This window comes from Ranitomeya variabilis, chromosome 4, assembly GCF_051348905.1.
Source record: "Ranitomeya variabilis isolate aRanVar5 chromosome 4, aRanVar5.hap1, whole genome shotgun sequence".
In the NCBI taxonomy this organism is placed as follows: Eukaryota; Metazoa; Chordata; class Amphibia; order Anura; family Dendrobatidae; genus Ranitomeya; species Ranitomeya variabilis.
The window spans coordinates 584,361,773-584,431,148 of NC_135235.1; the positions used below are offsets into that span (position 1 = coordinate 584,361,773).

The 69,376-nt window shown below is 44.6% G+C and overlaps 1 protein-coding gene across 5 annotated transcripts; it reads left to right on the forward strand.

Annotated features, from left to right (window-relative positions):
* The first annotated feature begins 25,824 nt into the window (after positions 1 to 25,824).
* On the forward strand, positions 25,825 to 60,678 carry CSNK2A1 (casein kinase 2 alpha 1). 5 transcript variants are annotated; one of them, XM_077253046.1, is made up of 13 exons: positions 25,825 to 25,927; positions 35,933 to 36,111; positions 41,132 to 41,243; positions 44,070 to 44,171; positions 44,261 to 44,311; positions 44,400 to 44,459; positions 44,547 to 44,630; positions 44,718 to 44,828; positions 45,819 to 45,920; positions 52,864 to 52,964; positions 53,064 to 53,212; positions 53,285 to 53,410; positions 59,183 to 60,678. In XM_077253046.1, exons 2-13 carry the CDS (start codon positions 36,011 to 36,013, stop codon positions 59,296 to 59,298), a joined length of 1,215 nt encoding a protein of 404 aa, XP_077109161.1. In that variant the 5' UTR covers positions 25,825 to 25,927; positions 35,933 to 36,010; the 3' UTR covers positions 59,299 to 60,678. The 5 variants fall into 5 exon arrangements, with proteins under 5 accessions (XP_077109161.1, XP_077109165.1, XP_077109164.1 ...); XM_077253050.1 differs by having other exon boundaries at positions 53,285 to 53,371; XM_077253049.1 differs by having other exon boundaries at positions 44,403 to 44,459.
* Positions 60,679 to 69,376: the final 8,698 nt, after the last annotated feature.

Below are 69,376 nucleotides of genomic sequence, written 5' to 3' on the forward strand. Positions count from 1 at the left end.
TATCATTAGGAAAACGGTCAGCATGCACATCAAAATATAGCATACATTGATTCACAAAGCCACGAAATTTGTCGCGATCACCATTAAATTTGAATGGGGGCAACTTAGGTGGGCTAGCTGGTGGCGGTTGCCCAGAGGGAAAAGTCGCTTGTGCAGCTATTTGCGTGCTTATGTCCTGAAAAGCCCGTCCATACTGGGACTCTATGCCAGCAAGTTTGTTTTTCTGGGCTGCCATGCGGGTGCTTAAGTCCTGCAAAGTCTGTCCAAACACTTGTTGATTGAGTTCAAAGCTTCCAAACTTCTTTTGCAGACCTTCCACATCTTTCTGCAGTGAACTAATTATGGAAAACACCTGCTCTAGTCTGCTTTCTGCAGTCATTGTTCCAGCAGTCTCCTTTTTTTTCCTTTTTTTTTTTTAGGCTAGAGTATTCTGTAATAATTATAGGGGATAACTCAGGAGACTCTTTGCATGGAACAAGACAACTACAGGACACAGTTTTATAAGTGGTAAAGTCTATATTATCACACGGTGATTCAAACAGGTGCAGAGAGAAACTCAAGTCCACAACACTTGGTGCAAATATCAAATGCAGCTCAGCAGTCTATAGGAAACTTCAGAGGAAAATGCAATCACGCAGAAAAGTCTATGAAGCACAATTATTCTTGAGGATACTTGACACGAATAAGTCCTTGCTTAGTCCACAACACAGATAGATATGCTTATAAGGCAGTTCAAATAATATCTTAGCTCAACCAGGGAGGTCTGGGTAATAGTCTCAGGTTCTTGCAGAGCAGAAACAGCTTACATGTCCAGCAAATGCAGATGGAAGCAAAACACGAGCAGCAGATGAAGGAGGATTACTGGAACTGGTGTATGCAGCAGGAACTCAGAGCAGAGTAGAGGATAACCCCACAGGTTCACAGGAGCAGGTATATAGCCAGGGAGTCACCAGAGGTCAGGAGCTGGATGCAAGGCAGAATACTCTAGCACAGACTGAAGGCTGGGGTGGAGTTTTATAGCAGGAAGACACAGTGCACATGAGACCAAAGACGCCATCTTGGAAAAGGGCAGTAATGCACAAAAAGGTAATAAAAAATGTTCAGAGTCCTGATAATGTGCTGCGTCCAATGCGCTGCTGGTTCCGGATCGTGTGCACCCTGCCTAAGTCTTCTCCGGTCCTGTGTTGTGCAGGGGAAGGGGCTGCGTGACTGGTTCTGATAAGGGGACTATTGTGTTTGCCACTGTTGAAGGCAATTTCTGGATCCTGGTAATCTATCGACAAACAAGCAAAATGCTTGTTCATCGGGTGAAAGGATTCAAAATTGGACTTGTACTGCAGAGAACAATAGTATTCTATGTGCACAGAGCAAATTTATTAACAATAAATATGGAAAGGCAGCAATGCCAGTGAAATGAAGCTCTTACTAACTCATGCAATGTTTCAGCTCCAATTAGCTTTTCTCAAACATGGTACTAACAGTCCTTCTGTGAGCATGGAAGTGCAGTTGGCCAGTCTACACACGCCATTAAACGACCACAGATCGGCTTGCATGTAGCCAATTGGTGGGATGTAGTGGCCGCAGTTGGCCTGCCTAAATACACCCAGAAGTATGGTCATATAACCGTTTTTCTGGTGATCATGTCGTTCGTGAGACCAATGAAGGTAGTGAAGGGGCTGCTGCCTCCATTATATATGGGAAGATCAAGAAGGGAGAAGCAATGTATTTATTTATTTTACCAACCTATATAGCCATTAATTTCCACAGTGTTTTACAGACATCAGCATCACTGTCCCTATTGAGGCTCACAATCTAAATTCCCTATCAGTAGTATGTCTTTGGAGTGTGGAAAATACGGCAAGAACACACAAACTCCTTGCAGATCTAACACTACTTTTACCCCATTTGGGGGTTGCCTCGTCATGGCATGTCATCCATGGCTACACAATCTCCTGTATAAACATTATTCACCAGCAGCACTATAGAATAAAAGCTCTTTAGTGACCACCGTAAAGAGACTTATTAGTTGTCATTAAAGAAAACCTTTTACCAGTTTGCACTTGATAAACTGCCAATTTTATGGAATAGTGGCTACAGAGCGGAGTTATGTATCATTAACAAACTGTTCCTGATCTCATTTCATAGCGATCAGTGTGTGGGGGGAGTGAGAGCTAACCGCATTGTGAGATGAGCGTAACGCTAATGCGTGTTTCCCCTTCCCCCTCCCTGCAGGGACGTCGACATACTCACTGCCTCGTCTGCTCAGCCGTGTCTCCTTAAAAGGGCAGTGTGGGCTCTTTGGAAATGTCCTCAGCCAATAGCTGGGAGGCATCTAGTATTTAAAGCGCACTGTACAACGTCCTTCTTAGTGTTTGTGTTTCTTCCTACTAGTTTGTAGTCAGGTTCCCGAACCGATCCCTGAACCTATTGTGTTACTACCTGAACCTGTTGTAGTTCCTGCTTAGTCTGAACCGAACCTGTGAACCATGTTGTCTAAACCTGAACCTGTTCCCATTGCCTGAAGCCACTCGGGTGGTACTTGAGCCTGACAATGATCCTGCAGTCCCTGAAACTTGAAGCCGCTCCGGCGGTACCTGTGCATGAAGCCGCTCTGGCAGTACCTGAGCCTGACACCGCTCTTGCGGTACTAGAACCCTGACACCGCCACTGCGGTACCTGAATCCTGAAGCTGCTACTGCGGTACCTGAAACTGAAGTCGCTCCAACAGTACTGGAGTCTGACACCATTCCTGCAGTACCTGAACACTGAAGCTGTTCCGGCGGTACCTGAGCCTGAAGCCGCTCTGGTGGTACTTGAGCTTGACACCGTTCCTGCGGTGCCTGAACCCTGACACCATTCCTCCGGTACCTGAGCCAATTCGGCGTTACCTGAGCCTGAAGCCACACCGCACGCTCATAAATATCAGATATGTACTGGCAAACTGATAATTTGATTGCAGAGATTTTCACCTTGATAGCAGAAACTAAAAGATGTGAAAAACACTGACAACAGTTGTGAAAAAATGGCAATCTGAAAATTTGATTGTACCATAAATTGCTGTGGAAAACACCTAGATGAGCTGTACCTAGCCTAGATATAAACACTGATATTAGATGGAAAGTCAGGAGTGGCAGATGAGATAATTAGACACCTCACTGGAGCTGAATCAAGTACAAGGTTACATAAACTCCTGACAAACATGTTTTATCTGAAAACTATAATAAATTGTAATGGGGTAAGATGAGAAAGGACGGGAATGTGCAAGAATTATTAAGATATTACTTGTATTATGTTAATATTGTCTGTTTAATAAAATTGGATAAAAAAGCCTGACTAGTGGTACTGTAAGGAGAGGAGTCAATTTATTACAGTTAAAATCAGTGGTGTACACTAATGTGAATGGTTATAATAAACCTTAGTATCTGAGAACTGTACTTTCTAAATATTCAGGCACACAGGTGTCTGAAAGTAGGCTAGTACACAGGCAGCTGGCCAAAGAAAGAGAGCAAAGCCTGACACTGGAGCTGAGACAGGTAAAACTTTAGCAGTGATACACATGGGGTTTTATTGTAGCGCTGCACCATGGGATGCTTCTCTCCCCCTGCGATTGCACCTTCCATTTTGGTACCAATATTTTGCCATGCTTTAGCTTAGTTCTCACAAGTAATCTTGAAATGTTCACTCTTATCTTAGTCTGGTTCAGATTTCCATTTTTTTCTCTACTCATTTCTATGTTTCTTTAGTACAGATTATGGTATGTGTATTTCTATGCATTTACCACTTTTATCTTTCTAGTCCATTTTGAATAACTTGACGCTGCTCAGCATTTTATCCATCCTTTCATTTTCCCTGTGAGGAGACATACCGTCCATGATGTATCATTTGCAGCTGATAGATATTATGTTATTATAGGTCAGCACCATTTTTTAGCACTGGTATTTCTGTGAGTTCTTGTTTGTTATTTTGTATGAGCTGTTTTCTTTATGTGATCTAAGCTGCATATTATTTTTTACTATATAGCAGTATTATATAAGTTATACTGTATATGGTAGTACTGTAGTGGTACAATGCAAAGTGGGACCCTGGACAAAAGTTTAAACTGAGGCCCCAAATGCTCACATATTTGCTCTATCACACAGAAGCATTTTGGTTGCATTTACATGCGCTGAGTCCAGACTACTAAACGAGTGTGATCAACAACATTGAAGTCGTTCAATGCTTAGTTCCCGGCCTCTTTACACCGGCTGAGGAACAATGATGGGGACAGAACCATCACTAATAGATCAATCTGTCCCCATACAGTATCAAGATATCAGCAGCATATCTGGCGATGTGCTGCTGAGAACAATAATTTTTGTTCCAGCATAAACAATACAATCACTCGATGAATAGGCAGCATTTTGCTTGTTTAGTATAATATACCCCATAGTCCTCCACATAGCATAATGCACCCCATAGTACAATGCACCCCACAGTCATCCATATAGTACAATGTGCACCCCATAGTCCTCCATATAATATAATGTGCCCCATAGTCCTCCATATAGTATATTACACCCCCATAGTCCCCCATATAGTATAATACACTCCCCATAGTCCTCCATATAGCATAATACACTCCTCATAGTCATCCATACATTAAAATATACTCCTCAGTCCTCCATATAGTATAATACACTCCTCAGTCTTCCATATATTATAATACACTCCTCATAGTCTTCCATATAGTATAATGAGCTCCTATAGTCCTCCATGTAGTACAATGCACTCCCCATAGTATAATGCACCCCATAGTTCATAGAGTATAATGCATTCCCCATAGTCCTCGATACAGTTTAATGCAAGTCTCATACAGTATATATAGTAGAATGCACTGCCCATACTCCAATAAAGTACAATACAGCCCCCATATTGTATAATGTAGCCCCCATAGAGTAAAATGCAGACAACCCATAGAGTATAATGCAACCCCCATATAGTATAATGCAGCCCCCATAGAGTATAATGCAGCCAACCCATAGAATATAATGTAGCCCCCTCATAGAGTATAATGCAGCCCCCCATAGGGTCTAATAGAGCATCTTCATAGGGTATAATGCAGCCCCCCATAGAATATAATGTAGCCCCCTCATAGTGTATAATGCAGCCTCCTTCATAGGGTATAATGCAGCACCTCCATAGAATATAAAGTAGCCCCGTCAGAGTATAATGCAGCCCCCCATAGAAAATAATGTAGCCCCCTCATAGGATAAAATGCAGCACCCTCATAGGGTATAACACACCCCCATAGAATATAATGTAGCCCCCTCATTGGTATAATGCAGCCCCCTCATTGGTATAATGCATTCCAACTTATATAGTATAATGCAGCCCCCATAGAATATAATGTAGCCCCTCATAGAGAATAATGCAGCCCCTCATAGGGTATAATGCAACCCCCTTATAGAATGTAATGCATCCCTCACATATAGTATAATGCAGCCCTCCCATAGAATATAACGTAGCCCCCTCAAAGAGTATACTGAAACCCCCCCATATAGTATAATGCAGCCCCCAAAAATATAATGTAGCCCCGATAAAATATAATGCCTGGCACATAGCATGGTACGCGATAAAGTAACATTATCGTGCACCCGCTGTGTTAGAGGCAGAGGGGAATGATGGGGGAGGGAGCATCATATGACACTCTTTCCTCCATTATTGCTTTCAACTGTATGATGTCAATACAGTTGAGTGCAGAGCACGCATGGGGGCAGCACTGGTTTCAGGCGGTCCTCCCTGACTCATGGGCCCCATAACAGCCACTTGGTTTGCCGCTATTAGTGGCACACCACTGGCCGGGGGAGCCAGGTCCCTAGGCAGCTGCCTAGTCTGCCTGCCCCTAACGCATGCCCTGCTTGTAGTAATCAACCAGTGCCTGTTTCTGAAAGACCTTCAACTGTCCTGCAAGCCAGGTGTCCACTAACCTTACATTATGAAAAAAAAAAATTTGAGTACTATACAATCATAAAATATGTAAGAAAATCTTTATTAAACAATTATCAATACATATTTGAAAAAATCACCATTCACAAAAAGTAACGAGGACAAATGACCCTAGTAAAAAGCATGGGTCCAAGGCATAAATAGTGGCACATATGCAGTCATAGTAAAGACATTATGGTAATAATCATGAAAAAAAGCTGATCACCGAGACACGCGTGTCCCATGGCAGTAATATGTAAATCATCAAAGTACCAAAGCAAGTGCAGTTAAAATATAACTTATACTGTCATGATGCACATAGTATCAGAGACCAGACATATAAAACCGTACAGAGTATCATCTCAAAGTATCATAGTGATGTGGTAGGTCAGATAAACTAATACAATTATGCACATAAGTGCTTACCCATGATGTGAACGTGAGTATGCGGTGGAACCAGGCACAATCTCGACGTGCATTTCGCTTTAGCTTTTTCAAGAAGAGAATTATGGCAGGGGTGGGGAACTTTTTTTCTGCCAAGAGCCATTTAGATATTTCTATTATTCTTCTGGGCCACACAAAATTTTCAACTATCAACTTAAAAATTGTCCTGCTATATTTGGTCAAAGAATTAATTTGACTCACCCCCAATGTGATGTGGAACTGCTTCTCTTTGGTGCGGCTGTGATCACGTTGCTTCTCACAACTGCTTTTCCAGATTTGCATCTGTCTGTAGCGCAGTTAACTTTGTGATAAGTATTGTAGATCACACGCAGCAGTAAGTTGTACTCAATGCAGTGTACAGTATATTAGGCCTTCATCACACGTCTGTTTTTTGCATTCGTATGCGGTCCATTTTTTAAGGACCACGAATACAAACACACGCACACACATTATATTAAATGGTGGTGTGCACATGTCAGGTTTTTCACATGGACTGTGTGTCCATTTCCAAAACCCGCAGTCAACCCGCAGTCATGTCAGATTTTTTTGTGTAGCACGGACAAAATATGTGCTGCACACGGGCGTACTCATGACACACGAATAAGTCTGACACGTATCGGTGCCTGGAAAGAAGCAGTACAGTTTGCGCTGTTCCCAGCTCCCGGCTGGCTGCTGAAGGCATCTTTCATCATTTCTCCTGCTCGCACTGAGATCCAGGCGACAATGATGGGAGTTGTATTCAGCACACGCTGTGTCACTCCTGTGCAAAATAAAGGTTGTACAATATTAATAGCCTAGGAGGTTGATATTAATAGCCTATGAGGGGGTCAAACATATTGCCCCCCCAGACTATCAACATCAGCCCTCTGCCGCCCCAGAAATGGCACATTCATAAGATGCGCCAAATCTGACACTTAGCCTCGCTCTCCCCACTTGCCTGTGGCGGTGGCAAGTGAGTTAATAGGGTTGGGGTTGGTGTCACCTTTGTATTGTCAGGTGACATCAAGCTGAGGGGTTGGTAATGGAAAGGCGTCTATAATATGCCCCCACTACTAACTCCATAATAGGGTTGGAAATAAATACACAGCAAAATAAAGTGCTTTATTTGAAATAAAACAAAACACCGTTTTACAAATTTATTTAAAAATAAATACACACAGTTATACTCACCTTACACCTATTCAATTGAAGCCCTTGTCCCCTGTAAAAATAAATAAAATAAATAACAGAAAATAAAAAAAATACTCTCCATACACCTAATTCACCAATGCCAATGTCCCCTGTAAATAAATAAATAAATAAATAAATAAACAACCTTGTGCCTCACCTGTCCAAAGTGAAGATGAGCCATACTGTCCCACTGCGTAATCCATCTCTGTGATATCTGGTTTTCAACATGAAAACTTGCAGCTTTATTTCGCCCCTTCCTTATGATATAGCTTAAGTATTTGCCTTCCTCATTCCCTGTGGTTCACTTCTTTGGGTTTATGGTAAACCCTGCATTCCTCAGTGCATCCAGTACCGCCTGGACCTTCTGCAGATGACTTCCCCAGTCCGGGTTAAAGATCACAATATCGTCCAGGTAGGCTGCAGTGTACTTCTTGTGAGGGGCTAATATCCAGTCCATTGCCCTCTGGAAGGTGGCTGTACCCTTTTGTTAGGTAAAGGGTGGTGATGTATGTGGCTGACCCTAGCCTCTAAATGAGTTCATCGACCCGGGACACTGGATACGCATCACACTTGGACACCTCATTCAGCTCCCTAAAATCAATAGAAAAGTGCCATTCTCCATCAGGCTTTGGCACAAAGACAGTAGGGCTGTACCAGCCACTTTTTGACTCTTCAATGGTGCCCAGGCTCGACATCCTCCTCACCTCCTTCAAAATCACCTCTCGGCAAGCTTTTGGAATTCGATATGGCTTTAGGTTTACCCGCACATGTGATTCTGTCAGGATTTTGTGCTTGATGATCTGCGTACATCCTGGCAACTCCGAAACCAGGTCTCAGTTCCACTGAAGCAGTTCTTGGCACTGATGTTTCTGGGTCGGTGACCGTCTCTCTGCCACTGTGACATCCTCGACCTTTGCTACGGGATTGGCCACCAGGCACGTAGCTTCCACTGGTTCCGTGTCTCATCACGGCTTAAGTAGGTTGACGTGGTATACCTGATACAGTTTTCTTTATCCACGACATACTTCTATAGCAGTCACACATGTTCCCTGGGAACACTTCTCGCATTCCCCACCAAATGTGGTAGATCGGCTCACTTAGCTGCTCAAAGAGGTAGTTACAGAAACACTTTCCGTTTAAATTTTCAACTGGTTTTTTTAAAATGTGCTGCATAAACCAGTGAAAAATTAGATAAACAAACACGGCCCTTCTGGCATAACAGGAAAACGAAATAGCATTCAATACAGACTATGTGACAGCAGGGATCCATCCACTCGGGAAAAAAACAAGGTTCCGCTCTCTTTACCACAAGCGCAGCTCTGGAGATCTCATCTCCAGAAATACTGAATACGGAAAGAATCCAAAGGCTCCACATTTAGCTTCTAGACCACACTCTGGGGTGGAGGTACTGTATGGTGAACCTCACACCTACTCTTCAGCTGTTCACAAAAAACAAGCCCTTAATATGGCTATTTAACCCCTCTCAGCACTTAGTATGCTGGAGCATTTTCACTGAGGATAACATCCTGAGTGACACACATCTCCCCTTCAGTATTTTACCAATGACCTTCTCACAATGTGTAAATGAGGTGTTAAGATCTATGGGTTGGACATAGATTTCCCTGAGAATCTGCTTCTAGAGCTTATTATAAATGAAACAGGGTGTTATCAGTGTGAGACTTGTAAATCAGGACAGCAGAATGTGAGTCATTACATGTCTCACACTGGTGAATGCCCCCTTTCATGTATATTAAGGTCTGGAGGCAGATTCTCGGGATGATCTATGTCCAGCCCATAGATCTTAACAGCTCATTTACATATTTTAAAAATGTGAATTTCTCTGGAATAAAACATCAGATCGCAGATATCAATGTATAATTTTATTCAGCTTTCTATTACCTACATGCCCAGTGCTGATTCAACTGACAGATTCATTTTAAAACAAAAGCATGCTATGACTCAGATTTGTTGATCCTCGCTGTTTTCTCTGCTCCATATTTTCCTTCTGACCTCACATTATACCTCTGACCTGTGCTGGAAAAAAGTACTGAGATATTGTGCTTTCTGGATTATAAATTTTGGCACAGGTTGTATTATACAAAGGATTAAACAGAAGATCTATGTAGGAAAATTTATGCAGCCCAACTCACCAAAAAGCTACAAATAGCCGCAGCAGATTGCATTAGCATTTTGTTATGATTTACAGGTTCCTGAAATAAAACCACCTAATTCCTCATCTAACTGGAACGAAACGACGCTCCCATGATCCAGCAGCGCTCGCAGCCTGGAGGGAACTTGTGATCCGATGCAAATCAAGCTTGCATGACTTATCCCAGAAACTGAGTAAACAAGTGTTTTCTGCAGCATCGTGTGCAGGCACCATCAGCTGAGTGTCTGCAGAAGAGAGATGGATGGATCTGGTGCATAAAATTGTGGCAGAGATATACGGAAAAGCAGCTCTCCGTGGATAACGTCCTGCCGAGTGTGGACATACACACAACTACCAGTTATTGTGGTGTAAAGCATGGGGGTCACAGCAGCAGCCTAACGAATGCCCTAACGATTAAGGCTGCGTTCCCACAATGAGCTTTTGGTGCGTTTTTACGCTACATATTGTCGAATAAATGCAAGTAACTTATTTTACTTTATAAGTGTAGAAATAGTGTAAAAAATCTGCAACGTCAAAAATTCACCAAAAGTTTGTAGCCTTTTGTGGGAATAATTAACTGGGTAGAAAGGCAAAATGAGCAATTGTAAGCACACAGTGCTATATAATATGGTGATTGCAATATATTAAGAGGATAACAACTTTAATTGAAGGAGGAGTGTTATGATCTGGTGGCCTAAGAGCAGCATGAGACGTACTCTGGAGAAGGTGGTACCTGTACTGACCGCAGACCCTGAACCTAACACCGCAACTAGAAGTAGCCGTGGAATGTACCTAGCGCTCCCTGGACATCTCGACACAGCCGGAGGACTAATTACCCCTAAAGATAGAAAAGGGAAAACTATCTTGCCTCAGAGAAAACCCCCAAAGGATAGGCAGCCCCCCACAAACACCGACCGTGAGAGGAGAGGGAAAAAACACACACAGACTGAAATCAGAATTTAGCAAAGGAGGCCACTTCTAGCTAAATAGAAAGGATAGGACAGAGTACTATGCGGTCAGTATTAAAACACTAGAAAATATCCACCACAGAAAATACAAAAACTCCACAGCTAACTAAAGATATGGAGGGTATATCTGCATCTCCAGAGATACCAGCTTGGCTAAACAAATCCTTATACAGACCAAGCTGGACAAGACAAAAAAAACATGGAAAAGAACTGAACAATAAGGCCACAGCATGTGGACAGCAAAAAATCAAGGCCAGAACTTATCTTTGTTGAAAAGAACTGCAAAGCAGGAGAGACCAGGCAGAGATGTGAATCCTCCAGGAACAATGGACAACTGGCACTGACTAAAGGGTGAAGCAAGACTAAATAGCCCAGTCAGATTTGCAAAAAGTGAACACACCTGACAAATGCTGCGACTCAGAGACAGCAGCGCTACCACTTACAACCACCGGAGGGAGCCCAAGAGCAGAATTCACAACAGAGGAGTGCTTCTTTAAAGTGGAGTCTCCTGACCCCAACTCATGAGCTTCATGGCCATGGTTCCCTGAAAAATCCCCATTGGAAAAATGCTCACAGGAAAAATGCCCACACGGAAAATTGCCCACACGGAAAATTGCCCACACAGAAAATTGCCCACAAGGAAAATTCCCCACACGGAAAATTGCCCACACAGAAATTTGCCCACATGGAAAATTGCCAATGGCAGCATCACAAAGTTTGAGATCTATGATATTTGAGGTGCAAGGTAAGGATGTTCACATGATGTGTGATCAACTTGTGATTTACAGTTGACCTAGTGCAAAACTGCAAAAATGCTGAAGATCTGTGATTTATAGCAGTCTGTCATTCTCAGCAATAGATAGATCTAGTCTGCTCTCATCTCTCACTGACTCTGCCTTACTCCTCCCACCAGCCCAAAACAGCAGCAAATGCAGAACCAGCAGCAGTGTGATCCAGAGGAGCCATCACTGCTATCAGGACTCACAAAAGAATCATTGTATTATCTGTGGAGTTACATGGGACTGCAGGTCACATCTAATACATTAATATCATTAGTGATGAGCGAGTGTACTCGTTGCTCGGGTTTTCCTGAGCACGCTCGGGTGGTCTCCGAGTATTTGTTAGTGTTCGGAGATTTAGTTTTCTGTTATGGATCCCAATGGCTAGGGGATCGCACTGGACAAGCAAAAAATAACTCAAATAACGGACGAGCTCTAGGGTGATGGAACCTGGGCTGACCGCTGCCCTACTCCTGACAAACACAACTAGAAATAGCCAGGGAGCGTGCCTACGTTGATTCTAGACGCCTCGCGCCAGCCTAAGAGCTAACTAGCACTGCAGAGAAAATAAAGACCTAACTTGCCTCCAGAGAAATAAACCCCAAAGGTATAGTTGCCCCCCACATGTATTGACGGTGAAAATGAGAGGAAGGCACGCACATAGATATGAAAATAGAGTTAGCAAAACGAGGCCCGCTATAACTAGAAAGCAGAAGGATACAAAAGGGGTCTGAGCGGTCAGCAAAAAACCCTAATCAAAAACTATCCTGAGATTACAAGCACCCATGTGCCAACTCATGGCACATGGGGAGCACCTCAGCCCACTAGAGCTTCCAACTAGCATAGAGTAATATTTAGCAAGCTGGACAAAAAACAAAACAACTGAAAAGCATAACTTAGCTTATCCTGAGAGATCTGGAAGCAGGTAGTCAGAACCAAACTGAGCACATCTGAATACATTGATAACCGGCAAGGGAATGACAGGAAAGCCAGGTTAAATAGGAAACACCCAGCCTCAGATGGACAGGTGGAAACCAGAGACCGCAACCCACCAAAGTCACCCAGTACCAGTTGTAACCACCAGAGGGAGCCCAAAAACAGAATCCACAACAGTACCCCCCCCTTGAGGAGGGGTCACCGAACCCTCACGAGAACCCCCAGGGCGATCAGGATGAGCTCTATGGAAGGCGCGGACCAAATCAGTCGCATGAACATCAGAGGCGACCACCCAGGAATTATCCTCCTGACCATAACCCTTCCACTTAACCAAATACTGGAGTTTACGTCTGGAAACACGAGAATCCAAGATCTTCTCAACAACATACTCCAATTCTCCCTCCACCAGCACCGGAGCAGGAGGCTCAACCGAAGGAACAACGGGCACCTCATACCTCCGCAATAACGACCGATGGAACACGTTATGAATAGCAAACGATGCTGGGAGATCCAAACGAAAAGATACAGGGTTAAGAATCTCCAAGATCTTATAAGGACCGATGAACCGAGGCTTGAACTTGGGAGAAGAGACCTTCATAGGGACAAAACGAGAAGACAACCACACCAAGTCCCCAACAAGAAGTCGGGGACCCACGCGGCGACGGCGATTAGCAAACTGCTGAGCCTTCTCCTGAGACAACTTCAAATTGTCCACCACCTGATTCCAAATCTGATGTAGCCTGTCCACCACCACGTCCACTCCAGGACAATCCGAAGGCTCCACCTGACCAGAGGAAAAACGAGGATGAAACCCCGAATTACAAAAGAAAGGAGAAACCAAAGTAGCAGAACTAGCCCGATTATTAAGGGCAAATTCGGCCAGTGGCAAAAAGGCAACCCAGTCATCTTGATCAGCAGAAACAAAACACCTTAAATAAGTTTCCAAGGTCTGATTAGTTCGCTCCGTCTGGCCATTCGTCTGAGGATGGAATGCAGACGAGAAAGACAAATTAATGCCCATCTTAGCACAAAACGTCCGCCAAAATCTAGACACAAACTGGGATCCCCTGTCAGAAACGATATTCTCTGGAATCCCATGCAAACGAACCACGTTCTGAAAAAATAAAGGGACCAACTCAGAGGAGGAAGGCAACTTAGGCAAGGGTACCAAATGAACCATCTTAGAAAAGCGGTCACACACAACCCAGATAACGGACATTTTCTGTGAGACAGGGAGATCTGAAATAAAATCCATGGAAATGTGCGTCCAAGGCCTCTTCGGGATAGGCAAGGATAACAACAACCCACTGGCCCGAGAACAGCAAGGCTTAGCCCGAGCACACACTTCACAAGACTGCACGAAGGTGCGCACATCCCTTGACAAGGAAGGCCACCAAAAAGACCTGGCCACCAAGTCTCTAGTACCAAATATTCCCGGATGACCAGCCAACACAGAAGAATGGACCTCGGAGATGACTCTACTGGTCCAATCATCCGGAACAAACAGTCTTTCTGGTGGACAACGATCAGGTTTATCCGCCTGAAACTCCTGCAATGCACGACGCAAGTCTGGGGAGACGGCGGACAATATTACCCCATCCCTAAGGATACCAGTAGGCCCAGAGTCTCCAGGAGAGTCAGGCACAAAACTCCTGGAAAGAGCATCTGCCTTCACATTCTTTGAACCTGGCAGGTATGAAACCACAAAATTGAAACGAGAAAAAAACAACGACCAACGAGCCTGTCTAGGATTCAGACGCCTGGCAGACTCAAGGTAAATCAGATTTTTGTGATCAGTCAAGACCACCACACGATGTCTAGCACCCTCAAGCCAATGACGCCACTCCTCAAATGCCCACTTCATGGCCAAAAGCTCCCGATTACCCACATCATAATTGCGCTCGGCGGGCGAGAATTTTCTAGAACAGAATGCACATGGCTTCATCACCGAGCCATCGGAACTTCTCTGTGACAAAACCGCCCCCGCTCCAATCTCGGAAGCATCAACCTCAACCTGAAAAGGAAGTGAAACATCTGGTTGACATAACACAGGAGCAGAAGAAAACCGGCGCTTAAGTTCCTGAAAGGCCTCCACAGCCGTAGGAGACCAATTAGCAACATCAGCACCCTTTTTAGTCAAATCAGTCAAAGGTTTAACAACACTGGAAAAATTAGCAATGAACCGACGATAAAAATTATCAAAACCCAAGAACCTCTGAAGACTCTTAACAGATGTAGGTTGTGTCCAGTCACAAATCGCCTGAACCTTGACGGGATCCATCTCAATAGTAGAAGGAGAAAAAATGTACCCCAAAAAAGAAATCTTCTGGACTCCGAAGAGACATTTCGAGCCCTTCACAAACAGAGAATTGGCCCGCAGGACTTGAAACACCTTCCTGACCTGTAGAACATGAGACTCCCAGTCATCAGAAAACACCAAAATATCATCCAAATACACAATCATAAACTTATCCAGATATTCACGGAAAATATTGTGCATAAAGGACTGAAAGACTGAAGGAGCATTAGAAAGTCCAAAAGGCATTACCAAATACTCAAAATGGCCCTCAGGCGTATTAAATGCGGTTTTCCACTCATCACCCTGCTTTATCCGCACAAGATTATACGCACAGCGAAGATCTATCTTAGTGAACCACCTAGCCCCCTTAATGCGAGCAAACAAATCAGTCAATAATGGCAATGGATACTGATATTTGACTGTAATCTTATTCAGAAGGCGATAATCTATACAAGGCCTCAGGGAACCATCTTTTTTAGCCACGAAAAAAAAAACCTGCTCCCAGAGGGGACAAAGATGGACGAATATGTCCCTTTTCCAAGGACTCCTTAATATAATTCCACATAGCAGTATGCTCTGGCACTGACAGATTAAATAAACGACCCTTAGGGAACTTACTGCCAGAAATTAATTCTATAGCACAATCACAATCCCTATGAGGAGGGAGCGAATTGAGCTTAGGCTCCTCAAAAACATCCCGATAGTCAGACAAAAACGCAGGGACCTCAGAAGGAGTAGATGAAGCGATTGAAATCAGAGGTGCATAATCATGAACCCCCTGACATCCCCAGCTTAACACAGACATTGTTTTCCAATCCAGGACTGGATTATGAGTTTGTAACCATGGCAGCCCAAGCACTAGTACATCATGTAAATTATACAGTACAAGGAAGCGAATCACCTCCTGATGAACGGGAGTCATGCGCATGGTCACTTGTGTCCAGTACTGCGGTTTATTCATAGCCAGTGGTGTAGAGTCAATTCCCTTCAGAGGAATAGGAACTTCCAGAGGCTCCAGACTAAAACCGCAGCGTTTGGCAAATGACCAATCCATAAGACTCAGGGCAGCGCCCCAATCCACATAAGCATCGACGGAAATGGATGACAGTGAACAAATCAGAGTTACAGACAAAATGAACTTAGACTGCAGAGTACTAATGGCAAAAGATTTATCAACCTTTTTTGTGCGTTTAGAGCATGCTGATATAACATGAGCTGAATCACCACAATAAAAACACAATCCGTTTTTCCGCCTATAATTTTGCCGTTCACTTCTGGACTGAATTCTATCACATTGCATAGTCTCAGGTGCCTGTTCAGAAGACACCGCCAACTGGTGCACAGGTTTGCGCTCCCGCAAACGCCGATCAATCTGAATGGCCATAGTCATAGACTCATTCAGACCTGTAGGCGCAGGGAACCCCACCATAATATCCTTAATGGCCTCAGAAAGACCATCTCTGAAGTTTGCAGCCAGGGCGCACTCATTCCACTGAGTAAGTACCGACCATTTCCGAAATTTTTGACAATATACTTCCGCTTCATCATGCCCCTGAGAGAGGGCTAATAAAGCCTTTTCAGCCTGAATCTCCAGGTTAGGTTCCTCATAGAGCAATCCCAGTGCCAGAAAAAACGCATCCACACTGAGCAATGCAGGATCCCCTGGTGCCAATGCAAATGCCCAATTCTGAGGGTCGCCCCGCAGGAAAGATATTACAATCTTGACCTGCTGAGCAGGGTCTCCAGAGGAGCGAGATTTCAAAGAAAGAAACAATTTGCAATTGTTCCTGAAATTCAGGAAGGTAGATCTATCTCCAGAAAAAAACTCTGGAATAGGAATTCTAGGTTCAGACATAGGAGTGTGAACAACAAAATCCTGTATGTTTTGAACTTTTGCAGCGAGATTATTCAGGCTGGAAGCCAAACTCTGGACATCCATATTAAACAGCTAAGGTCAGAGCCATTCAAGGGTTAAGAGGAGGTAAGAAGCAGCTAGACAGCAATTAAAGGCTAGGCAGCAAAACTCTGAGGGAAAAAAAAAAAAATTTCCCTTCAACACTTCTTTTTCTCCTGCTTCAGCCCAAACAATTAACACTTTGCTGGCCGGTTATACTGTTATGGATCCCAATGGCTAGGGGATCGCACTGGACAAGCAAAAAATAACTCAAATAACGGACGAGCTCTAGGGTGATGGAACCTGGGCTGACCGCTGCCCTACTCCTGACAAACACAACTAGAAATAGCCAGGGAGCGTGCCTACGTTGATTCTAGACGCCTCGCGCCAGCCTAAGAGCTAACTAGCACTGCAGAGAAAATAAAGACCTAACTTGCCTCCAGAGAAATAAACCCCAAAGGTATAGTTGCCCCCCACATGTATTGACGGTGAAAATGAGAGGAAGGCACGCACATAGATATGAAAATAGAGTTAGCAAAACGAGGCCCGCTATAACTAGAAAGCAGAAGGATACAAAAGGGGTCTGAGCGGTCAGCAAAAAACCCTAATCAAAAACCATCCTGAGATTACAAGCACCCATGTGCCAACTCATGGCACATGGGGAGCACCTCAGCCCACTAGAGCTTCCAACTAGCATAGAGTAATATTTAGCAAGCTGGACAAAAAACAAAACAACTGAAAAGCATAACTTAGCTTATCCTGAGAGATCTGGAAGCAGGTAGTCAGAACCAAACTGAGCACATCTGAATACATTGATAGCCGGCAAGGGAATGACAGGAAAGCCAGGTTAAATAGGAAACACCCAGCCTCAGATGGACAGGTGGAAACCAGAGACCGCAACCCACCAAAGTCACCCAGTACCAGTTGTAACCACCAGAGGGAGCCCAAAAACAGAATCCACAACAGTTTTCATCGCCGCAGCTGAATGATTTACAGCTACTAGCCAGCTTGAATACATGTGGGGATTCCCTAGCAACCACGTATCCCCCACATGTACTTATGCTGGCTAGTAGCTGTAAATCATTCAGCTGCGGCGATGAAAACTAAATCTCCGAACACTAACAAATACTCAGAGACCACCCGAGCGTGCTCGGGAAAACCTGAGCAACGAGTACACTCGCTCATCACTAATTATCATCTCAGTGGGAGCCCACCAAAACCAGGGTGCTGCTGACAGAGATAGTTGGTCCTAGAAGCCCAGAAGACACCGCAGAAAGGTGAGATTCTGTCAGAGGAGCCGGAAATGCCATAGCAGCGCCGCTCTCCCATTGATTTCAGTGGCAGTGAATCTGGCGCCTGCACTTCCTTCCCTTTCCACTTATGACTACCAAGCATAAGAGTGAACAGATCCTATGTAGTTATGTATCATACTCATACTGCAGGTGCAGGCAGGCATAGGATGAAAGAAGATGCAGAGTGGATTTGAATAAGGGTCTCTAGGCCCACACACACCACAATGAGAGTGAAATAAGGGTCTTTAGGCCCATACACACCACACTGAGAGTGGAATAAGAGTCTCTAGGCCCAGACACACCACACTTGAGAGTGGAATAAGGGTCTCTAGGCCCACACACACCACAATGAGAGTGAAATAAGGGTCTCTAGGCCCACACACACCACAATGAGAGAGGAATAAGGGTCTCTAGGCCCACACACACCACAATGAGAGAGGAATAAGGGTCTCTATGCCCATACACACCACAGTGAGAGTGAAATAAGGGTCTCTAGGCCCACACACCACAATGAGAGAGGCATAAGGGTCTCTAGGCCCACACACACCACAATGAGAGTGAAATAAGGGTCTCTAGGCCCATACACACCACACTGTGTGGAATAAGGGTCTCTAGGCCCAGACACACCACACTGAGAGTGGAATAAGGGTCTCTAGGCCCAGACACACCACACTGAGAGTGGAATAAGGGTCTCTAGGCCCAGACACACCACATTGAAAGTGGCATAAGGGTCTCTAGGCCCAGACACACCACACATCCACGCCCCATTTGGAAGAAGCTATCTGCGAAACGGCGCTTGTCGGGCGCGGGAGGCCTCCACATCACCCTGACCTGGGCGCACAGACCCCTGACACCTATAATTACAGGTAATTTACCCCGTCTAAGAATTAAGATCTGCTCAAATGATATATCTAATCAGTGCATATAGTGACACTTTCACTCCCCAAGTGTTTCACAGCACATTGATGCTAATACACTGGGTATATCTGGTTGGTTATCATACGCACTTTTCTTAACATACTACTATCTGACATATAGTTCTGTGCGCTGTGCACGTTTTTGATGCCTAAATCCTATAAGCTTTATGAATTCTGGATATAAATATAGCCCTGTGGTATATTAATCTAGCTTTTTTCGATTTCTTGTTGTGCCATAGTGCTGTGGTGTGCCTCCCCTGGTATTTGGAGGTTTCCGTTCCCCCCTTTTCTTTTTTGTCTAATTTTATATCATGTGTTACACACTTTTAGAATAAGTTCTGAATAAATTTATTGATTTTATTAGTATTCTCTCTTTCACTTCATTTTTTCTCGTGGCACCCACCATTTGAAAATGTATTCATACACCACACTGAGAGTGGAATAAGGGTCTCTAGGCCCACACACACCACAATGAGTGAAATAAGGGTCTCTAGGCCCACACACACCACAATGAGAGAGGAATAAGGGTCTCTAGGCCCATACACACCACACTGAGAGTGGAATAAGGGTCTCTAGGCCCAGACACCACACTGAGAGTGGAATAAGGGTCTCTAGACCCAGACACACCACACTGAGAGTGGAATAAGGGTCTCTAGGCCCAGACACACCACAGTGAGACTGGAATAAGGGTCTTTAGGCCCATACACACCACACTGAATGTGGAATAATGGTCTCTAGGCCCAAACACACCACAGTGAGAGTGGAATAAGGGTCTCTAGGCCCATACACACCACAGTGAGACTGGAATAAGGGTCTCTAGGCCCATATACACCACACTGAGAGTGGAATAATGGTCTCTAGGCCCATACACACTACAGTGAGAGTGGAATAAGGGTCTCTAGGCCCATACACACCACAGTGAGAGTGAAATAAGGGTCTCTAGGCCCTTACAAACCACACTGAGAGTGGAATAAGGGTCTCTAGGCCCATACACACCACAGTGAGAGTGGAATAAGGGTCTCTAGGCCCATACACACCACAGTGAGACTGGAATAAGGGTCTCTAGGCCCATATACACCACACTGAGAGTGGAATAATGGTCTCTAGGCCCATACACACTACAGTGAGAGTGGAATAAGGGTCTCTAGGCCCATACACACCACAGTGAGAGTGAAATAAGGGTCTCTAGGCCCTTACAAACCACACTGAGAGTGGAATAAGGGTCTCTAGGCCCATACACACCACAGTGAGAGTGGAATAAGGGTCTCTAGGCCCATACACACCACAATGACAGTGGAATTATTGTTAGCACAGTGGAATGACAACTCGTAAGAACAGAATCAGTACTCTGGAACGAGGGATCAGTGAACCGAACCTGTAGAACCTGGAGAAGTAAACTGAGCCCAGAGGCCTTTGTTGAAATCCATTCTGCATTTTCTTCGCTGCCTGTGCTGTGCTGTATTGCATTTCAATGGAGCCCATGGAAGTCAAGGACCATCACCCGGTGGCTAATTATTTGCAGGTTTGCAAGTTATTGCAAACTGTTATTGTAAACTGTTCTTAAGAAACTTGTGGGTAGTTTTCTGTATGGGCAATTTTCGCTGACATTCTTCTGTGCTGCAGAGCATCCCACCTATAGCTCTATATTATTCTCCTGCCTTGCAGAGCATCTCACGTATACCTGCATGCTATCCCCATCCTGCACAGCATTTAACTTATAATTCTATACTATTCTGTCCTGCAGAGCATCTCACCTATAATTCTATATTATCCTTCTGCCCTGCACAGCATCTCACGTATGCCTGCCTACCATCCCCCTGACCTGCAGAGCATTTAACCTATAGATCTTTGCTATTCTCTGTCCTGCAGAGCATCTCGCCTATAATTCTAAGCTATTCTCTGTCCTGCAGAGCATCTCGCCTATTATTCTATGCTATTCTCTGTCCTGCAGAGCATCTCACTTATAATTCTATATTATCCTTCTGCCCTGCACAGCATCTCACGTATACCTGCCTACTATCCCCCTGTCCTGCAGAGCATCTCACCTATAATTCTATACTATCCTTTTGCCCTGCAGAGTATCTCACGTATACCTGCCTACTATCCCCTGTCCTGCAGAGCATCTCACCTATAATTCTATACTATTCTGTCCTGCAGAGCATCTCACCTATAATTCCATATTATCCTTTTGCCCTGCAGAGTATCTCACATATACCTGCACACTATCCCCCTGTCCTGCAGAGCATTTAACCTATAGATCTTTGCTGTTCTCTATCCTGCAGAGCATCTCACCTATAATTGGCAATTTTCTGTGTGGGCAATTTTCCGTGTGGGCAATTTTCCATGTGGGCAATTTTCCATGTGGACAATTTTCCATGTGGGCAATTTTCCGTGTGGGCAAATTTCCATGTGGGCAATTTTCCGTGTGGGCAAATTTCCATGTGGGCATTTTTCCTGTGGGCATTTTTCTGGTCACTGACAATTTTTACTCAATTGGTCTGTTCAGATCAGCATTTTTTGTTTGTTTTTTACAGACCGAATCTGCATGTGAAAGAAGTCTCACCATGCCCTAGTTTATTCTGTAATGGTCAGTATCACCCATTAAAATCTATGGGTTTGCAAACAAGCAACAAAACATTCCATATGGAACACCCATATACAACCATTTTTTATGAATACATTGCAATTCTTAAGCATAGGAAACTGTAAATGGTCTTGTAAAGTGTTAGTATCTGCTGCAGTAAAAAACACGGATTGCACACGGATGACAAGTGAGAAAAAAATTGTCAGAGTTTTTGTCAATTTTTTTTAATATGCTCATGTGAACCCAGCCTTATAGGCAAGAACAGGGCAAAAGCTGGAGCCTCAGATGAGGCAGGAGATGGATATAAAGAGATATTCAACCTTGGGAGGATTTCTATTATGTGGACTTCCTTGACTTTGGTGCCTTCCCCTTCAGTACTATTAAAAAAAGGTTTTATGACTTCAGGATTAACATATACAAATGTCAGACACCAAGAGAGGAAGAGGAGGTGGCCGACCAAATACCAGCTCTCCATAGCACCTACAGAAAAGCTGGCCTTCCTGACCCCTCATACTGAAGGAATAGCAGCTCTGGAGAACAAACCGCAGCTCTATCAATAGAAGAGGACCAGGTAGATAATTTAAAAGGAAATTTAGGTAATCCTGACTCCAAGGGGTTGTCCATTTGGGGGGGAAAAAGTATATTTAAAATATCAATACATACAACTTGGTCTACGTGCAGATAACATGGTTTAGGTTAGATGATACCTGCCAAAATTAACTTTACCCCCCTCTGCAGCGTTCTTGTATCAGTCACAGTGGTGGCGTCAGTTCAGTTCATCTGTACTGTCATCCGTATATATACATCAGCAATGAAGAAAATTTACAAGATCAAAAAACAGTTCCCTATGTTAAGAATTATAACGTATCCATAAATATCCGATTCTATATGGTTGATCCGTATGGGATCCGAAATCTTTTTGTGCACCCATAGACTTGAAAGGGCGAGTCTCATCTGAAATACTGAAGTGATTAGGGCACGCTGCAATTTTTTTTCATGAGAACATTTGATCCATGTTAAGAAAAAAAAACTGTCATCTGAACAGCCTTATTGAATAACAGCGGTCCGAGGGCCGTCAGTTTTTTTCTGCGGACATTGGAGAAAAAAATACTGTCGGGCGAATTCTGCGTCAGGGTTTTTTTTATTGCAGTGCTGGTGGTGCCACTAATCTAAGCTCCTAGTATTACAGTTACCAGCCGCTGACTTCAGCTCTTACCAAGTCCCGCGTCGCCATCTTGTAAACACAACTTTTGATTGACCGGAAGTCAGAAGCAGCGGCCACAAGCTCTCAGTGTAAGTCTATATGTTCCTCGTTCAGGTCTTGTTCCTGCTCCCATAGACGTACCTTGAGTTGTGACTGCCGATCCGCCAAGCAAACTCTGGAGCCATCCGGCAGGTCACAATCTGCAGAGGACGACTGGAGCTGCGCCAAGAACAGATGAAGAGACGGCTGGTAAGTATAAGACTAAGTGTGGGGAACGTACAAAAGTGGCAGTAAAATTTAAAAAATCGCTGGAGTGGTGCTTTAATGTACCGTATATTACAAAGGTGTTCCCCTTTGGACCTACATTGCACTCGTGACCAATGCTGTGTGTAAAGGAGGCTGCCTGACAACCTCATTTTAATTGCTGAACCAGTCCCCCCTTCTCTTGTGTATGAATCAGCTGTGACAGAGAAGGGGGCTGGCTTAGTGACTGATGCGATCAGTCCATAACACACAGCACTGGTGATGTACTGACACAGGATACAGCTGTTTAGAACAGATGCAGGAGCTGGGGCGTCCAGGCCTACACTCATATCTGAATATTGGGGAGCTTTTCCGAATGCAAAAATATGAAAACGTTGTAAATATTTATAATTTAAAAATAAACCCCTTTAAGCGCTTTGATGTGTAAATTTATTTTTTGGTTTATTCACACATTGTGGTTGTTGCAAAAACTGCGTGTAATGTACTGCTAATTGTCACAGATTCGCTAATTGTAGTGGCGATTGTTAAAAATAGTGACAGCTTAAATGTCTGTGGGCTCAGCGCATTGTCGCTCAGAACCGAAAACTAGGGCTACTAGTGAGGTTTTATTATTGGGCTATTTTTGTAGGTAGCGTATAGACTGCGGAATTAGCCATCCAAACCATAAGTGCTTACAGTAGCAGCAAAATGGACGAGACTACCCAACCTCATCCGTACTCTTAAGAAACTCTCAAGGTTTGTCCATGAATTTTTTTTTCTTTACTATGGACTTAACAACTACTTGCCGGTTTGTTTTTAAGTACCCGGCTGCCTGTTCTATCCAGCGCCGGCACATAGCGGTCACTGACGGACCCTGAAGGTGATTCAGCTGCTGCACGTCAAGAGAGCAGCTCATCCTCTTCCTCTCTGTTGACAGGGAGTGACTGCCGTCATGCTGATTGACAGCTGACTCTTCACTGTTAGATAGCACATCAATCAGCATGATGTGATATCAGTGGAAGCCGTTGAATCGCCGGCAGAGATCGGCGCCAGGCACAACAGGCAGGTAGTTAGCGCCTACCTGCCTGTTAGTTTTAGGCCTATAGTAAAAAAAATAGTCTTGGACAAACTGTTTAAATCCGCAACATGTCAACTATTTCAATGAATATTCACCACGGATGTCACAGGCAGATTTTACCAACAATTTGGGCAAAATTTGCCAGTAGAGTTGCATATGGTTAAACCCTTAAAGGGATTGGCCTCTACTTTTTTCTATTGCTGGGGCCTATCATTAGGATAGGAACAATATCTGATAAGTGAGGCTGCAACATCCGGCATCCCCGCCAATCAGCTGTTACCGATCCCAGCGGGAAGTTTTCAGATGCGCCATCATAAGTATAGTGGCCGCAACTGGGTACTACAGATCCACACTTCCTCCCCCTATTCAAATGAATGGGGGGAGGGGATCTGCATTACCCGGCCACTATGATAAAGTTGCTACTTCCTGCTGCAAATAACAGCTGATCGCTGGAGTGTGAACTCATACCAATCCGATATTGACGGTGCTATCAATAAAAAAAAGTAGTGGTCAACCTCTTTAAGTTGCGCTAACATGCAGTGGATTTTGTTCAGTTTTGTGAGTAGAAAATCTGTAGTGGATTTACAGTGGCAGCAAAGTGGATGTTATTTTAATAAATATCCAAACGCTGCAAAAAAATGTCTTTATGCATAAATTAACCTGCAGCGCAAATTAAATATAATTTTTTTCTGCACATTTTCACATCAAATTTCTCCTTTGGCAATATATAGCGGGACATACGGTAACAAGATCCTCCGGTAATGCGTGCGGATTTGTTGTAGATAAAGCCACACTGGTTGGAACAGTAACATTTGCAATGTATCGGGCTAAGTTCACACTTCTGTTTTAGGAACAGACATGCAGAATTCGTGACCAATACAAGACCCTTGTGTAACGGAAGCAGAGGGGTCCCATTGATTATTACAGGGTCCGTTATTTATTTGTTGCTCTCTTTAAGACAGAATTGTCCCCAAAAGTGGACGACCCATTTAAAAACATTCTGCAGGTTTGGTCCGTGCAGTTGGGATTATGAAAAGCTCCTCCGCGGGTGACTGTAGTGTGATTTCTGCCATGTCTGGATCCGACCTCGCGGCATCAGACGGAGCGGGTTAGTGACAACCGTACTGGGTGACATTTTGTGAATTTGAGACGTTGTCAGAAATGTTGATGAACGTGACGTCGATCGTGTTCCATGGTAAAAGCTGTGATGTTGGGACGGGAGGGCGACAGCCGCCACGTGTCAGATATGTTACGTGGACGCGGATGAAGCCAAGTGACCAGACGGACGCATGCTGGGGGTTATGGTGCAGTATGTGGTAATGGCATCCCCCAGGTGAGGGCACATCTCATACTCGTGTGACAGAACCTGATACCCCAGCTCACTGCAGGCAGCTTTACTACAAGGACCCTGCTGAGTGATCCCAGCCTTGACCCTACAACTCAGGTCCAGGCCCAACCCCACCCCCGTATCCTTCCACCACCAGGTGCCATCATCACACATCTATATTTATTGCATTATGTCACAGGCTCATAGCTTCGCATTAGAAAACAGGAAAAAAAATATCAATTTCTAGAACTACAATTCCCACAATGCCCTTACTACCGCTCGGACGCTGTGCGCATGCGTACACCAGCCTACAAACGCCACTAGACGCCATCTTGCGACTGGCAAGATTTTTTTTCTGCTTAGTCAGGTGAGGTAGACTTGACGAGCGCGGCCCTGCGGAAGCTTTTACTCCCCCGTTACCCGCTCTCCCACCCCCTACATAGACTTCTACCAGTCCCCTCATTGCCGTCAAATTTCGGTTTCCAGTCATCTAACCACGGTTTAGTTTCCACTCACAAGATGGCAGCCGGAATTACCCGCCCTTTTCGGCTGCCTTCAGAGTGTATTTCCGCTTCCGGTCAGCCTCGCTGTGGTCCCTGCGGCTGGCGGCCGTGTGTCTCCGCCATATTGTCTGTGTGATCCCGGCGGGAGCGGCGGCCGCGGGGAGCGGGAACAGCAGGTGCGGGGACAGAGAGCCGGGTCTGGGGTGTGAGGGGAGCTGGGCGCGGTGGTAGCACTCGGAGAGGAGCCCCCCGCGGGGCGGAGCCTGGCGTTACCTGGACGCCCGCCATCTCCGGGTGTGAAGAGAAGGAGGAGGGGGCGGGGTATCCTTTCCGGGGAGCTCCAGGGTAACGTGAGGTGGCCGAGGCCTGAGTGATGGCGGCGCCGGGGGCCTCCTAAGGCCTCATGTGTTCTGTGAGGTGGGGGATGGGGCCTCCGGGTGTGGTGCCGGGATGGAGGAGGCCTTGCGGGCACAGTCCGGGGGGTGAGGGGACGTGGATTATGTCTCGCCTGGTTATTAGATGTGGAGGATGGGGGTTCTCCTGGGGGAGGATGGGGGTTATCTGTGTCTTGTGATGTCCCATTATGAGAAATGGAACTTTTCTTGCATTTATTAACCTCAGAGACTAATTTGTGTCACACTAGTCCTGACTTTATGGCGCCTGTCACATGACTGCGTCTGTGCGTTACCACGAAGAACTGTTTATTGTGCAATTGTATCTGTCCCCGGGGACGTGATGCGGAGGATGTCAATATGAAGCGGGTTCATCTCCGAACTGATGCTATGATGAGGTTATGCCGTTGCGGTGTGACCACGTTAGGTGTGTGCCCTCCGGCCTGGCGCTGCTGTCAGATCGGTCACCCTCGATACCTCGCTGAGGTCGCACCCATGGGCAACTTATACTTGTATAGGTAACATATTTACATGAAAGCCACCTGTCCCAAAAACATGATTTTCTGCTTTATGATCTGAATGATAAAGGTGTTGTCGACTACTGTGCGACACCTTATTAATCGGCTCAGGGAGGAAAAAGCTTCCCTCCCAGACCGGTGTCAATGCTGAAGTTGATCATTGGCTGCAGCAATCACGTAACCTTCCTCTCCTGCCCGCCGGATGTTAGTACAGTACTGGGTACCAAGGAGCGCCACTTGGGCCAGAAGAAAGTAAAAAAAAATGTATATTTATTTTTTTCCCTATTTTTAAGGTAGTGGTCAGAGGTAGATCAGTGATACTTGCTAGGTGACATAATGCCCTGCTGTAGTTATTGGAAGCACAGTCATGTGATGTTACTATGGATGCAAAGTCCCTGCCGCCTGGTAAACGTAAATGACAACATGGGACTGACTGTCGGGTGAGTACGGTAAATATTTTTGTAGACTGAAAGCCCAGAAACTCCATACGTGTCATTAATTTCCCAGGTCAGTGACATTTTACGGCAGACTTTCACGATCCGAAAGAAATTTTGAGGAAATCAACTATTTTATTGCAATGATCAAAAGTGCAGATTATTCTGCAGTGTAATGAATGTGCAGATTTGCGGCGGATTGTGCTGCCTGAATGGCCACCTCCGTACAGTAAGCTGAGCCTCTGTTATTTCCCGGTGAGGGTATGTATACACCAGAGCTGTGGAGTCGGTGGAAATTTTCATTTCAAACTTAAAAAAGTTAATATTGGTTAAATTATTAACTTTCATAGGGATTTTGAGAAGTTTAGATCTGGCAATATCAATGTTCCTATAAATCGGAGTCGCCACTGATGGTGTTATTACTGTTCTACTATATTATAGCGAATTATGGGCAATTTTATGAAGGAGTCGAGGTCTGAACCTTTGCATACGGTCCACAGCCCTGGTATACCTACCACACGGCATCCATTCATATAATTCGGGGTCATGATGAAATTACCAAAGTAGTTAGTTGCCCTTTTTTTTTTTCTACTCCCCTCATGGTTGAGCATGAGTAGTGTCATGTGGACTACAACTTTTAATGGAAACCCCTTCTTGATTAAAAGGAGAGGGGCTGTGGTAAAGTTAAAAATACTTCTGCTTAAAGGGTGGAGATGCTAGTGCGAATGTGCAGTGGTCTCCAGATCAGTACGGGCACCCCGAGTGGTCAGGAACCAGTAGGGGAAAAATAAGTTCTGTAGGGATTAGTATTTGATCGTGGTCACAATATGCAATAGCAGTGCCCGCTGCGTCTTTAATATTTGCTCCATCATAGAAACCACCATTTTGAAAACTACGCTGCAGCATCACGTGGTGAAGAACAGATTTGTTTATGTAACTGGATTTCTTCATGATGGCGATCCTCCTTGGGGGAGGGGAGTTCCTTTCTGACAGCTCAGGCTTTTAGGGTATGTGCACACGTTGCAGATTTCCTGCAGAACTGCAGCGTTTTTTTTTCCCGCACAGAAACGTGGCAGAACCACAAGTGATTTACAGTACAATGTAAATCAATGGCAAGAAAATGCTGTGCTAATGGTGTGGAAAAATCCACACTGAAAACGCAGCAGATTAAAAAAAGGACCATGTCAATTCTTTTTGCCGACCTGCTGTGTTTCTGCATCCATTCCATAATAGAAATCCGCAGGGGTAAAAAACAGGAAGAAATCCGCACAAAAAAATCTGCATTCTGTGCACATACCAAAAAAAGGAGCAGATTCTGACCTGTTTTTTTTCTGCCAAGAAATGCAGAATCTGCACAGAAAATTCCACAGTCAAATCTGCAACGTGTGCACGTAGCCTTAGGCTATGTTCACACTTTGCGGTTTTTGCTGCGGATCCGCAGCGGATTTGACGCTGCGGATCCGCAGCAGTTTTCCATGCATGGTACAGTACAATGTTACCCTATGGAAAACAAAAACCGCTGTGCCCACATTGCGGAAAATCCCTTTAAAACCCGCGTGGAATTGCTGCGGTCACTTCTTTCTGCTGATTCCGCAGCGGTTTTCAACATGCACCAATAGGAAAGTGCTGTTGAAAACCCGCAGAGGAATCCACAGAAGAAACCGCAGGAAAATCCGCTGTGAAAACCGCAGCGGATTTGCACTGCGGTTTTTCCAAATCTGCTGTGGAAAAATCCGCAGCAAAGTCTGAACAAGCCCTTATAGGCAGAAGCCCACTTTAACCCCCCCTGCATTCAATCTTGTGTACAACTGATCATGAGGGGGGCACTTTAGGGCTTCAATTCAGGAGGTTCATGTTGGCTGTCCGCCCTAGGGTTGCCATTGGTGTCCTGCTTTCAGGTGTCAGCATATAACTAGAGGTAAAGTCTGTGCTTAGGCTGTAAATCCGTTTGTGATAAGTGGCTAAATGTGGCACTGATCTTATTACTCGTTTATCATGTATTTTAGTCTCGCCTGCTGGGTACAAGATCTCTGATCACCTGTCATCTGTGCAGACAGCTGCATGGGTGTGCACAGGTGAATGGACAAGGAAGATGCAATACCAATGTACACTATCTATATTCTATGCTTCGGGTATGTTCACCTCTGCAATAACTTTTTTGTTAGCAGGTCATTGGCTGAAAATAATTTTTGTAATTTATTAGTTTTTGCACCTTCTACAGCCTCTGTGGTACTAGGTATTACAGGCTGCAGAATGGGCTAAATGACTGTCAGCATTCACATCTTATCCACTGGGTGAGCATTTAACTTTTCTGACATCCTCTCAGCAGGCTCCATGCAGACCACATCAAAGTTGAATGTGGTGGGAAGCAAAGCCTGAAAAAACCAAGCCGTACACAAATTTTAACTAAAACAAATTAATACACATATGTAAATTTTAAAAAGTCCCCAGAGGTGGACAACTCCTGTGTACTTTTATTACAATAGTAAAATGGCATATTGTGTGATGACAGCGTGTGAACTCTGAAATATATATATTTTTTCCCCTTATTTAGAGAGTTTATCAGGTTATATTTTGTTCACTTTCAGGAAACTGGACCCCATACACTGTAAAATACCTAAAATAACATACATCAGATACTTTTTTTGTATATTTATGTATGGAGGTAGCTGCTCCTGGTATGCACCTATTCACACTGGTTAGGATGTGCGAGCCGTTTTTCTGTTAATACATCAGATACTTGCCATCACTGGGTCCAGCACCTGCTCCCTATCGCTGCGGCGGTGACGTCATGTCGATGGCGCACATAAACCGTGTGACCAATCACTGAGCTTATGTCTGTGGCGAGGTTGGCGATGCCAGCCACTGGGCTTAGTGATTGCCTACAGCAGCAATGCGTGACAACCTCGCTGCTGCAGCCTAAACACTGAGACCAACTGGACCAGTGAGATGGTGCTGGACCTGGGGAGGGCCAGTATCTGCTGCGCTTGTTGTAGGTGTTTTTCAATACAAACATTCCCCTTTATGCTGCACAGTGCATTTCTTATTCTTCCCCCGAATCTTAAAATATCTTAATCCAATTTCCAAATCTATGAAGTTGTCCTGGTCCTTAGCTCATTACATATCACAGGGTTTCAGATTGGTTAGGTTTTTGGAACCTGGTGGGTGCATAGTTTGTTCCTCTCTGGTGTACAGATCTCATGATGCGGGATATTTGTATGATTGCACGCCCTCCATGCAGATGATTACATGACTAATAGTCAAGGAGTTTCTAAAGTTATCTAAAACTTTACCAACTAACAAATTATTACATACCGTATGCAGATTTTTTGTAAAGTTATCTATACTCGCCCATTTAATCCCTATGGTTAAGGGTCTTCCCTTGGCCCTCCTTCATGGGCTTCTGTTATACCCCAAATACGTCAGATGACCGCTGCAGGCAATCACTAGCTTCATTAGTATACAGGATGTTACCACTGGGACATAGCACAGGAATTAGATAAGCAACTGCAGATTTTTTTTGCTTGGGTTTGTATTTGTAGCTTTGAGCAAAGTTTTAAAGCAGTTTTCTATTAAATACTTATGCATTTAGAAAAGTAGACTAATTTTATAGGGGTCTTCTGCAGTTCCCACTTGAAAAGCTGCCAGCAGAGGGTCTTGCATTGTTGTTCTCCTTTCCCTGCTGGAGAAAAACACATGCAAACTCTGTTTTGGTGGGTTTTACTAGTCTTATTTTCTTTTGGTCCCTTTTATACTCTCCCCATGCTTGACTCCTCTTTGAACAACTGTAGGATCTGTGTATGAAAGAAAATATTTTCCAAAATTGTGCTTCCGTTTTATTGACACCATAACCACTCAGTATCTTCTTTTTTTTTTTTTTCTTCTCCCCTTGACAGTGGGAGAAAAAAAACACCTCATCACTGGGCAAACAATGGTGCTCTGGAAAGTGCTGCTGCTTACATGGAGGAGTTTATAAAAGCCTGATATTGGCTTTTGAGCTACTAAGTGTAAAAACTGGGCACACCCTTGTGGACATGGACATTAACATATTGTTTTGGAAGGCCTAAGGCACCATGTTGCACAGCAAGGGAGATGACCTACCTTGTAGCAGGCCAAGGACCGTCAAGGTAGATGGGGTCTGTGTGTGGCCAATCAGTTCGCCCCCACACAGGATGAGGATGCATCAGGAGTCGATGGGGGTGGGGTGGGGGGGTGGTTTGGATAAATCTTGCTTGTTTTGATGCTCTGAACACAAAGTAGAACATGCGCTATTTTTAGTGTCATGTGCGCCAAGATGTGAAAAGCGTAATGTTTGTCGTGGAGAATAACAATCCTGTGACTGCTCTACTTTACATCTCGCCTAAAAGATCTCTGCTCCCTGGATGTGGTTTTTTTTTTTGTTTTTTTTTCTTTCCCAATTTTATGTAACGAAACCCTAATAAGTTTGTGATTACAAGTTTTGCAACTTTTTAATACATTTAATGTTCTTCATAATTTTCAAAATCTCTGCTTGCTTTCAGTGAATGACAGCCATCATTAATAGGCTGTAAATCCTGCCCGATCATGTCCCCTTAATACATCTGCACGTCCTGAGGTCAAACGGTATGATCAATGATGATCTGACCTTTCACACACCTCCACCGATCCAGGGAATGAGGGGGCCGCAGCGATAGTTTACCATTGTGTCCCCTTCACTCTTTCCCTGCACAGTGCCGCCCTAACCTGCTATGGGGGGGGGGGGGGGGGGGATTCGATGCAGCCCCATTCAAATGAAGCAGGAAAGCCAGGAGACAAGATGCAAAATTAGTATGGCACCTTTTATTCTCTGGATTGGAGGGGTCCCCAGAGTGACCTTCACCAATCATATCCAGGTATCCAATCTGTATTAAAGGGAATCTGTCACCCCAAAAATCATATATGAGCTAAGGCCACCGGTATCAGGGGCTTACCTACAGTATTCTGGAATGCTGTAGATAAGCCCCCGATGTAACCTAAAAGGAAAGAAAAACAGATTATATTATACTCACCCAGGGGCGGTCCCGGTTCTTTTCGGGTCTGATGGGCGTCGCGGTCCAGTCCGGTGCCTCCCGTCTTCATACGATGACGTCCTCTTGTATTCACGCAGCAGCTCCGGCGCAGGCGTACTTTGCCCTGTTGAGGGCAGAGCAAAGTACTGCGGTGCGCAGGCATCGGGCCTCTCTGACCTTTCCCGGTGCCTGCACACTGCAGTTTTCCACAAGGGAGAGGCCTTGTCTGTGCTGCTTTATGGCATTTTGGTCTTAGAGGAGTTGGCTTTTCTGAGACCTTTTTTGTTTTGTGTCATTAACATCACTTTTTTGTGTTTAGTGTATCGGTGCCCTTGGAACTTTTCAAATACAGCAAGATGTTCTGACTTTAGCTTGAACACCCTGATTTAAGAATGAATGTCTGTAATCGGTGGTTTCTGCTGACCTGTTTTATTACATCTCTATAGGTTGTTACATGTGGGGTAGGGATGAGTGAATGTAATCAAGTGTAATTGAATTCTCACATTAAAAAAAAAAAAAAAAAAAATTGTATCCACGGGAATGCATTTTTTTTTTTTTTTCTCCTTTTGCAATTCCGTATAATGGTGGCCTCTATAGGGCCAAACAAATAGTAAAGCTCTCCATGCCTCCTCTATTCCCAGTCGTATGCATCTTCAGTCCAGGCTGTGGCTTCTGGCTTTAAGCCTCAGACATCAGTGAGGGATGTGCATTGTGGCACATGACGTAACGTCAAGTTCCGGCGTGATGGCCGAGGAAGAGGATGCCCATGACTGTAGAATGGGAAAAGGGGTTCGGTGGGTCATGCGCATGGTGTGCATTTATTTCTGATAGACAGGGGGCGCTTGTTGTGAGAAGCTGACTGTTTCTCATAGGTGTTGAATACCTACCTATACGAGTGCTCGCTTCAGTTATCTAATGGCTATAGCCAGCTCTCTTGCCTCGATATGTTGCAGCGCTTGTGTGCCCAATCAGTGTCCAATGTGTGCACTTCCGATGTGTCCCTGGCTTAGCATCTACTGGTAGGTTGGCAGTGACGTCTATTACACTATGGGCGAGTCCACAGAAAGTAGGAGGCGTGGCTCTAATTGGACTTTACTGCCCCCACGTACATGTTATAATTATATACAGCTGCTGCTTGTTCTCACATAAGGCGGCACCATTGAAAACTCATTACTTCTCTCCTGCTTGCTCCTGTTGAGTTTCCTGTTGAGATCCGCAGTCTTCATACTTATGAGCCCCCTCCAGTAGGACACCAGGAAACCTCGGCAGTACCTCTTATACTACATACATAGGTTTCTCTCCATCCATTCATTGGCAAAGCTTAGGAAAAGACATTGTGCGGGAGTGTCATAGAGTAGTAACCGGTAACTACTGATGTACAAGCAATACCGTAACTGGGACCCCAAGGGTACTAACCTTTTAAAACAAAGCTAATGTTGCCTTCCTAGTTAAGATTTTGTAGAGTGGAGTTTTCAATTAAGCCTACATTTATATTGTGGAGGCAGATAGTTTGTGTGTTGTTGTTTTTTTCCAATATTTCGGTGGGCAGCAAGTCTATATGCATTTTTCCGTTTGTTTAATTGCATATACAGGTCCTTCTCAAAAAATTAGCATATAGTGTTAAATTTCATTATTTACCATAATGTAATGATTACAATTAAACTTTCATATATTATAGATTCATTATCCACCAACTGAAATTTGTCAGGTCTTTTATTGTTTTAATACTGATGATTTTGGCATACAACTCCTGATAACCCAAAAAACCTGTCTCAATAAATTAGCATATTTCACCCGTCCAATCAAATAAAAGTGTTTTTTAATAACAAACAAAAAAACCATCAAATAATAATGTTCAGTTATGCACTCAATACTTGGTTGGGAATCCTTTGGCAGAAATGACTGTTTCAATGCGGCGTGGCATGGAGGCAATCAGCCTGTGACACTGCTGAGATGTTATGGAGGCCCAGGATGCTTCAATAGCGGCCTTAAGCTCATCCAGAGTGTTGGGTCTTGCGTCTCTCAACTTTCTCTTCACAATATCCCACAGATTCTCTATGGGGTTCAGGTCAGGAGAGTTGGCAGGCCAATTGAGCACAGTAATACCATGGTCAGTAAACCATTTACCAGTGGTTTTGGCACTGTGAGCAGGTGCCAGGTCGTGCTGAAAAATGAAATCTTCATCTCCATAAAGCATTTCAGCCGATGGAAGCATGAAGTGCTCCAAAATCTCCTGATAGCTAGCTGCATTGACCCTGCCCTTGATGAAACACAGTGGACAAACACCAGCAGCTGACATGGCACCCCACACCATCACTGACTGTGGGTACTTGACACTGGACTTCAGGCATTTTGGCATTTCCTTCTCCCCAGTCTTCCTCCAGACTCTGGCACCTTGATTTCCGAATGACATGCAAAATTTGCTTTCATCAGAAAAAAGTACTTGGGACCACTTAGGTAAAGTGGCTTTACCTGGGGAATGCGGCACCTGTAGCCCATTTCCTGCACACGCCTGTGCACGGTGGCTCTGGATGTTTCCACACCAGACTCAGTCCACTGCTTCCTCAGGTTCCCCAAGGTCTGGAATCGGTCCTTCTCCACAATCTTCCTCAGGGTCCGGTCACCTCTTCTCGTTGTACAGCGTTTTCTGCCACATTTTTTCCTTCCAACAGACTTACCATTGAGGTGCCTTGATACAGCACTCTGGGAACAGCCTATTTATTGAGAAATTTCTTTTTGGGTCTTACCCTCTTGCTTGAGGGTGTCAATGATGGCCTTCTTGACATCTGTCAGGTCGCTAGTCTTACCCATGATGGGGGTTTTGAGTAATGAACCAGGCACGGAGTTTTTAAAAGCCTCAGGTATCTTTTGCATGTGTTTAGAGTTAATTAGTTGATTCAGAAGATTAGGGTAATAGGTCGTTTAGAGAACCTTTTCTTGATATGCTAATTTATTGAGACAGGTTTTTTGGGTTATCAGGAGTTGTATGCCAAAATCATCAGTATTAAAACAATAAAAGACCTGACAAATTTCAGTTGGTGGATAATGAATCTATAATATATGAAAGTTTAATTGTAATCATTACATTATGGTAAATAATGAAATTTAACACTATATGCTAATTTTTTGAGAAGGACCTGTAGTTCTCTGAATTTTGGCTGCGCTCCCAGCTGAGTGTTTTGTATCCATTCTTTTCTTAGAGCCGCAGATGGAGTGGACCAGGCATATGCAATGGTTACTCGATCACTCCGGGTGTTATTGTGCCAGTTCTACTAATGGTAATAGGTATTGCCCACCATTAATGCTACAGTGGAGGGTTTTTTCTTGTAGCTGTACTTTAGTGTTGGTGCAGTCTGAGCAGGCATTGATCTGTTTTGCACTGCAGGCTTTGGCCGTGTCAAGTTACTGTTTAATTGGTGGATAATGCTGCATGAAGCAGTGAGCGGCGGCATGGTACCATAGTGTACGAGGAGGAGAGGAGCCAAAAATTCCTGCAGAACATGGCCTGGTACTTTCAGGACATAACTGTGGCTCCAGATGTTCACATGGTGAATGGTGGTATTAGCTAAAAACACTGCCACCTCTATCTTATTGACTACAATATTTCACAGGGAAATGGTGAGATGATGTAATTGTCCCAGCTGGGCCGAGGGATAAAGTTTTGGTACTGCTTGTCTGCTGTAAACACAGAGCTAAGTGTAGTCAGTAGAGCTCTCTATGGACAATTGCTTTTAGCATGAGGTCTGTGGGATTTCATGTACGTTGGGGTACGTTTTTAGTTCTTCCTAAAACCATTTTCTCTTTTCGCAGTGAGACTCCTCCGTCGAACAACTACTTTCATTGGGCCTGTAACGTCGCTGTCCATCTCTGGCCGCCAATCAGACCGCCATGTCGGGACCTGTGCCAAGCCGGGCCCGTGTCTACACGGATGTGAACACACACAGACCCCGGGAGTATTGGGATTACGAGTCTCATGTTGTAGAATGGGGGTGAGTCTCTTATTATTGCAGCAGTGCCTCATACAAGTAATATCACGTTTTATCCTGGGTTAATGATGGGCAATATGAAAGAGCAAGCTGAAAGAATGTGTGAAGCTTCTATATTCCCTTCATCCACTGCGTCTTTATCTAATACACTAGTTAGCAGTGCAGTCAGATTGGTGGGTCTGACACCCGGCACCCCGAACAGTGCTTGCTCCGTCACTAGACTGATTTATACATTGACTGGAGCCAAAAAAAAAAAGCACAACTTCATATATTTAATGGCCATTGGCAAGAACTGCAGCTCAGATCCTGTGGAACAGAGGTGTACTTCATGGCAATGGCCACTCATCAGAGTACAAAGCTGAGCTTTTTCTCCTTTGGTCAATGTCTTGGAGCCTTGTGATAACTGGATCGTTGAGTTGCCATGTATCAAATAATACCCCACATTGATGTGATATTGATAACGCATCCTAAGTATTGGTAATTAATATGAAAGTAATGGACAACCCCCCTTTAAAGTGACCCTCCGGTTTTAAGTCAGTAGCTGTGAGATGCTTACCATTTGGTTCATGCAGCTTTACATGAACACCCGAGCCTTACACTATGGCTGGTCCAAATAACTAAAGCAATTGTTACCATCCACCTCTCGTGTCTCCCCTTTTCTTCATAGTTTGTAAGCTTGCGAGCAGGGCCCTCATTCCTCCTGGTATCTATTTTGAACTGTGATTTCTGTTATGCTGTAATGTCTATTGTCTGTACAAGTCCCCTCTATAAGTTGTAAAGCGCTGCGGAATATGTTGGCGCTATATAAATAAAAATTATTATTATTATTACCATGTGTGTTGGTGACTTGCATTTAAGTTTGTCATTTCACAGCACCCCCTGATCACCTTAGGCTGGTTTCACACTTGCGTTTTGATCTGCAGCGTTTTTAAAAAAACGCAGGTGGTGAAAAAACGCATGTAAACGCGGCAAAACGCTGCGTTTTTTAGACGCATGCGTTTTTGCATGCAAAAAAAAAAGCGGCGTTTTGCCACGTTTACATGCGTTTTTTCCTGCGTTTGCGTTTTTTAAAAGCATGCTGAGAAGTGTGTGACAGCTGCCTATCATCAAAATCAACTAGAAAACCCACTATAAACAGAAATAGTTAGGGTTAGGATCCCTAGTAACCCTAGGGATCCTAACCCTAAGGGTTAGGATCCTAAGGGTTAGGGTTAGGATCCCTAGGGTTAGGGTTAGGATCCCTAGTAACCCTAGGGATCCTAACCCTAACTCTAACCCTAAGGATCCTAACCCTAAGGGTTAGTGTTAGGATCCCTAGGGTTAGGGTTAGGATCCCTAGTAACCCTAGGGTTAGGGTTTTCTTGTTTTTTCTTGTGTTTAGGGTTAGGGTTTTCTTGTTTTTTCTTGTGGTTAGGGTTTTCTTGTTTTTTCTTGTGTTTTCTTGTGTTTTTCTATAAAAACGCATGCGTTTTTAACGCAAGCAAACGCATGTGCTTAAAAACGCATGCGTTTACATAGACCGCAATACATTTTTTTGCCGCTAATAAACGCATGCGTTTTTTTGCGGCAAAAAAACGCCGCTAGAAATTACTACAGGTTGCATTTCTGCAACTGAACGCACGCGTCAAAAAACGCATGCGTTGCCGAAAACGCGTCAAAACGCATGCGTTTTTTAATGTTAAGTATAGAAAAAAAAACGCATGCGTTTTTTAGCGCTAAAACGCTGCAGATCAAAATGCAAGTGTGAAACCAGCCTTAGATAACTGATAAATATAAATAATTGGCCTGCACTCTATAGTAAATCGGGGTGCTGGTGTCACAGACCTTAAGGTCCAACAAACAATTGTAAACACTATCCACCGCACTCCCTCAGTGGAACATCTTAGGCAGAAATGTGCAATGATTTTTTGAACATGCTAATTTATTCAATGGAAAAAGAATCAAATATATAGGATCAAACAAAAGGCAATAGTTATCACAATGTGCAAGCGACTCAGAATGTGACGTTTCGACCCTCCCGGGTCTTAATCTAAGGTCGCACTTAATGAGCAATTTCTTATAATAAAGAAAGAAGAACGTCGTCCCTGAGGTATCCAGGGGCAGGTACAATTCTCTAGTAGTAAAAATGGCCTGGTGGGTGATCCGTATATGACCTTATTAAATGTCAATAGTGATGCATCAGCATTCTGCTGAGTATAGTCTCCGTTTTTGGAGCAAAGGTATGGTAGAATGGGTGGTGCTTCTCTGGGTACAACCTTATTAGGGGATAATAGCGGCGCATCAGCGTCTTGCTTGTGTAAGTAGGTGACCCTGTGAGGGTAGACGCCCAGCGTTCCTGTGTCCTGTATTGCGGCCGCAATACAGGACACAGGAACGCTGGGCGTCTACCCTCACAGGGTCACCTACTTACACAAGCAAGACGCTGATGCGCCGCTATTATCCCCTAATAAGGTTGTACCCAGAGAAGCACCACCCATTCTACCATACCTTTGCTCCAAAAACGGAGACTATACTCAGCAGAATGCTGATGCATCACTATTGACATTTAATAAGGTCATATACGGATCACCCACCAGGCCATTTTTACTACTAGAGAATTGTACCTGCCCCTGGATACCTCAGGGACGACGTTCTTCTTTCTTTATTATAAGAAATTGCTCATTAAGTGCGACCTTAGATTAAGACCCGGGAGGGTCGAAACGTCACATTCTGAGTCGCTTGCACATTGTGATAACTATTGCCTTTTGTTTGATCCTATATATTTGATTCTTTTTCCATTGAATAAATTAGCATGTTCAAAAAATCATTGCACATTTCTGCCTAAGATATTCCACTGAGGGAGTGCGGTGGATAGTGTTTACAATTAGATAACTGATAGACAATGCATTGGTATCACACTTCCCTGCTTTTGGCACCAGGTAAACAAAGTAAGAAAATTGCAGCTATTCTGGATGGCTCTTGTATTGGATTCTGCATTGAAAATGATTTTTAGTAATTAGAATACCACAGTGTGTCATTTGATGAACACCCTTCTTTCTCTTGGGGGTGAGCTATACAGAAGTGCCATAAATCAGCTTTGTGAATGATAGGCCTTTGTGTGCACGTCACCTGAGCATTTTTCTGGCTGTGGATCTGCGCTTGCAGTAATTGCATATATTCTCTCCCTTGTTCCTGGCTCCTCCCAAGTGACGAGGGTCATAAGTGCAGATGGCTAAATCTTTCCTGACATTAAGCAGGGTTCATAGTCCTATACCTGATAATGTCATAGCTCTGACCCTCCCTTCTAGATGGAGAGCTTTCCTCTACCCAGAAGAAAGGTCCAATCTGAGCTGGTGTCTGGTGATAAATGACTGATTTACAGGTCCTTCTCAAAAAATTAGCATATAGTGTTAAATTTCATTATTTACCATAATGTAATGATTACAATTAAACTTTCATATATTATAGATTCATTATCCACCAACTGAAATTTGTCAGGTCTTTTATTGTTTTAATACTGATGATTTTGGCATACAACTCCTGATAACCCAAAAAACCTGTCTCAAAAAATTAGCATATCAAGAAAAGGTTCTCTAAATGACCTATTACCCTAATCTTCTGAATCAACTAATTAACTCTAAACACATGCAAAAGATACCTGAGGCTTTTAAAAACTCCCTGCCTGGTTCATTACTCAAAACCCCCATCATGGGTAAGACTAGCGACCTGACAGATGTCAAGAAGGCCATCATTGACACCCTCAAGCAAGAGGGTAAGACCCAAAAAGAAATTTCTCAACAAATAGGCTGTTCCCAGAGTGCTGTATCAAGGCACCTCAATGGTAAGTCTGTTGGAAGGAAACAATGTGGCAGAAAACGCTGTACAACGAGAAGAGGTGACCGGACCCTGAGGAAGATTGTGGAGAAGGACCGATTCCAGACCTTGGGGAACCTGAGGAAGCAGTGGACTGAGTCTGGTGTGGAAACATCCAGAGCCACCGTGCACAGGCGTGTGCAGGAAATGGGCTACAGGTGCCGCATTCCCCAGGTAAAGCCACTTTTGAACCATAAACAGCGGCAGAAGCGCCTGACCTGGGCTACAGAGAAGCAGCACTGGACTGTTGCTAAGTGGTCCCAAGTACTTTTTTCTGATGAAAGCAAATTTTGCATGTCATTCGGAAATCAAGGTGCCAGAGTCTGGAGGAAGACTGGGGAGAAGGAAATGCCAAAATGCCTGAAGTCCAGTGTCAAGTACCCACAGTCAGTGATGGTGTGGGGTGCCATGTCAGCTGCTGGTGTTGGTCCACTGTGTTTCATCAAGGGCAGGGTCAATGCAGCTAGCTATCAGGAGATTTTGGAGCACTTCATGCTTCCATCGGCTGAAATGCTTTATGGAGATGAAGATTTCATTTTTCAGCACGACCTGGCACCTGCTCACAGTGCCAAAACCACTGGTAAATGGTTTACTGACCATGGTATTACTGTGCTCAATTGGCCTGCCAACTCTCCTGACCTGAACCCCATAGAGAATCTGTGGGATATTGTGAAGAGAAAGTTGAGAGACGCAAGACCCAACACTCTGGATGAGCTTAAGGCCGCTATTGAAGCATCCTGGGCCTCCATAACATCTCAGCAGTGTCACAGGCTGATTGCCTCCATGCCACGCCGCATTGAAGCAGTCATTTCTGCCAAAGGATTCCCGACAAAGTATTGAGTGCATAACTGAACATTATTATTTGTTGGTTTTTTTGTTTGTTATTAAAAAACACTTTTATTTGATTGGACGGGTGAAATATGCTAATTTATTGAGACAGGTTTTTTGGGTTATCAGGAGTTGTATGCCAAAATCATCAGTATTAAAACAATAAAAGACCTGACAAATTTCAGTTGGTGGATAATGAATCTATAGTATATGAAAGTTTAATTGTAATCATTACATTATGGTAAATAATGAAATTTAACACTATATGCTAATTTTTTGAGAAGGACCTGTATGTCTGCAAGGTTCTAATGTGAATCTGCTGAAAAATGTTTTCCTGTTACAGGAACCAGGATGACTACCAACTGGTAAGGAAACTTGGCCGGGGCAAGTACAGTGAAGTCTTCGAAGCCATTAACATCACCAATAATGAAAAGGTCGTTGTAAAAATTCTGAAGGTGGGTGTAGTCCTATTTATGTTGTCTGAATGCAGACTTGAAGCTCATTTGCAATTTTTTTTACTTTTTATAAATTGTTTAAGATTTTTTTTTTTTTTTTACGTTTAGGCTATGTGCACACGTTCAGGATTTCTTGCAGAAAATTCCTGAGAAAAACCTGAAATTTTCTGCGAGAAATCTGCATGCGTTTTTGACGCTTTTTTTTCCGGACATTTCCCAATGCATTTTATAGTGGGAAATCCGCAAAAAAAACCCAGCAAAATTAATGAACATGCTGCGTTTTTTACCGCGATGCGTTTTTTTCGCAGGAAAAAAACGCATTATGTGCAAAAATTGCGGAATTCATTCTAAATGATGGGATGCATATTGTATGCGGTTTTATAGCATTTTTATCGCGAAAAAACGCAAAAAAAACCGTGAAAAATCAGCAACGTGCACACAGCCTTATGGTGTTTTCACCTCTCACCAATACCGAGAAAGCGTCTCAAGAAAAGCAACAAGGTTTACCTAATACACGTTTTAAAGTGCATATAAAAAAAAATATGAAAGTGAGTCATAGAATGATTTAAATGAAACTGATCGTTTCATGTTGAGAAATGTCATATTCCTTCCTTTTGCTAATGATTTTTTCAGAGGCTCCGGGACGTGCGGTGCCTGGAAGAAATCTCTGCCTCCTGTCTTCATTGTAAGGCCGGAGACACACTGGTGCGAGAGACGGCCGAGTCTCGCTGGTTAAAAGCAAGCTGTGGCACCTGCACTCCAGAGCGGAGCGTGCGGCTCCATAGCAATACATGGAGCTGCACGCTCAGCTCCGGAATGCAGGTGCCACAGCTTGCTTTTAACCAGCGAGACTCGGCCGTCTCTCGCACCAGTGTGTCTCCGGCCTAATACTACGCCTTTCCCATGCACGTCAGTTATGGCTCCAGAATCCTGCACCTGTTCTCTGCACACCCTCAAAAATCCATACCTCTTCCTCCCTTCCATGGGCACTGCATTCGGGGATCTTCTGCGCAGGCGCCGGCGAGTCACACTGACCTCCGACATGCGTTCCGATAAGGTGCTCTCCCCACTTCTTCCATGCACAGTCATCGCTAGGAACCATGTGTACATAGCGATGACTATGCAGGGAGGAAGTGGGGAGAGAACCATATTGACGGACATGCTGGAGTTCACTAGAGCGGAAGTCACCTGCTCAGAAGGTCCCTGAATGCAGTGCCCACAGAAGGTAGGAAGAGGTACGTAATTTGGAGAGAGTGCAGGCCACAACCACAAGATTCCGGGGCCATAAATGATGTGCGTGGGAGAGGGGTAGTATTGTATTAAGGAGAGGAGGCAGGGATTTCACTGCACGCTCCGGAACCTGGAAGAAATCATTAACATGAAGACAGAATATAACATATATCAACAACAAGACCATTCATATGAGACATATGTTATATACGTCTAGCAGGTTAAAGATTCCATTTAAAGGGAATCGGTCACCCCCAAAATCGTATATGAGCTGCGGCCACCGGCATCAGGGGCTTATCTTCAGCATTCTGTAATGCTGTAGATAAGCCCCTGATGTAACCTGGAAGATGAGAAATAAAGGTTATATTATAATCACCCAGGGGCGGTCCTGCTGCGGTCCGGGTCCGATGGGTGTCGCGGTCCGGTCCAGCGCCTCCTATCTTCATCAGATGACGTCCTCTTCTTGCTCCGGTGCAGGTGTACTTTGCTCTGTTGAGGGCAGAGCAAAGTACTGCAGTGCACAGGCACCGGGCCTCTGACCTTTCCCGGCGCCTGTGGGGTCTTCATGTGGTTCTCTAATTAGGGATTCATCTGTATGACTTCTGACAGGTCACTGATCCTTCCGTGACTTGCCCCTATCTATCCATCCATCCATCCAGAATATATATCTATCTAGATAGAATGTGTGTGTATATATGTATATATATGTATATATGTATGTATATATATATATATATATATATATATATATATATATATATATATATATATACACATTCCTACTGTTATAGTTCCTTACATATCAGCGTGGTATATGAATTTAGTGTATTGAAGTGCTTTCTGGTCTATTGTAATTTAGGACTGAGAATCCTAAAAATAAATCAGTCTGAAAATGGTGCCTGCGCAGCAGCAACGATCGGCGATCTGATAGCTGCTACTGCACAGGTGCCGCTGGCGCCATTTTGCTAGAGGAAAAAAAATTGCCTCCTCCAAGATGGTGCCTGCACAGTAGCATTTATCGGATTGCCGATATGCTATTGCATAGGTGTGGCCGGCGCCATCCTGCAAGCGAAAAAATTGTCTCCACTAAGATGGCATCTCCTGCACGGTAGCATCTATGTGATCGCCGATTGCTGCAACTGTGCAGATGTGGCCGACGCCATTTTCAGGCTAAATTTTTTTTCTTTTTATGTATACCATAAAAAAATAAATGCACATAGATGCAAGCATGCTGCAGCGCAGCCGCCACCTGCCTGCAGAAGGTGATTTTTCTTTTAGATAGAGGCACCTGGAGCACAAGCATATCATTAACTGAAAACAAAGATTAAACAACCACAAGACTGATTTCATCAACCAAGGTATCATTTTAATCAGTATAACTGCTCCAACCTGTCACTGTAGGTTACTGTGCACAATCCTGCTGACAGGTTATACTCCAAAAATTAAGAATTTTCCACATTTTTGGGGCGTTAATCTAGGAGAAATGTAAACCACAAATACGACAAGCAGAATGCGTACAATGGTGAGTCATGACTGTTCTAGTATTGAAAAGGTTGTTTTCTTGCACCTCTTGCCATCACTTTTTTTTATTTTTAGCCTGTGAAGAAGAAGAAAATTAAGCGTGAAATCAAGATTCTGGAGAACTTGCGAGGCGGACCCAACATCATCACACTGGCTGACATAGTGAAAGATCCTGTGGTGAGCGGCCAACACCTCCCAGTATTAGATAACGTGACATGTGTGCTGGGCCTAGGCATTTATAATCTGATTTATTGTTTCTCTTACAGTCCAGGACGCCGGCGCTGGTTTTTGAACATGTCAATAATACAGATTTTAAGGTGAGTATCAAGAAATGGCTTGTTCTGCCAGAAATGTATTTCCCTTTCCTTCCTCCTTTCATTTTAATAATTTTCTTCCTCTCCGCAGCAGTTATATCAGACTTTAACAGATTACGACATTAGGTTCTACATGTATGAAATATTAAAGGTACTGCGTGGCTTTCTTTTCTACATTAGTATTGGGTGTGTTTGTCACAAACTAGTTTATAGCCACATTATTTTCTTCTTCCTGCAGGCCCTGGACTATTGCCACAGTATGGGTATAATGCACAGAGACGTCAAGCCACATAATGTTATGATTGACCATGAGCACAGAAAGGTAAGTGCAGGGATGGGTGTGTTGCACTCAGTCCCTCTCACCGGGGTTGTCCTCAGCTTCATAATTACGTTTCATGTCTCTTCTCAGCTCCGACTAATAGATTGGGGCCTGGCAGAGTTCTATCATCCTGGGCAGGAATACAATGTGAGAGTCGCCTCCAGATACTTCAAGGGTCCCGAGCTGCTTGTTGATTATCAGGTATAACTGCTGCTTACTATATTGTGGTGCTGGGGGGGAGGGGGCAACAATTTGCTGACAACTAACTTATAGGGGGAGGAGAGCATGGTGCTAATGTCAATACACCAAGACATACTTATCTTATTTTTTTTATTTTACTCACTTTTATATAGCGCCATTAATTCCACAGAGATTTAAATGCATACATCATCATTGTCCCCATTGGGGCTCACAATCTAGATTCCCTATCAGTATGTCTTTGGAGAGTGGGAGGAAACTAGAGACCCCAGAGGAAACCCACGCAAACACGGGGAGAACATGCAAACACCTTGCCGATGTTGTCCTAGGTTGAATTTGAAGCTAGGACCCCGGCGCTGTAAGGCTGTGCCGTGCTAAGGCTACGTTCATATTTGCGTTGTTGTGCGCGGCGACACAACGCGTGCACAACTCAGCGTTTTGTGACCCATGCGTTCATTTTTTTTTACGCCAAAAAACTGCATCATGCAGCGTTGTCTGCGCCCTGACAGTTGCGCCAAAAATGACGCATGCGTCACGAAACGCTAGACAACGCATGTCCATGCGCCCCCCATGTTAAATATAGGTGCGCATGATGCATGTGTCGCTGCGCCCAACGCAACGCAAATGTAAACGTAGCCTAACCACTGAGCCACTGTGCTGCCCATCCTTCCCGCTGTCATGTAGATCTGTGAGCTTCAAATTTTTACTTTCATTGCTGTTTTTAGAAAAAAGTAAAACTAAGAATAATAATCTTTATTATATAGCGCTAACCTATTCCGCAGCGCTTTACAGTTTGCACACATTATCATCGCAGTCCCCGATGGGGCTCACAATCTAAATTCCCTATCAGTATGTTTTTGGAAAACCTGAGCTCTATTTTGTGCTGACACTGTAACGTTTGAGTCTTGAGCGAGGGAGCCGGTCCAATTGTCAAAGTCCTCATTACAACTTTAAGTACAGTATTGTGCCATATTTTACTTTTGTATTTCACAGATGTACGACTACAGTCTAGACATGTGGAGCTTGGGCTGTATGCTGGCCAGCATGATCTTCAGAAAGGAGCCATTTTTCCATGGCCATGATAACTACGATCAGGTGAAATACTGTGACACGTCTTGTTGGGGACGAGAGGAGTTCAGAATATAGATAGAACAGTTTTTTACATTGGCCAATGAATGTGCCAGGTTTTTTTTTTTTTTTTTTTTAATTAATTTGCTTGTTTACGTATAATTGATCAATAGATACCGTATTTTTTGGGCTATAAGATGCACCGGGCCATAAGACACCTAGGTTTTAGCGGAGGAAATTTAGAGAAGTAAAAAATGTGGTCAATTCTATACTTAATATCCCCATCATGGTATGCATGGCCCCAATCTTTGTCCTGGTATGCATGGGCCCCCGCATCACCATCCTGGTATGCAGGGCCCTCATCCGTATCCTGGTATGCAGGGACCCCATCTGTATCCAGGTATGATTGGCCCCCATCCGTATCCTGGTATGATTGGCCCCCATCCGTATCCTGGTATGATTGGCTCTCATCCGTGTCCTGGTATGCGGGGACCCCATCCGTGTCCTGGTATGCGGGGACCCCATCCGTGTCCTGGTATGCAGGGACTCCCCCAGCAGGGGGAAAAAAATAAACATTCTTACCTACCTGGCATGCCCTCGCAGCTTCCTGCTCCTGTGCCAGCAGCTGCTTTATGCTTGTGACATTTATAGTAGTGACTTCGTGCGCTGCTTATAAGCTGCCGAGGACAACTGCCGGAAAACTCTGTTCTCCAAGCCAGGACACTGTGGAGTGCATTGAGTATCCATTGCTCTTTAGCGAGCACACTGTCAGCCGCCGGGTTCCTGCAGCTTATCGGGCTTTCACTTGTGCACTACTAAAGGGAAGGAATGTTTATTGAATCTCACGCCTGTGGGAGTGGAATGCAGTTGGATATTCATTGCCTTAAGTAGCCGGCACACTGGAACACCGGGCATCTGCGAGAAGCCGGCTGCTGCGGCGAACACTGTGCTCGCTATTAAAGAGAGATGAATATTCAGTCCTTTTGGAATGGAGTGAATATTCATTTCTCTTTGGCAGCGGGTACAGGAGTTAGCCGCAGCAACAAGCTCCTGCCTTCTGTGACCCACTGCTCCTCCCCACCAAAGCCAGATTAGGGACATCCAGACTATAAAACGCGCACCCTTCATTTTCCTCCACATTTTTGGAGTCTGAAAAATATGGGACATATACCTACACTTTTCTTTGTGGAGCTCCATTTTTTTGTGTGTGTGAGATATAGATATATGTACATGTTTTTATATAATTTGGTTTGCAGGTACATACATGTGTCAATCTGATAATTAAACAATGATTATTTCTATAGCGCCAGCACATTCCGCAGCACTTTACATTTTAGAGGGGATTTGTACAGATCATAAAGAAATTACAGTATAACAATCATGTAAACAGATACAGGAGGAGCGAGGGCCTGCTAGCAAGCTTTCCTTCTATGAGGAACCAGGGACACAGGAAAGGTGGATGGTAACAATAACTTTCATTGTACGGTCCAGCCATCAATTTAATAAGATGCTCATGTAATGCTGCATGAACTGGTAACCAACCAGTATGTGTAAAAGTAAATACAAAGAGGGCTATTAATTGCTTGAAGGGTGTGAGAACAGAAGATACGAGGGTCCTGGTTTTGAAGAAAATTTTGTAAGGGAAAAACAGGGATCGTTAAACAAGTATGTTGAGGCGGTAGGCCAGTCTGAAGAAATGCGTTTTTTAAGCCACGCTTAAATCTGTGGATATTGGGGATTGATATTAACTTTTAAACCCCCCCCCCCCCCCAGGATATGGCTGGAAGATTCGCTGCCCATTTAGCCTAAGGAAAAAAAAAATTTGTTCCCCAAAGTGAAGCACTTTGTCTATAAAATATTTAAACCATTTGGAACTTCAGGTAGCTAGTGCAATAAGTTAAAGGGTTTGTTTAGTCACATATCATTGATCTTTACATAAGTCATTAATGTCAGACACTCACCCATCTGCTTTTATTTGCTCCAGCAGCCGACTGTTGTAAGCACTTTGAATGCATCTGCAAAATGCAACTTCATTAATTACGCACTTTGCTCTGATCTTCAGTACCTGCCAGCGGCTGCTACCCGTCCGATAAAGCTGCACTTTGCCACTCCTTTTTAAAGCTATACATCCGCGAGAGTAAATCACAGCTGATTAGTGGGGGTGCCTGATGTTAAACCACCTTTTACTGAATTAATTTTGATAACCTGTTATATGCACAGGTCATCAATATATTGCGACTGGACAGCATTTTTAGTGAGTTAATCACTGTTCTTGTTACTAAGGGTTCATGCATACAAACATATTGAGGATTTGTAACATCTCTTCCATTAACTTCTAGGAACTGACATTGTACATTTTGTGCCTCCAGTTTCATTAGGTGCCCTGTTATGGGGAGTCATAAAGCGTTACCATACAAGATACTTGTGTGTAGCAAATGCCTCATATATGCACAAACCTCAATGCTGCGGACATCAACAAATACTTTGCTTAGATATTCTGCATTAACCCCTTCCCGACCTTTGACGCCACGTAGGCGTCATGAAAACCCGTGCCAATCCGACCCATGACGCCTATGTGGCGTCATGGAGGGATCGCGTCCCTGCAGATCGGGTGAAAGGGTTAACTCCATTTTCACCCGATCTGCAGAGACAGGGGGAGTGGTGCTTCAGCCCAGGGGGGGTGGCTTCACCCCCCCCGTGGCTACAATCGCTCTGACTGGCTGTTGAAAGTGAAACTGCCAATCAGAGCGATTTGTAATATTTCACCTAAAAAACTGGTGAAATATTACAATCCAGCCATGGCCGATGCTGCAATATCATCGGCCATGGCTGGAAACACTGATGTGACCCCCCCCACACACACACACACACACACACCCACCGATCGCCCCCCCAGTCCTCTGTTATGGGGTCCGGTCCCCTCCGTCCGCCTGCCGGCTCCCCCGTCCTCCTGTCCGCTCCCTCCTTGTTTGGATTCACCCCCTTTGTGGTCCGATTACCCCCCCTGTGCTCCAATCCACCCCCCCACCACCCCTTCATACTTACCGATCCTCCCGGTGTCCGTACGTCTCCTCGCTGGGCGCCGCCATCTTCCAAAATGGCGGGCGCATGCTCAGTGCGCCCGCCGAATCGGCCAGCCGGCAGATTCCTTACAAGTACATTTTGATCGCTGTGGTAGGTTCTATCACAGCGATCAAAATAAAAAAAATAATAAATAAACCCCCCCCCTTTATCACCCCCATAGGTAGGGACAATAATAAAATAAAGAAAATATATATATTTTTTTTTTTCGTTTTCCACTAGGGTTGGGGTTAGAACGAGGGGTAGGGTTAGGGTTACGGGTAGGGTTAGGGTTACGGGTAGGGTTAGGGTTACGGGTAGGGTTAGGGGTAGGGTTAGGGTTACGGCATGTGCACACAGTGCGGATTTGGCCGCGGATCCGCAGCGGATTGGCCGCGGATCCGCAGCGGATTGGCCGCTGCGAATTCGTAGCAGTTTTCCATCAGGTTTACAGTACCATGTACACCTATGGAAAACCAAATCCACTGTGCCCATGGTGCGGAAAATTCCGTTCAGAAACGCTGCGTTGTATTTTCCGCAGCATGTCAATTCTTTGTGCGGATTCCGCAGCGTTTTACACCTGTTCCTCAATAGGAATCCGCAGGTGAAATCCGCTGTAAATCTGCAGGTAAAACGCAGTGCCTTTTACCTGCAGATTTTTCAAAAATCGTGCGGAAAAATCTCACACGAATCCGCAACGTGGGCACATAGCCTTAGGGTTAGGGTTGGAAATAGGGATAGGGTTGGAAATAGGGTTAAGATTAGGCTTGTGGTTAGGGTTACGGATAGGGTTAGGGGTGTGTTGGGGTTACAGTTGTGGTTAGGGTTGGGATTAGGGTTAGGGTTGGGATTAGGGTTAGGATTAGGGTTAGGGTTGGAATTAGGGTTACGGGTGTGTTGTGGTTAGGGTTGTGGTTAGGGGTGTGTTGGGGTTAGGGTTGTGATTAGGGTTATGGCTACAGTTGGGATTAGGATTAGGGGTGTGTTGGGGTTAGTGTTGAAGTTAGAATTGAGGGGTTTCCACTGTTTAGGCACATCAGGGGTCTCCAAACGCAACATGGCGCCACCATTGATTCCAGCCAATCTTGCGTTCAAAAAGTCAAATGGTGCTCCCTCCCTTCCAAGCCCCGACGTGTGCCCAAACAGTGGTTTACCCCCACATTTGGGGTACCAGTGTACTCAGGACAAACTGGGCAACAACTGTTGGGGTCCAATTTCTCCTGTTACCCTTGCAAAAATAAAAAATTACTTGCTAAAACATAATTTTTGAGGAAAGAACAATTATTTTTTATTTTCACGGCTCTGCGTTATAAACTTCTGTGAAGCACTTGGGGGTTGAAAGTGCTCACCACACATCTAGATAAGTTCCTTGGGGGGGGTCTAGTTTCCAAAATGGGGTCACTTGTGGGGTGTTTCTACTGTTTACGCATATCAGGGGCTCTGCAAATGCAACGTGACGCCCGCAGACCATTCCATCAAAGTCTGCATTTCAAATGCCACTACTTCCCTTCCGAGCCCCGGCATATGCCCAAACAGTGGTCTACCCTCACATATGGGGTATCAGCGTACTCACAACAAACTGGGCAACTAATATTGGGGTCCAATTTCTCCTGTTACCCTTGTGAAAATAAAAAATTGCTTGCTAAAACCTCTTTTTTGAGGAAAGAAAAATGATTTTTTATTTTCACGGCTCTGCGTTGTAAACTTCTGTGAAGCACTTGGGGGTTGAACGTGCTCACCACACATCTAGATAAGTTCCTTGGGGGGTCTAGTTTCCAAAATGGGGTCAATTGTGGGGGGTTTCTACTGTTTAGGCATATCAGGGGCTCTGCACACGTAACATGATGCCCGCAGACAATTCCATCAAAGTCTGCATTCCAAAACGTCACTACTTCCATTCTGAGCCCCGGCATATGCCCAAACAGTGGTTTACCCCCACATATTAGGTATCGGCGTACTCAGGAGAAAATGGACAACAACTTTTGGGGTCCAGTTTCTCCTGTTACTCTTGCAAAAATAAAAAATTCTGGGCTAAAAAATATTTTTGAGGAAAGGAAACACATTTATTATTTTCACGGCTCTGCGTTATAAACTTCTGTGAAGCACTTGGGGGTTCAAAGTGCTCACCACACATCTAGATAAGTTCCCTTGGGGGTCTAGTTTCCAAAGTGGAGTCACTTGTGGGGAGTTCCTACTGTTTAGGCACATCAGGGGCTCTGCAAACGCAACCTGACGCCCGCAGAGCATTCCATCAAAGTCTGCATTTCAAAACGTCACTACTTCCCTTCCGAACCCCGACGTGTGCCAAAACAGTGGTTTACCCCCACATATGGGGTATCAGCATACTCAGGAGAAACTGTACAACAACTTTTGGGGTCCAATTTCTCCTGTTACCCTTGGGAAAATAAAAAATTGTGGGCTAAAAAATCATTTTTGAAAAAAGAAAAATTATTTTTTATTTTCATGGCTCTGCGTTATAAACTTCTGTGAAGCACCTGGGGGTTATAAGTGCTCACTATGCATCTAGATAAGTTCCTTGGGGGGTCTAGTTTCCAAAATGGGGTCACTTGTAGGGGAGCTCCAATGTTTAGGCACACAGGGGCTCTCCAAACGCGACATGGTGTCCGCTAACGATTGGAGCTAATTTTCCATTCAAAAAGTCTAATGGCACGCCTCCCCTTCCGAGCCTTGCCGTGCACCCAAACAGTGGTTTACCCCCACATATGAGGTATCGGCGTACTCAGGAGAAATTGCCCAACAAATTTTAGGATCCATTTTATCCTGTTGCCCATGTGAAAATGAAAGAATTGAGGCTAAAAGAAATTTTGTGTGAAAAAACAGTACTTTTTCATTTTTGCGGATCAATTTGTGAAGTACCTGGGGGTTTAAAGTGCTCACTATGCTTCTAGATAAGTTCCTTGGGGGGTCTAGTTTTCAAAATGGAGTCACTTGTGGGGGAGCTCCAATGTTTAGGCACACGGGGGCTCTCCAAACGCGACATGGTGTCCGCTAAAGATTGGAGCCAATTTTTCATTCAAAAAGTCAAATGGCGCTCCTTCCCTTCCGAGCCCTGCCGTGCGCCCAAACAGTGGTTTACCCCCACATATGAGGTATCAGCGTACTCAGGACAAATTGGACAACAACGTCCATGGTCCAGTTTCTCCTTTTACCCTTGGGAAAATAAAAAAATTGTTGCTGAAAGATCATTTTTGTGACTAAAAAGTTAAATGTTCATTTTTTACTTCCATGTTGCTTCTGCTGCTGTGAAACACCTGAAGGGTTAATAAACTTCTTGAATGTGGTTTTGAGCACCTTGAGAGGTGCAGTTTTTAGAATGGTGTCACTTTTGGGTATTTTCAGCCATATAGAACCCTCAAACTGACTTCAAATGTGAGGTGGTCCCTAAAAAAAATGGTTTTGTAAATTTTGTTGTAAAAATGAGAAATCACTGGTCAAATTTTAACCCTTATAACTTCCTAGCAAAAAAAAAAATTGTTTCCAAAATTGTGCTGATGTAAAGTAGACATGTGGGAAATGTTATTTATTAACTATTTTGTGTCACATAACTCTCTGGTTTAACAGAATAAAAATTCAAAATGTGAAAATTGCGAAATTTTCAAAATTTTCGACAAATTTCCGTTTTTTTCACAAACTCAGAAATTATCGACCTAAATTTACCACTAACATGAAGCCCAATATGTCACGAAAAAACAGTCTCAGAATCGCTAGGATCCGTTGAAGTGTTCCGGAGTTATTACCTCATAAAGGGACACTGGTCAGAATTGCAAAAAACGGCAAGGTCATTAAGGCCAAAATAGGCTGGGTCATGAAGGGGTTAACCTTGCTACATAGCTGTAATGTTCATTACGTGGTGCTGCAGGTTTCATAATGTGTATTTTTCCACACTTAGTTGGTGAGGATAGCCAAAGTACTGGGGACTGAAGATTTGTACGACTACATTGACAAGTATAATATTGAACTGGATCCACGCTTCAATGATATCTTGGGCAGGTGAGCTATAAAGTAATGCCTCCTGGCACTCCTCATCATTTTACATTTTAGTGGTCTTTGCCATTTGTTCTCCTTATACTCTGACTTTTGTGTACTCAGACATTCCCGCAAGCGATGGGAGCGCTTTGTGCACAGCGAGAATCAGCACTTGGTCAGTCCAGAGGCTTTGGATTTCCTGGATAAGCTACTTCGATATGACCACCAGACACGACTGACTGCTCGTGAAGCCATGGACCACCCTTACTTCTGTGGGTGCTCAAAAGTTTGCTCCCCCTCCCCTGCATTTTCTGCTTTTGTCTCATAAGTCTCTTGTTCCACAGACCCTATTGTGAAGGACCAGTCTCGGATGGGCTCCTCAAACATGCCCAGCGGCAGCACCCCAGTCAGTAGCGCCAGTATGATGTCAGGTCAGTCCCAGCCCAAGTCCAGTAACCGTGATAAGCCAGGTCAGTCATTGGTAAATGTTCTAGGACTCCCTCTGGTGGTGGCGTTTTGGGCAGAATCTGTATGTAAATGGGCTGTAATCAATCACATGCCACGATTTATTTCATGGGTGTAACTGTCAATCAATTGCCACATTCCCATGTATAGTGCTTTAAATGGCCACAAACCTACAAGACAAGCTCTTATATATACAGTGCCTACAAGTAGTATTCAACCCCCTGCAGATTTAGCAGGTTTAATAAGATGCAAATAAGTTAGAGCCTTCAAACTTCAAACAAGAGCAGGATTTATTAACAGATGCATAAATCTTACAAACCAAAAAGTTTTGTTGCTCAGTTAAATTTTTATAAATTTTAAACATAAAAGTGTGGGTCAATTATTATTCAACCCCTAGGTTTAATATTTTGTGGAATAAGCTTTGTTTGCAATTACAGCTAATAATCGTCTTTTATAAGACCTGATCAGGCCGGCACAGGTCTCTGGAGTTATCTTGGCCCACTCCTCCATGCAGATCTTCTCCAAGTTATCTAGGTTCTTTGGGTGTCTCATGTGGACTTTAATCTTGAGCTCCTTCCACAAGTTTTCAATTGGGTTAAGGTCAGGAGACTGACTAGGCCACTGCAACACCTTGATTTTTTGCCTCTTGAACCAGGCCTTGGTTTTCTTGGCTGTGTGCTTTGGGTCGTTGTCTTGTTGGAAGATGAAATGACGACCCATCTTAAGATCCTTGATGGAGGAGCGGAGGTTCTTGGCCAAAATCTCCAGGTAGGCCGTGCTATCCATCTTCCCATGGATGCGGACCAGATGGCCAGGCCCCTTGGCTGAGAAACAGCCCCACAGCATGATGCTGCCACCACCATGCTTGACTGTAGGGATGGTATTCTTGGGGTCGTATGCAGTGCCATCCAGTCTCCAAACGTCACGTGTGTGGTTGGCACCAAAGATCTCGATCTTGGTCTCATCAGATCAGAGAACCTTGAACCAGTCAGTCTCAGAGTCCTCCAAGTGATCATGAGCAAACTGTAGACGAGCCTTGACATGACGCTTTGAAAGTAAAGGTACCTTACGGGCTCGTCTGGAACGGAGACCATTGCGGTGGAGTACGTTACTTATGGTATTGACTGAAACCAATGTCCCCACTGCCATGAGATCTTCCTGGAGCTCCTTCCTTGTTGTCCTTGGGTTAGCCTTGACTCTTCGGACAAGCCTGGCCTCGGCACGGGAGGAAACTTTCAAAGGCTGTCCAGGCCGTGGAAGGCTAACAGTAGTTCCATAAGCCTTCCACTTCCGGATGATGCTCCCAACAGTGGAGACAGGTAGGCCCAACTCCTTGGAAAGGGTTTTGTACCCCTTGCCAGCCTTGTGACCCTCCACGATCTTGTCTCTGATGGCCTTGGAATGCTCCTTTGTCTTTCCCATGTTGACCATGTTTGAGTGCTGTTCACAAGTTTGGGGAGGGTCTTAAATAGTCAGAAAAGGCTGGAAAAAGAGATAATTAATACAAACATGTGAAGCTCATTGTTCTTTGTGCCTGAACTACTTCTTAATACTTTAGGGGAACCAAACAGAATACTGGTGGGTTGAGGGGTTGAATAATAAATGACCCTCTGAAAAGACTTTTCACAATTTAAAAAAAAAATAAACAAAGAAATAACATTCTTTTTTGCTGCAGTGCATTTCACACTTCCAGGCTGATCTACAGTCCAAATGTCACAATGCCAAGTTAATTCCAAATGTGTAAACCTGCTAAATCTGCAGGGGGTTGAATACTACTTGTAGGCACTGTATTTCTAGTAAGATCCATATATATATTTCTAGTAAGATCCACACTATCAAATGTTTTTTGACATTTTGTCATGCCAATCTGAGCACGTTGTGCCGGTGGGGAAGTTAAATGGCCAATTGTGCTGTTGGCTGTGTTTGGCGTGGCCCAGACACAAGCGCTCCTGTGAGATAACAAGACCCCTACTATTACTTATTGGATCTGTTCTACATTATCTGCGGATTTAATCACATTCTTTAAAAAGACTAGAGCAATAGCTTTTTATGCATTTAATTTACATGTTATGTGGATATTACTACCAAAAATATTTAATGTCTTTAGGTTCTTGGTCATTTTGCAAAATTTTGAATTGCTACTTTTTTATTAAAAAAAAAAATTCTACCCCTTAATTCTTTTTTTTTTTTTACATTTGATTCTGGTAAAATTATAATAAAAGTAAATTTTATTTCACCACATGTATATTCATAGATCAAGGGGTATTCTCAAGTTTCAAAGCTATCCATTATCACTTGGGGTCTGACCACTTGACCCCTTCCCACACACCCCAAGCCAGCGCCATAATTACCTCCCCCCCAGCCTGAGTATTGGAGTTCTAAAGAGCCCTATGTAACAGCGGTGGTCAATCATGCACAGCACTGCTTTTATTAGTGGGACCATTGGATATAGTGGAGCTTATCGCTTGGCTCCTCTTTGGCGCGATCATAAAAATGAATGAAGTGTTAGTGTGCACTTCATTCATTAGTTCTCAGGACTGGTGGAGGTTGTCCTATTTAATGCAGGACTGGTGGCGGTTATCCCCCTATGTAATGCATAGGGGATAACTTCAAAACTTAAAGCTGTTTTCACACAAAAAAAGGTTTAAAGAGGTTGTCTGACCCCGAAATCACAAGTGTTTTGTTTATGCTAATTTGTGATGTACCATAATATATGCAACACCCCTATACATTTTTTGTTTCTACCTTTCGTTCCTCCTGAATTTCCGTTCACTCCCTGCACACAGTTTACTTACATCTGGCTCTACCAGACAAGGCAGCTTTCTGGGCTTTTTTCCCCCTAAGCTCACAGCCAGAGGTATCACCACCCCAGTTCTCAGTGTCCAGTACCACCCACTGCACACTCATCAGCTGTTAGTATCTGACCTCTGTCATTCATTCCAGCATTGGAAGTGACAGATGAGTGATTTTGTGTCCTCATTTGTAGTGAAGTAATCACATCCAACTTCACATCCACAGTGGTGAAAGAGCTGTCACAAGTCCCCCACATCACCCCTGGCATAGGAATACTATGAGGTGAAGAGTCCATAGTCATGTATTTCCACATGGACCATTACATAGTGATCTGTCAATAGCAGTACATGATGTACACTGCTCAAAGAAATAAAGGGAACACTAAAATGCCACATCCTAGATATCAATGAATTAAATATTCCAGTTGCAAATCTTAATTACATAGTGGAGTTCATTGAGAACAATAAAACACAAAAATGATCAATGTAAATCAAAATTAATATCCCATGGAGGTTGATTTGAAATGATACCCAAAATCAAAGTGGAAAATCAAATTACAGACTGATCCAACTTCAGTGGAAATGCCTCCAGACAAGGAAAGATGCTCAGTATTGTACATGCCTGTATGACCTCCCTATAACACCTGGGCATGGTCCTGATGAGGCGGCAGATGTTCTCCTGAGGAATCTCCTCCCAGACCTGGATGAAAACATCAGTCGACTCCATGTCTCGTTCCATCCACCAACGCCACGTTGCACCACAGACGGTCCAGATGTGATCAGTTGGATTCAGGTCTGAGCAACGGGCAGGCCACTCCATAGCATCAAGGACTTCATCCTGCAGGAACTGCTGACACACTTCTGCCACATATGGCCTAGCACTGTCATGCATCAGAAAAAAACAAGGGCCCACTGCACCTGCATAATGGAACTCAAAATATCTTCCTGGTACCTAATGGCAGTCAGGGTAACTGGCTAGCACGTAGAGGGCTGTGTGGCCCTCCAAAAAATGCCTCCCCACACCATTACTGACCCACTGCCAAACTGCTCATTCTGGAGAATGTTGCAGGCAGCAGAACGTTCTCCACAGCATCTCCAAACTCACATGTGCTCAGTGTGAACCTGTGCTCATCTGTGAAGCGCACAGGGTGCCAATGTTGAATATGGCAAATGCCAATCATGCTCCATGTTGCTGAGCTGTAACACAACACTCACTTGTGGACACAGGTACTCATGTAGTCTTTTTCTGAGGGTTTGAGCAGACACATGGATGTTGGTGGTCGGCTGGAGGTCATATTGCCGGGCTCTGGCATTACTCCTCCTGTTCCTCCTTGCACAAATGAGGTAGCTGTCCTGCTGAGTTGTTGTCCTCCTGTGGCCCCCTCCATGTCTCCTGGTGTACTGGCCTGTCTCCTGGTATGTGCTCCATGCTCTGGACATTGTGCTGACCTTTACCTTTCTTGCCACAGCTCACATTGATATGCCATCCTAAATGAGCTGAACTACCTGAGCAACTTCTGTGGGTTGTGTACACCACCTCATGTCACTGTACAGTACCTCTAGGGGTGAGAGCAATGACAAAATGCAAAAGTAATCAAAACTACCAAAAAAGGATTAGAAACGAGAAATGGTCTATGGTCACGCCCTGCAGAACCACTCCTTTATAGGGGTTTTCTTGCTAACTGACTATCATTTCTACCTGTTGTCTTTCATTTGCACATCAGCAGGAGAAATTGATTCACAATCCGTGTTGCTTCATAACTGGACACGTTGATTTCACAGAAGTGTGATTGACTTGGAGTTACATTGTGGTGTTTAAGTGTTCCCTTTATTTTTTGAGCAGTAGTTTAATAGACAGGAGATCAATAGGAGATGGGTAGTAGATAAAAAATATATTATACAGATACATAGACACACACTCACAGCACATTATACTCGCCTATGTAGAAACTTTTTTACGTTGAGGTTCTGCAGCTACTTCTCTATTTCTTCTAGTCATATGAGGCTGTCATGTGACCCTAAGGTCCTTGCAGGATCTTCAGTCTTTGTGGAAATTGAACAGTAATGGAAGGAGCTTTCAGCCTGTTCTACTTTCTATTTCTCTGTCCCTGCTGTCAGCTGAGTAGTGCCTCTGCTGGCTTACACTGTGTGCCACCATAGGGAGGGGGATGTATCTGTCAGAGACTGAGTGAGACTGAGTGGTGGTACGAGGTCCAGGCTCTGCCAAACAGGAAAACTGTAGCTGGGGTGTAACCAGCTCCTCCAGAATTAGGAGAGAGCTGGTTACATCCCCAAGTGTGGTATCTAGGCAACAGTGCAGAATGCTGACAGGCAGTATATTGCAAACTGTCAGCATTCTGCAGCCTTGGTACATACACAGAATAAGAAAAAAGCCTGGCCAACCCCTTTGACGGTGATATATATGTTCATAAGTACTGAATTATTAACCCTTTTCTGACAACTTGATTGTGTGTTCTCATTTCTCTTCAAAGAGCCATAATATTCTTATTTTTCCAGAGATATAGACGTATAAGGGCTTATTTATTTAGTGGGACATGCTTCGGTTTTGAATAACGCCATTCATTTCACCATATCATGTGTTGGAATACTTTATCTGCTACTGGGGAGATTACTGTATTTTTGATTCCTGGTTATGTAGTCAAAATGACAATCTCCTATGACGCTGAGCTGTGTCTGCCGGGTATGGTGCACACCCAGCTCTTGAGCCCACAACATAAACATCAATTTTGTAACTGGAAGGGGTTAAAAAAGTAGATCTGGTGATATCCATACCACAGGGGTATTGGTCTCATTTTGTTAACCTTCATCCATATTGGGTTTTTAGATCCAGTAGTACGGATTTATTTTATATTGCTTTTCACATTTTTAAATACAAGTCTTCATGAGCCTGGAATAGACAGGATTTGTAAATTGAGACCTTTGTATTAATGTCAATCCATTACATCTTTCTTGCTTCCATTTCAGGGATTTCCACGGTGCCAACTCCCTCAGCTTTGGGTTCTTTAGCCGGATCACCCGTCATCTCTGCAACCAACACCCTCGGGACGCCCGTAGCAGCCACTGCCGGAGCCCCCCAGTAGGGAATCATTGTCCTGGCGCTTGGTCAGGAGAGGGCAGCAGATCTGGGAAGGAGAACCCTGATCCTCAGCCCCTTGTCCTGACTTCAACACCCACCAAATGTGGAGGGTGGGGGCTGCCCAAAAGAGCAAGAAAGGCCCCTGGACGCGCCGTGTCTGAGCAGTTGCTTGTGGATTTATAGTAGTTCCGTCATTATATATAAAAAAAAAAATATTATAGGCTGAATAATTTTTTTTGTTTCAATTTTTTTTTTTTTTTACTTTTGTTATGGCTCCTGGTCCACAGGCTGCCCATATGTCTCTGGGATGTGGCTCCTGGACTTGGCCCACCCTGTTTCCTCAGCTGTTTTCTGGATAGATTTTTTTTTTTTATATATATATATATATTTTGTTCACTCCCCTTTTCATCATGACCCTTCTGTGTCCCCCACCTGCAGAGGGAGGGGTGAGGGGACAGTTTTGAATATGTACCTAACCTGTTACCAGGCTTTTCCGGGTGCAATTCCACTAATGACAGATGCCAGGTATATGGGTGGATGAATGAGACCATTACTCTGGCCCCGCATGGTCCTTCTGTTAAAACTAATAATGGCAAAAGCAAAGCCTCGACTTCTAGTTTTACTTGATTCCACATTGCTTTATCGTTCCCTGTAAGAGACTTGGGTAAATCCCCAAAAACAATCTAATTTTGACCCTGAAGTCTTTCCAGATATCATTCCCTTTCCTTTACACAGCTGAAAAAAAAATAAAGATGCAGGAGCTGTGCCAGTTTTTAGGTGGATTATGAAATGCCACCAGGTGGCGCTCACAGTAACCTATTTTCTTGAATTGTACCCCATTAGTGCATGCTTGGAAAAGAAAAACACCCCCACGCACACATTTTCCGGCTTGTCCTGCTTTCTTTCCAAAGAAAAGCTGTTCCACAGAAACGGGAATGTTCCCTGGAGAGACCCGGCTATTCACAACACTGAATGATTTCTCCCATTGCCCTGGAAGTTGCTTCCTGCAGACAGTATCCTCACATGTCTCCCCGCATCCTAAATAACCTCACACTTTGCCTAATTTAGGGACTGTAGTGACAACCACTCAATAGCTCCCAGGATGCCGGTGACACTCCCTCCCATGAAAATGTACCTCGTAGCTTTCATCTACAGTGGGGACCTGTCTCTTGGGACGCCCTCTCTTTTCCACCTTGTTTACTCAGCAAGAATCTGTTGAAAATTTCCATATTTTTTTCCCTTCCCTCCCCTCCCTTGCACCCATCCCCTTCCCCTGTGTCCAGCAAGAGATATCCCAGTGACACAGACGATGCTTTTTCCTTCACATGAGACAGATCTAATGTTGGAACTATTTGGTGTAAATAAACATGGTTTTATTTATCAAGGTTAGATTCTGTCCGCTGTGTAAGACGCTTTCTTGGGGTGGGTTTGGGTTGTGGTGTGGAGGGTTGGATGGGGGAGGTTCAGAATTCTCCGTGATAATTTCCATTTTGGTCCAATTTTTTTTTTTTTCTTTCTAGTGTCTGTTGATATGAGCAGAGATGTAGGATGTGATCCCAGACAACCTGTGCCCACCCACTATGAATCCTGCAGTTATATAAAATGAAATGTTTGCAATATACTGTATACCTGCTGCGTAAGGCTACTTTCACACTAGCGTTGTGCACTGCATGTCGCTATGCATCGTTTTGTAGAAAAAACGCATCCTGCAAAAGTGCTTGCAGGATGCGTTTTTTCTCCATTGACTTGCATTTGCGACGCATTGCCACACGTCGCAACCGTCGTGCGACGGTTGCGTCGGACCGTCGCCACCAAAAAACGTTGCTTGTAACGTTTTTTGGTGCGTCGTTCCAGTCTTTTCCGACCGCGCATGCGCGGCTGGAACTCCGCCTCCCCGCACCTCACAATGGGGCAGCGGATGTGTTGAAAAACAGCATCCGCTGCCCCCGTTGTGCGGCGCATTCACTGCTAGCGTCGGTACGTCGCAACGACGCAATTCGTCGTCCGACGCTAGTGTGAAAGTAGCCTAAGGCTGTTATTCTATGGGAGCTCACAGAATCGGTGACTGCATGTTGTAGGTTCCAGGCTGTGGTCACATCACTTCCGTGCTCCATTATGGGCTTGGATCTGAAGTGCTGGGAAAAAAAAAACTAAACTGGATTCAGGTGTATCTTCTGACTGCACCATTGACTTTATTGAAGCAGGTGCAGTCACTTGTGCTCTGACTGACCTAATTTTTCGCCTTTTTGAGACTGGGTCAAAACACCGTTCACAAACCTTTTGTACCCCCACACTGCCAAACTGAGGTCAGAAAGAGCATGAGGTGACTGAGCCACTGATGTGGCAAAAAAGTAATGTGAACATAGCCTTATGCTGTATGGGGAAAGGTCTATATATTGATCATTACCTTAGTGCAGGGAGGGGATTTACTCTAATTTCTGGAGTCCTTAGGCTTCATTTGGTAGAGGTCACTTGAACTGTGAAATGTCAGTGAAATGTCAGTCATTGCAACCACAATGCGCACTAAAATGCTACGTGGATGAGGCGAACAATTGCCCAATTTCCACACTAAGGGTAATGTATTGTATTTTTTAATACAGAGAAGCCTCTAAGACCACCACCCAAAATTAGACTGAGAAGTGTCATCTAGAGGGCTATTGTTAAATCAGATGGCAGGTATACATCATGTCTGCTGGATCTGAAATTAAGCCACAGGGCATTTGGCCTGAATAAGACTAGCATTGCCAGTACTGCTTTAATTCATTTATCCAATGGATAGCTTTTGGCTAGAGTACTCCTTTAACTTTGTATAATTATTGTAAAATATACAGTAAAGAAGGCAGCCTTCTCTACTTGGGTTTATACCTGGAAACTATAATCTTTGTATGAGAGCTCTTGTATGCAATATGCACCCGCTTTTAGTCTACATGGCCTTGTAGACCCACACAGCTGGTGTCATAGTTCCCCTTCCTGTGTTCTGTAGTGGAGATCCAGTGTCTGACAATGCATGGATAATCTGAGTCTCCAAAATCGAGTATAGCTCCTCTGCCCTGGAATTCAGTGGTGCCTGATGTCTGTGATATGCACAACACTTGGGGGTTTTACAAACACATATATACCAGTGTCAATGAATTTGTTGAATTGTAACATGTCACATTTAGAGGTGCATATAAATTTGGTTGCACTTGTGCCAGAAATTGAAATCCAGGCTTGCTATGAGCTGGCGTAAATTAGCACCTCAGCCATTGAGTCATTTTCTCTATCCCCCATGATGGCACCACGGAGAGAGGGGTCCGCCCCCAGGGACAGGAAACCTACAGGTGAAAAAGGGCGTACCTCTCTCCCACATCAGTTGGTTTCCTGTCCCTGACGGGGAACCTACAGCACGTACCTGAGATCCTTCGTGGAACGAGGGGCTGATCCAGTTCAGTTCCTGGCAGGGGGCGCCCTGTCACAGCTGGGTCGAGCGGTTTTTTCCTCTCCCCCTTTTTTTCCTTCCCTGAAGCACCACCGCTGGGGTAGGCGGACCTGGATGGTGAGTGAGGAGGGGGAGGCAGTGAAGAGGATTAAGTCTGCCTTCCCCAAAGGAAAAAAAAAAAAAGGGGAGGAAGGAGGCAGGTGGCGGCGGTCACCGAGAGCCTCCGTACCGCTGCACAGCGGCGCATGGGGGTAGCGGCGGCTACTGTCCCATGGGGTCCCAGACGAGATGCCGGTATGTGGAGGCCGGACACGTGGGACTGCTGAAACGCCGGCGCCATCGCCGCCAGGATGTGTGCGGGCGGGCGCCGGCAGGAGAACAATACCTGCGATAAAGGCGGCTGCGGCGGCACTTCTGACACCCCCAGAAGCCGGCGGCCAGCATGGCGTACAGCAGAGTGGCGCGCGAGACTGGCCGCAAGTTAGTGCGCAGGCGCGGCGGGAGCACTTCCGGGTCAGTGCAGGGGCACCTGGAAAACCAGAAGTTAGGCGCTGCGGGCGGGGAATTTAAACAGCTGAGCAGCCTGGAATCGCTGCTCAGCTATTTTCACTAAAAAACAGTGCAAGGACTATGAGCGACCAGGATGCGCAGGAGGTTACAGTTATCTCCTGAGCAAGCGCAGGTACAGCGGCACACAGCATCAGCGCAAGGGAAACACTTCCTCTCAGCAGCGCAGCAGCAGTGGACGCTCGGGGTCACAACGCAGCCGAGCTGCGAAAACCTCGCGACCTGTGACGAATCCAGCGGTGGATATAGTTCCCAGGCCCGAGACGGTATCTCTTGTCCACAGGAGGGTGAGTGATCTACGTGAAAGTCCTGAGTTTATTACAGAGTCACTCTTCTAGGGAAAGAAATGTGTAACCAAATCAAAGCAGAGTATGTGCTATATGCCCGGAAGAGGTACCTTTCTCGTGGGAGAAAAAGCTATGCAGCAATTGCATAGAAAAAACAATTCAGGAAGAATCCCCGGCGTTTGCCTCAAACTTAAAATCACTAATAAAGGAGCCAGGTGGAAAGCGCCCTTAAGGGCGTTAAGACCTCAAAGAAAAAATGCAAATCCAGCCATAGGTCCCCTGAATCCAGTATGGACGAGTCGGAAAGTGAAATATCCGTTTCTAGTGATTCATCAGCTTCCGAATCCTCTTCGTTATCTTCAGAGGGGGGACGCAGTTGCTTCCCTATCGAAGAGACAGACGCCCTCGTGAAAGCCGTCAGGGCAACAATGGGTCTGGTAGACGATCGCCCTAAGAAAAGGGCGCAGGATATAATGTTCAGTGGTCTGGAACAAAAGAAAAGGAGAGCGTTTCCAATAAATGAAAAGATTCACTCCCTAATTAAAAGAAAATGGAAGAAACCAGACAAAAAAGTTCTCTTAACCCCCAAGAGAAAATAACCCTTCAACGACCCAGCCTGCTCATCCTGGAGTAAGGCGCCAAAATTGGATGTGGCCATAGCAAAGGCCCTAAAAAATTCGCCCTGCCATTCGAAGACATGGGTACCTTAAAGGACCCGATGGACAAAAAAGCCGAGACTTTCTTAAACTCCTGGGAAGCAGCAGGAGGTGGATTAAAACCGGCCATTGCGGCCACTTGTACTGCCCGTGCTTTAATGGTATGGCTCGAGCACTTAGATTCCCAATTAAAAGAAAAGGTCTCAAGAGACACAATTCAAAAGTTAGTGTCTGTTATGAAAGGTGCGGCAGCCTTTTTGGCTGACGCATCAGTAGATTCAGTCAGACTGGCGGCTAGGTCAGCTTCCTTTTCAAACGCCGCAAGACGTGCCCTGTGGCTAAAATGCTGGCCAGGGGATTTGCAAACCAAATTATGCTCAATACCATGTGAAGGCGAGTTCTTATTTGGGTCAACATTGGATGACATCCTAGACAAAGCCGGGGATAAGAAAAAAATCTTTTCCCGGGTTCCCCAATCAGTCTTACAGGCGTCCTTTTCGGAGCAGAAAGTTCATGCGGAGGAAACCCCCAAAAGGGAACAAAGATGGTTGGGAGGACAGAAGAAATAAGAACAAAGGCTTCATATTCAACAAGCCCCCCCCCCCCAACAATAACAAATCACAATGAAGGTATTCCCCGGGCCGGAGGGAGATTGACCTGTTTTCTTCCAGCCTGGGAAAAAATTTCAAACACTACCTGGATACTAAGCATAATAAGAGAAGGTCTCAAACTGAAATTCCACACCCCTCCTGGCAATTCCTTCATGATAGCACCTCAGACAATCACGAACAGTCAGCTCTTCAGGAAGAGATTTTGAACTTAATTCAGAAGGGAGTGTTACAAGAAGTCCCCTACCAGGAAAAAGGTATGGGCTTCTACTCTCCCCTCTTCCTTCGCAGGAAACCGGACGGATCGCACAGGGCGATCATAAATCTCAAAAGATTAAACAATTTCCTCGAGATTCAGCATTTCAAAATGGAGACAATAAAATCTTGTGTAAAGATGCTCTTTCCCTTGTGCTTCATGACTGTTCTAGATTTACGAGACGCGTATTACCATGCGTCTATCCACAACAACCATCAAAAATACCACTGACTAGCAGTGACTATCCAGGGGGAAGTGAAACACTACCAATTCAGGGCTCTCCCCTTCGGGTTAGCCATCGCACCACGGGTGTTCACAAAAATAATGTCAGAGGTAATGGCCCACATACGGGAACAGAATGTCCTAATAGTTCCCTATCTGGACGATCTCTTGGTGGTAGGAACTTCATCCCAACATTGCAAACAGTTGGAGATGGTCATGGCTTCACTGACGAGTCTAGGTTGGCTATTAAACATACCCAAATCCAGAATAGTGCCAACCCAGGTACAGGAGTACTTAGGGATAGTCCTAGACTTGACCACGCAGAAATGCTATCTTCCACAGGGGAAGATCCAAAAAATGACACAGATAGTGTTACAGATGACAACATCCCCGGTCACTATTCTAAGAAAAGCGATGTCCCTGCTGGGATCTATGACCGCCTGTATCCCGGCAGTACAGTGGGCACAATGTCACACCCGGGACCTGCAATGGGGAACATTAGATTCAAGCATGTCTCTGCGTGGAAATTTAGACGGGCGATTAAGTATCTCGTCAAACACAATACACTCCCTACTATGGTGGGCAGACCCAGTGAATTTAACCAAAGGGGTTCCTTGAGCACTACCAATGGAAAAAATCCTAACGACGGATGCCAGCCCCTGGGGGTGGGGAGCGCATATAGACGATCAAGTGGCACAGGGGAATTGGAGCCAAAATCAACAGCTAGCCTCTTCAAACATGAAAGAACTGTTAGCGGTAAAACTGGCCCTAACGCACTTTGTAAATCTCATTTGCTCCCATCACGTAAAAATCTTTTCAGACAACCAAGTAGTGGTAGCATACCTAAACCACCAAGGGGGCACCAGGTCTCGAGCGTTAATGGAGGTAACCCAATCCATATTCCACATAGCAGAACACAATCTAAAATCCCTGACAGCTCTCCACATAAAAGGTTCAGAAAACCGAACTGCAGATTTCTTGAGCAGGACATGCTTAAAACAAGGGGAGTGGGAGCTAAAACAATCAGTTTTCAACCAGATCATAAAACGGGGACATCCAGAAATAGATCTGTTTGCGAACAGTCAAAACCAGAAAGTAAACACATTCTGCTCAATCGATCCCCGGGGTGGCCCAGTAGCGCTAGACGCCTTCACAATTCCCTGGAACTATCGTCTCGCTTACGCGTTTCCCCCGATATCCCTCATTCCCTTAGTGCTGAGGAAGATTCGGGAGGACGGAGCAACAGTGATAGTAATAGCTCCATTCTGGCCCCACAGAATATGGTTTTCGTGGCTAAGAAAAATGTCCATATCAAGCCCTTGGGTCCTACCAGACACTCCAAACCTGTTATCCCAGGGACCAGTTTTCCACCCCAATGTAAAGAGCCTACACATGACAGCTTGGCTTTTGAAAGGAAGCTACTAAGCGATAAGGGTTTCTCCCCCAATCTAGTATCCACTCTATTACAGAGTAGGAAACTTGTAACCACCAAAATATATGGGAAAGTGTGGAAACAATTCATGTCAGTATCCGGCACAGACCCAACAGGGGAAATCCCAATACAGAAAATCCTTGAGTTCCTGCAAAAGGGACTAGAAAAAGGTATAGCTACAAACACTCTAAAGGTTCAAGTAGCAGCCTTGGGGGCTTTGTACAACCATGATCTAGCCAGAAATCGCTGGATCATGAGGTTCATTAGAGCTTCAAGTAGGTCCAGGCCTATTCCCCTCCATACTTCTCCTCCCTGGGATCTAAACCTTGTTCTAAATGCTCTAACCAAACCTCCCTTTGAGCCCCTGGCAGACGCTTCTTTAAAAATTTTATCTCTAAAAACCACACTCCTGGTAGCCTTAACCTCGGCCCGTCGCGTTAGCGATATGCAAGCACTGTCTGCATGCCCACCCTTTACTCAGATTCTCGAAGATAGTCATTCTTAAGACTGACCCGGCTTACCCCCTAAAATGTCATCACAATTTCATAGAACCCAAGAGATCTCTTTGCCCTCCTTTTGTCCCAGCCCCAAAAATGAGGGGGGAAAAACATTGCATACCCTAGATGTAAAAAGGTGTCTGGTCCAATATCTGTCAGCCACTAGGGAGTGCAGGAAGGATAGGACTCTTTGTCTGCTTCCAGGGTCCACGGAAGGGACAGAAGGCATCGAAAGCCACGGCGAGGTGGATAAGAGACGCCATCACTCTATCCTACTCATCTTGTGGGGCAACCATTCCGGAGAATATAAAAGCCCATTCAACTAGAGCAGTGGCATCATCTTGGGTGGAGAGAGCTGGCGCATCAATACAACAGATATGTAGAGCTGCCACTTGGTCTTCCCAATCTACATTTTTCAAATATTACCGCTTAGACTTGACCTCCTCAGATCTCACCTTTGGGCGAAGGGTTCTAGAGGCAGTGGTCCCTCCCTAAGAGTTACAATCTATGCAAATCTCTCCGTGGTGCCATCATGGGGGATAGAGAAAATCGTAGTTACTTACCGATAACGGTATTTCTCTGATCCCATGATGGCACCCGTATATTCCCTCCCTTTTCACACACAGGTGTGCACACTATAATGTACTAATAATTAGTTTTAGTCACGGTGCCTCTAAGTTAAATTTGTTAAGCTTAATTCGTGTAAATATTAAGTCGCAGCTGAAGTTCTGTATAAAGGCTCTGTAAACCAACTGATGTGGGAGAGAGGTACGCCCTTTTTCACCTGTAGGTTTCCTGTCCCTGGGGGCGGACCCCTCTCTCCGTGGTGCCATCATGGGATCAGAGAAATACCGTTATCGGTAAGTAACTACGATTTTCTGTTTTATGGTGAGGATAATAATAAAAAAAAAAGATACATGTGAAAATAAGAAACTTTAGAAAATATCTGAATAGAAATCTGCTTCTTTCTCCTGCACTGATCAATCTCAAAATTCTTAGTTCACAGGTAAAATGTGTCCTCAGTGACTACAAACTTTCCCATTACTGAGAGACCTGTTTCAGGAGAACTTGCAGCAGAATGTCTCCTTCCTCTCGCTCTCAACCCCCATAGAATATTAAAAGCACCAACTGTCAACTACGTAATATAAGATATGTTTCCTACAGAATAACATGATTTTCTTTTTTTAAAAGATGTTATCCACTTCTAGGACACGCTTGGCCCCAATAAAAATAAAAAAAACTTATACTCGCCTCCTGTGCTGTTCCTGCGGTGTCTACACTTGCTCAACCCGGGGCTTCTGTGCTGTTGTGACACTTGACCCCAGCGCCCAATCAGTGCTGGCCTCACTGTCCTCTCTGCCTCTTGTTGAATTGAACATGAAGAGGAAGTGAGAGCAGCTGCAGCCTTGAGTTCCTCTTCATGTTCGATTTGTACAAAGGCGGAAACAGTGACACTGATTGGGCGCTGGGGTCACAATAGCTGCACGATAGCCCTGGCAGCACGCTAGCACGGGAGGAGAGTATAGTTTTTATTTTATCAAGGCCAAACATTTTTATAAAGAACGAGTTGTCGAAGTACTGGTCAGCCCCTCTAAAACTGTTGGTCCTAGCATAAAATGAGGGAAACCATTCACAGGACTCTGGTCCAATAGCTATACCTAAATGGTATGGCTGCTAGATGGGAAGGAGCACTGTGAACCTTCTACCTGCCGGTAGGTGCAGCGTAGCATAACCGTGGCATCAGGTAAGTGGTCCGCAGGGCGCATCCCTGGCAGCCACAGAATACTAACATGGTTGCTGAACCAGGGTTTTATTTAACCCCTTAACGACCGCTGATATTCCTTTTAACGGCGGCAGTTAAGGGTACTTAAACCACAGCACCATTAATTAACCCCCAGTTGCGATCGCTGGTAAATAACAGTTTACCGGCGGCCGCAAAAAAACAAAACCGCGATTTCCCATTTAATTTCTCTGACCTCCGATGTGATCGCACATCAGAGGACAGAGAAATTGGGTCCCCGATAGCCCCCGATACTCACCCGTCTCCCCCGATGCTCCTCGTGGCTCCCGATGAGCGCCACCATCTTTTTCTGGGAAACCAAGCACCCGGCAGATCTTTGGACGCCAAACAACATGATT

Excerpts from the sequence above, each read along its gene's own strand:
- CSNK2A1 (XM_077253046.1), top strand. The coding sequence starts at position 36,011 with ATGTCGGGACCTGTGCCAAGCCGGGCCCGTGTCTACACGGATGTGAAC. Across the intron at positions 44,312-44,399 it reads TCAATAATACAGATTTTAAG|CAGTTATATCAGACTTTAAC; the intron begins GTGAGTATCAAG and ends TCCTCTCCGCAG. Across the intron at positions 53,411-59,182 it reads CAGTAACCGTGATAAGCCAG|GGATTTCCACGGTGCCAACT; the intron begins GTCAGTCATTGG and ends CTTCCATTTCAG.